The following is a 70,620-nucleotide window of genomic DNA, read 5'->3' on the forward strand; positions in this document are numbered from 1 at the left end:
ACACCAACACTCTGAGCTAGACTGTAATTCAGCTTTATTTGCTTGATCTCCTAGAGCTGTTCTTCTTTCCTGGAACTAGGGAACATTTTATGAGTCAAAATAAGGTGAGTGAAACAGTAGAAACCAGATTCTCTATATCCATTCAAAAGGCCTTTAGTTTTTCATTTAGTTGACAGTGCTAATTTTCAAGAAATTTTTGTTTTCTTTTTGCTGGATTAAACATGAGTAACGGACAAAAAGCTGAGTAAGGAGAAACAAATACTAATGGTTTTTTTTTTTTTTTTTTTTTTACCATGGCTCTGGTTTTAGTTTGGCTATTAACTAGCTGTGTGGCCTGGCACACATTACTTAGCCTTTCTGAACCCTGGTTCACTCATCTGTAAAATGTGGGTAACACACCAGTCCACCTTCCTCTCCCTTCTACCAGGAGTTAAATGAGATAAAGCCAGGGAAAAAGAACAGACATATAGTGTTGGTTCTTTTGATGACTCTCTAAAACAGGGGCATTTGCCTAATTTTTTAAAGTGTGGACATCGCTACTAATTAACTGTGGTGGTCAGAACAGAGACAAGTCCTAAAACATAGGCTGAATCAGGCCCAAAACAAATCAAGAGTTGTAGCAAGGGGACTTCCCTGGCAGTCCAACGGTTAAGATTCCCCCTTCTGATGCAGAGGGCACAGGTTCGATTCCTGGTCAGGGAACAAAGGTCCCAGGGCATGTGAGATGAGGCCAAAAATTAAAAAAAAAAAAAAAGAGTTGTAGCAAAAGTGAGGCTTCCAAAAGTCTATTAAGTTGATGGCAATTTTCTTCTTTTTTTTAAAAAATTTATTTACTCATTTATTTTTGGGTCCTCATTGCTGCAGGTGGGTTTTCTCTGACTGCAGAGAGTGGGGGCTACTCTTTGCTGAGGTGTGTGGGCTTCTCCTTGCTATGGCTTCTCTTGCTACAGAACACGGGCTCTAGGCGAGCCAGCTTCAGGAGTTGAGGCTTGTGGGCTCTAGAGTGCTGACTCAGTAGTTGTGGCACGCGAGCTTAAATGCTCTGTAGCATGTGGGATCTTCCCGGACCAGGGATTGAACCTGTATCCCCTGCACTGGCAGGTGGATTCTTCACCACTGGACCACCAGGGAAATCCCAACCATTGTCTTCTTTGAAGACACATTAGTTGCTTCTCCAGTTTTCAGTGTTACGGTTAGGAGGACATGGTGCTAAGGTGGACGGTGGAGATTGTGGGTTCACTACCAGTCAGGCCCTAGGGGTCTAACCTCTGGTAAGCTGGGCCTCCTGTCCTCACGCATCATGATTTGGTTAATCTGAATCCTTCCACTTGGAAACCTCTCTCAACCTAAACTGCCCTCCTGGTTCTCTAACAAAGAAAACTACTTCGGAATACGACCTTCCAGATACTGAATCAAGCTTTGGTCCAAATGAATGATACATTAAGTAAGCTACAATTATACATTACGTTACAGGCCTAGCCTCATTTCATTTGCCAATTAAGAAAAGAAGAGCCTCCACCTATGCCACTCAAATAAGATTACTTCACACCAAAATTGTAGTTATTTCAGTACCCAAAAAAAAAAGTGTACAAAGGGTGGTGGTGCCTGAGGATTCAAGAAAGCCTGAAAAGGGAACCAACCAGAATAAAGAGATGCTGCAGGTGGTATAGATGATTCTAGAGTTGGTTACTTTCTTGACTATCACCTGCCTTGCTGGGCATTTCATGCCATACCAGCGTTGCCCGGAGATCCCAAACTCCTCTCGAAAAAGAAAGTCATTAGGAGGAGATGGAGTGAAAGCACACACACCTCCAAGCTGAACTACTCCAGCTTAGCAGCTCAGGGGTTGGGAAGAGCTCAACAATTCCTAAAATTGCTTTGGTTAACCAGTTTCATTCATTTGCCACCCCGTTGTCCACAGAGCCGGGTGCTGTTTCTCCACAGGATTTACACGGTCTGCCTACCCACATGGCATCCATCCTTCAAGGACCTTGTTCAAATGCTGTCTCCTCCAAAGTCACAGAACCGCGCTTCTCGGGTGTTCACTGCGGGGCGCGGGGGGGGGGGAGGCGCTGACCTCTCTTTGTCAGTCAGCCTCCCTCGGATACATTCTGCAAACGCGGAGCTACTTTGATCTTGCCTTGGATTGTACTGTGGGTCTTAACACTTGCTCCAGATGACCCATGCAGACAAGTCCCTTGGGAGCACAACCACGTTCTTGGTTAAAAATCTTTTTCTCTCCCAAAGCACCTTGCCCCTTCCCCAAAGTAGTGGCTCAAGAACATATCGGAGAGATTAAGGGCACTGTATTTAAACATAAATACGGTTTGGGTCGCCGGTGTCACGTGTGTTGTCACACCAAACCACACTAGTTAAGTTTCAAATTGCCCTGATTGGCTTCAAGCTCCCTCGCAGTCCCTGGACAGGCGCTAAGCAATTGTGAAGTCACCAAAAAGGTAGGGAGGCAGAGGGGGAATAAAGGGAAGCCGGGCCTGAATAATCCTCACTGAGTCATCGTTTCCTGAACGTTACAGCTTGCCGCTTGGCGGGGACGAGGGGTGCGAATACGGAGAAAGCAACCTGAGCGGCCGGTGGAGGACGAGCCCAGGAAGAGTCCCCCGCCCCTCGCCCTACAGTTGGGGGACCCGAGAGCCTGGGGGCCCGGCCGGCACCCGCGTGCTACAGCGCCCCCCTGTGGCCGCGCCGCAGTCCCCGCCGCTCGCCGCTCCCCGCTCCCCCGCAGACCGCTCTCCCCGCGGCCCAAGAAACAAGACACGCACAAAGTTTCCGAGCCAGGCGGCTAGAGAAAGGTCGAGGCCAGGTTCCGGAGCCTCGAAGCGCGGGCGTGGCTGGAGCGGCGCCCATGCTGGCGGCGATGGCAAGCGGTCTGGGTCCAAACGGACTCCCCCCTCCCCAAGGATTCCGAGGTGTCCCCAAGCGGGACCCGAACCCTCCAAATCCCGAGGGCGAAGGACTGCTCCCTTACCCCAACGTTCTAGCGGTGGGCGGGAGAGGAACCCGGCTCCACGACGGGAACGGGATGCCCACCTCCCAGGGTTGCGCTACTAGGGTGTGCTTGGAGCTCTTGGGTTTGCTTTTCTCGTTTTCTTAATTGGAGGGAGGGGACGACCAACTCCCTTTGGCGCATTCTGATACTCAGCGATCTGAATTCTAGATGCCCCTAAAGAACCCACCTGCAGTCCACCGCCCCACCCAACGTTGCTCTCCTTGCTGGGGTGACAAGTGGAAGCAGCAACTCCCCTCCTCTTCCCCCTCCAGCCTCCCGGTTTGGGAGGCAATGTTCCACCAGGGTTTTCCCCGCCGTCCGCAGTGGACCCGCTGGCGGGAGGAGGCGGCGGGGAAGCGGCGCCCCGGATCCGGGGACCGGGAGCGGGCGAGGCCCGGCCCGGCGCGGCGCTTACCTCGTCCACGGTGAGTGGCATGCAGATCCGGTACTCCTTCAGCAGCATGGTCCTGCCGGCCACGGACCTCCGAGGCGGAAAGCGGGTGGGGCGGGGGTGGGGGCGCCCCCAGACCAACAAGGCTGCCGCCCAGGCGCAGAGCTGAGCGCCGGGGGGCCCGTGCTTGGAGCCGGTCGGCGAAGCAGCCCCCCGGGCGGTGAGCTCAGTTCCTGGCTTCCTCCTCTCCGCCCGAGAGCATGTCAAGGTTTGGGTCCGAGTGTTCGAGGCTTCCCCGCCTCCTTCCTCGCCGAGGTCGATCCGCCTGGAACACGGTGTTGCAAAGTCAGGGAGGGAGGGAGACCCACTGGAAACCAATCTGATCGGCAGCCCCGGGCAGCAGGAGCGGAAGCCAGTTCAGGACATGCCCGTCGGCGGGCGAAGGAGGGAAAAAAAAAAAAAGCCACGAGGTTTCCAAAAATTACACGGAATACACAAAAGTCACCCTCTCGATCCGCCTCTGAAACCAGATCTTAACCTGGCGACTGCCACCCCCCACCCCCTTTTCCGGCCGGTCTGCCCAAGGCGAATGTCACCGAGCACACATTGCAGCCAGAGCCAGAGATGCTGACTTTTCAGACAAAGGCTCGAACGGCTGTGCTCCCCGGAGGTAAACAAGATTTCCTTCTCTTTTTAGGGCCGGTCGCCAAGGCGCTCCAGGGGCTCGCTGGGTGAGAAAAGGGAAGCCTCCGCCGCCGCGGCCGCTCGGCTTCTGCGGGGCTGGGGCTCCGGATTCCTCCGACCTCGGCTCGCGGCTGCGAAGGGAGGGCGGGCGGCGGGAGGAAGCTGGCGCCTTCCGCGCGCGTCCCCTCCCCCGAGTCCGGATCCCCGAGAGCCGTGCGTGCCCGCGAGTTTGCAGCCACCTCGCCGGGGCCGGAGAGTCGGCGCCGAGCTGCGGTGTGCCTCGGGCCGGGGAGGTGGGTGCGGGAGGAGCGAGCGCGAGCGCAGCTGACATCAGCAGCCGTCGCGGCGGGGAGGGTAGCCCCATCCGGCCAATGGGGAAATGGCAAAGAATGTGGAGGATTTAAACAAAACAGCATGTCTCTCCCGGGCTGCTGCCAGACGGCGGGGCTGCCCCGGAGAGCCGAGGCCGGCCGGCGCTGGGGAAGATCGGAAAAGAGGGGGCTCCAGTCGGCTCCTTGAAATCCTTTGAGTCTTGTTCTCAGATGTATCCCGGGTGCCACGGTGCTCTGTCCAGACACTCTGGGTAGCTTCTGGGTCCAAGGTACAGGAGTGTGTCCCTTGACCTTTAGAAACGGTTTTTTGTGGGTTTTTTTTTTAACAAATGCCCACCCGAGAGGGTTTTCACTTTGGTCCGGTAAACAAGTCCAGCGCTGGAGAGGCAACGGGATTTGGGAGCAAAAGAGCAAACCCGTGCCTGGTTTCCTAACTGGTTTCACAGCAGGAATGCAGAAACTGGAAAGTGCAACACTGTGAATGAAAAGAAATCCACACGGTAAGACACACAACCAGGGAGAACATGAACAGGGACATAGCCTTTTACCTCTCCTGGCCCTGCTCTGCAGTCTGACTGCAGGCTTCGCAGAGCAGCAAGAATAGGTCCTGTCAGCACTCCCAAGTTCAAAAAGTCACAATGAAATGTCAATGAAAATGCCTGGAGTGTTGGTATTTCATCCATATTAAACAGATCCCTCATTTTAACCACAAGAGGCACATTCTTCAGTTACTCAGGAAGCTGCATGTAACTGCTGAAGTCTGTTTTTCATTTGTCTGGTATTTTAAAGCTTGTTTTTCTGAAAAGTGCTGGATGAAAAATGCATCAGTTGCCTCTTTGCAAAATAACCTGCAAGCATCATCTTTTCTTGGAAAAGAAAAAAATATTCGTGCTCTAAGATCCTGCAGCTCCTCACAAGGCTTTGGATAGCAATGCAGATGGCCTCCATATTACAGTATTTAAAATTATGAGCAATAAGTAATTAACCAATACAACTAGGGTGGGCTGTGGCTAAAATCATCCAGATGGCTGAAGAGAATTTCTGTGTGAACATGATAACAAAGGCTGATAGAAAAATGACACCCTCTATCCAGCTTATATTCTAGGGAAAAACTATTTTCTAGATAAATGCTTCCCAGTGTTGGCTCAGAAAGATTCACAGCAACTAATTAAAGCTAAACCAAATTCCTCGAGGTGGAAAAATCTAAATCTGATGCTGTACAATAACACATGAAAGCCTGCAATACGCAGAGGAAGCTCAAGCTGTTATTCTTTTTCCTGCTTCTTACTAAAACAAGTGTAGTGGCTTCACTTCTAGCACTTAAAACTCTTCCTGGAGGCAGCTAGGGGATGTAGTGGCTAGCCACATACTCATACGCACACAGGACATCAGGATACGTGGACATATTCCTGGCTTCCCAGCCATTCCTGACATCAATTCTATAACTTAAGTATTTCGATGATGAATATTATGGTTGAAGAATTAACTTCTCTGCATCTGTTGTTGTTCAGTCGCTCAGCAGTGTCCGACTCTTTGCGGTGTCCATGGACTGCAACACACCAGGCTTCCCTGTCCTTCACCATCTCAGTCTGCTCAAACTCATATCCATTGAGTCAGTGATGCCATCCAACCATCTCATCCTCTGTACCCCACGCTTCTCCTACCCTCAGTCTTTCCCAGCATCAGGGTCTTTTCCAACAAGTCAGCTCTTTGCGTCAGGTGGCCAAAGTATTGGAGCTTCAGCATCAGTCCTTCCAATGAATATTCAGGGTTGATTTCCTTTAGGATTGACTGGAGGTTGGATCTCCTTGCAGTCCAAGGGACTTTCAAGAGTCTTCTCCAGCACCTGGCAAACTGGAAATAACCACAGATATGCTTCTGCCCTTTCCCTCTCTGCTAAGCTGCCTTCTCCCCTGAACTCTTCCTTTTCACTCAGTTCGCATGCCTGGTCACATTACCCTTGTTCAAGCACAGCTGTAATCCTGCCACCTTCAAAACCTTAGTAACTCTCTATGGTCTAACTGAGCAAGCTGAAATTCCTCGGCAGGACGATCAAGGGTCTGAATCTATCATTCCTATGGAGCCTCACCATCCTTTTCCAGCCCTACTCTAGCCAAATGAAAAATATCTCTTGTATGGAGAAGGGTTCCACTTACCTGGATCCGTCTGCTCCTGCCACTGCCTTCACAGAGAACCCTCTCCTACCCGCTCCGTCAGGACCCCAGCAGGCAACAGGGCACTGACAAGGTGTGTTTTGGGAAAGCCAGTCTGATGGCCCTGTATTGGATGGCTTAGAACAGGATACTAGACAGAGGCCAGAGGTCATTGCACTACTGTAATTCTAGAGCAGACAAATGGAGAGTCTGAATTAGCGAATGAAGAAGAGATGATGGATTTAAAAGATTCAGGCAGTACTTGGGCACCGAAGGATTTTCGCTCCAACGGCGCTTGGGGGAGGGGAGGGCAAAGGGAGCGCGTATTCATTCATAACTCACTCACACAAAAGGAGGAGGGCGCCATCTACTGGTAAGACACCTTGCTTTAAAATGTTTCAAGTCACCGTCAGCAACAGTCTGGCGAGAAATGTCTGTTTCAACCAATGGAGTCTGCAAGGTTCATTTCCAAAGAAACCTGAAAGTGTTGCTACCATCACTAAGGATAGTAGCGATGTTCCATTAACAACGTACACTCTACAGTTTACAGAATCATCACATATTAAAACGTGAGGATGGGGACTCCCTGGTGGGTCCAGTGGTTAGGACTCTGTGCTCCCAATGCAGGGGGCGCAGGTTCAATCCCTAGTCGGGGAACTAGACCCCACATGCTGCAATTGAGACCCAGCGCAGCCAAATAAAAAAAATTATCATTTTTTAAAAAAGTGTGGATGAGGTGCAAAGGGCAAAAAGAGGAACCAAGAGTAAAGTTACCAGTGGTGAATGATACTACCAAAAGGAAAAGAATACAAGCCTACGCATGTCTATGACAGCATACAGTCTCAGGCGGTGACACCCTCTGAAGACAGCAGATCTCAGATGAGAGATGGGGGAGGTGTGCATCTCAGGCATCTGAGGAGCTGTTCAATCCACTGTCTTCACCAGAATTCTGTTGACTCACGCCTCCCCAACATTGAAACCTCTTATCAGTTCAGTTCAGTTCAGTCACTCAGTCGTGTCTGACTCTTTGTGACCCCATGGACTGCAGCACACCAGGCCTCCCTGTCCATCACCAACTCCCAGAGTTTACTCAGTGTCCGTTGAGTCAGTGATGCCATCCAACCGTCTCATCCTCTGTGGCCCCCTTCTCCTCTTGCCCTTAATCTTTCCCAGCATCTGGGTCTTTTCCAATGAGTCAGTTCATCACATCAGGTGGCCAAAGTATTGGAGTTTCAGCTTCAGCATCAGTCCTTCCAACGAATATTCAGGACTGATTTCCTTTAGTTTCCTTATCAGTTCATGTGAAAAAAAAAAAAAAACTGTAGGGTTCTGATCCATGTCTGTAAATAGGATCTGAAAGAAGGGTGTATCAACAGACTTTGTGACTCTTCATGTTTTATTCCAAGAATATCCCAGTACTTCTAAAGTAAAATGTTGTGGTTCTTTCCACCTTCCTATTCACTAGATCTAAGGTCTGTGGCCGCTTTAAGGTCCTATCTCCTAGACAGCCATTCTAGACTCTTTATAGACAACCCTGGACTATTCATTTTTGTTCTTGTTTGTTTGCCAGGGTGGCCTTTCCGTACAAAATATCATATTCTGTAACTGAAGTGCTTCCTTGTTCTCCAACTCCCTAACACGATGATGAGCTTCCTGGGGAGACAGACCATGTCCTGTTGTGTCTTCCGGAAAGTGTAGCCTGGTGTGAGGGATATTGTGGGTACCCAACAGTAGTCTAGCAGATGTATGCATATGAGTTCAGAGTTCTTGACCTTGGCACTACCCACATCTAGTGACATATCATTCCTTGTGGTGGGCAATCACTGTAGGACTTAGCAGCATCCCTGGTCTTTACACACTGAGTATCAGTGGCAACCCCGCCCCCACACACACACACTGCCAAATATGGAGATGGGTCTGTAGGGGCAAACTCCTCCAGTGAAGAACGACTGTATTAGTGTAATACTCATTGTGCTTGTGTACTTGTGATTGTGCTAAGTCGCTTCAGTCATGTCCAACTCTTTGTGACCCCATCGACGGTAGCCCACCAGGGTCCTCTGTCCATGGGGTTCTCCAGGCAAGAATACTGGAGTGGGTTACCATGCCCTCCTCCAGGGGATCTTCCCAGCCCAGGGATTGAACTTGCATCTCTCAGGTCTCCTGCATTGGCAGGCAGGTTCTTTACCACTAATGCCACCTGGGAAGTCCTATAGTATTCATTAATCTTATCTAAATGTGTAGATACTCCAAAGAAGCTTTTGAAGAGATGGACTTCAAATTGCTTTAAAGCTAAGGAGAGAATGAATAGAAAAAAACTGTTATATTGTGGTGCTATAAAGCTGTCTCCTTCTCATCCCCATGCTCTGTTTTCTATTAGCAAAGTAGCCCTTGGTAAAGGCCTTGACTTTCACCTTGATCATTTGATTAAGGTGATGTCTGCCAAGTTTTTGCGTTGTAAAGGGACTAGTTTTTTCCTTTTCGTTCTCTATCCTTTGGAAGGTAGTCATTAAGAACAACCATGGCACAGTGGTAAAGAATCTGCCTGGGGACGCAAGAGACTCGGGTTCTATCCCTGGATCGGGAAGATCCCCTGGCAACCCACTCCAGTATTCTTCCCTGAAAAATTCCATGGACAAAGGAGCCTGGCGGGCTACAGTCCATGGGGTCACAAAGAGTCCAAACACACACACACACACACACACACACACACATACACACACACACACACTCTCAAGGGAGCGGAACTAAGCCCCGCCTCCTCCAGGGAAGGGTATTGTGGCAACCTGCAAGATGCGTCCTTTGCCTCTCATTTATGTGTTCATTCAAGTATTTATCCATATCTGTGTGGACTTGAGAATATTTCTTCCCTTGAGTTATAATTCAATACAATGTTATTTTTGTTGTTCAGACTGTTCCAGCTTTGGCCATTGGTAGCTCTTGCAGGATCATTCTTATGTCCTTTTGACATGCTCTCCTCCCCTTTAAGGGCAATTTTTGAAAATCAAAGTTATACTTTGCAATTAATTTTTGTTTTACTAAACATTATTTAATTCCAGCTAAGGCTATGTCTATATATTCCTCTTTATGTGTCTGTGAGTATCGGTCTGTGTGTGTGTGAGTGTGTAAGTGTGTGCGTTTTAAACACTTGTATGCTGATCTTGTTAGGTCCTAAGCAAATGTTAAATTCATTCTTAATAAAACTATACAAAGCAAGTCCCAGAGCAATTCTTATGTGTAGACCCATTTATCAGGCCTCTATTAAACACGGAAAATGCCTTTGATGTGGAATTGCTTATAGCTGTGCAGTAAATGCTCATAAAATAAAAATTAATTGAGAGTGATGTGGTACAAATTGCTGCACATAGGAAAAAAACCTGGAGGTTCCATGGCCAAACGTATGGCTTTATCTTTTTTTTTTTTAATATTTGTTTATTTGGCTGCTTTGGCGGCACATGGGATGTTTTAGTTGTGGCATGTGGGGTCTAGTTCCTGGACCAGGGATCGAACCTGGGCGCCCTGCATTGGGAGCATGCAGTCTTAGCCACTGGACCACCAGGGAAGTCCCTATCTTTTTTTTTTTTTAAATAAATAAGCTAGTAATAAATTTTATGAAGTTTTCACTTTTTATTGCATCACCTGTTTTTACAGAAGTTGGCAAAACACTGGAATATTTTGAGATGAATTATGAGAGGATCTGTAACCTAAACTCACTGGAGAGAAATTTTAGTGATGAAAGAAGATGCTGTCCTTGATCCTGAGTGTCCTTTAAAAGGAGGTAAATGCAACCATAACTTATAGGAGCTCTTTAATGCCAAAGTATACTTGACCTAGTATCATCAGATGATGTCAACACAGATCCAGAAATAGGATTTCTTAGCTATGTGGTGCCACAGAGACGTCATGGAATTTGACTTTTTGTGGAACATTTTAAATGTCCCCAGAGAGAAGAAGGAATTGTGGTTGCTATTAAGAGTATGTAATCATTTATATCAAAACCTCAGTTTAGAAATTGCTTAGGTGACTATTGGAGAAGGAAATGGCAACCCGCTCCAGGATTCTTGCCTGGAGAAGAATCCCATGGACCGAGGAGCCTGGCGGGCTACAGTCCATGGGGTCACAAAGAGTCAGACATGACTGAGGGACTAAGCATAGGTGACTATAGTGAGGCTGAATAATAGCCCCCAAAGAAATCAGGTCCTAAGCCCTGGAGTCTGAAAATGTCACCATACTGGAAAAAAGGGTCTTGGCAGGTTTGATTAACTTAAGGACTTTGAGATGAGACTATCCTGGATTATCTGGGTGTCCCTAAATATAGTCACAACTATCAATATAAGATACTCATACTCAGGGTATATAAGATATTCAGATACTTATATACCCTGAAATATTCATTGGAAGGACTGATGCTGAAGCTGAAGCTCCAGTACTTTGGCCATCTGATGTGACGAGCTGACTCACTGGAAAAGACCCTGATTCTGGGAAAGATTGAAGGCAGGAGGAGAAGGGGACAACAGAGGATAGTTGGATGGCATCACTGACTCAATGGACATGAGTTTGAACAAACTCCGGGATATGGTGAAGGACATGGAAGCCTGGCGTGCTGCAGTCATATCCACAAAGAGTTGGATATGACTGAGCAACTGAACAACAACATCTATATAAGAGGGGCTTCCCAGGTGGTACTAGTGGTAAGGAATTCGCCTGCCAATGCAAGAGACATAAGAGACTCGGGTTTGATCCCTGGGTTGGGAAGATCCCCTGGAGGAGGGCATGGCAATCCACTTCAGTATTCTTGCCTTGAGAACCCCATGGACAAGAGGAGCTTGGTGGGCTATAATCCATGGGGTTGAAAAGAGTAGGACACGACTGAAGTGACTTAGCACGCACACATCTATATAAGAGAAAGGCAGGTGGACATCTGACAAACACAGAGAAGAGGAGAAGGCAATGTGACCATGGAAGCAGAGATTGGAGAGATGAGACCACAAGCCAAGGGATGCCCACAGCCACCAGAAGCTGGATGAGGCAAGGAACAGAGCCTCCAGGGAGAGCATGGCCCTGCCATACCTTGATTTCAACCCACAATGACACTGATTTCAGACTCCAGATTGTGAGAGCATTAATTGTTTTAAACCACCAAATTCATAGTTATTTGTTACAGCAGTAAGAGTAAATGAATACAGTGACTTAGGTATGCCTTTACTCACCTGATATAACTGCACTTGACAGGAAGTAATTCTAACCAGGACCAAGAGATTTACTCAAAAGATAAAATACAGTATATTTTTCTTTATCAAATGCTTCGCAACAAACTGGAAAATATCAAGTTCTCCCATTGTCTTTCTTTTTTTTTTTTTTGACATAGGATGGCATATGGGATCTTAGTTCCCCGACCAGGTACCAAATCTTCAACCCTTGCAGTGAAAGTGTGGAGGACCACACTGGACCACTATGGAAGCCCCTCCCATTGCCTTTAAAATAAGAAATTTACAAAAACAAATATTTGGGGAATTCCCAGCAGTCCAGTGGTTAGGACTGGGTGCTTTCATTTCCAGGGCCTGAGTTCAATCTGTGGTCAAAAAATAAATAAAACAAATATTTTACACACAGGTCAGGAAGTGTTTTATAAACTAAGCCCCATGACTTTCGATACCATCAATATGTTACTGCGTCCTAACTTCAAATCTCTAGCCCTAATGACTCCCTTTCACTCAACACTTGAATATCCATTTGCCTTCTCATCATTGTCAGTTGGATATCCAACAGGCACCTCAAACCTAACATATCCGAAAGTGATGCCTGTCCTTTTTTCTCTGACTTGCTTGTCTCTAGTCTGCTCCATCTTGGTAAGTGGCAACTCCATCCTTTCAGAGCTTGATGCAGACATGCTTCACCCTCCTCCCAACAACCAACCACAAATGCTACCTTGGCTGTGTTTTCAGATTATATCCAGGATCAGGCCACTTCTTACCACTTCTACTGCCTCCACGCTCATTTTTCTCCCAGATTATTGCTGAAACTTTCTAACTAGTCCCCCAGCTTCTGCCCAACAGAAGACAACTTCTGCCCCACAGGAAACAAAGTGATTCTTTAATTATACTATGTAAATCAACACTTGCCATGCTGTTGCCCCAAACTCCATTGGCTTCCCATCTTATACAAATTAAAAACCAAATCCTGAGACTTCCCCATCAGTCTGGTGGTTAAGACTCTGCCTTCCAATGCAGGGGGCACGAATTCGATTCCTGTTTGGGGAACTAAGGCCCCACATGCTGCTAGGTGTGGCCAAAAAATGAAAAACAAAATAAAAAAGACCCAGTCCTTCTAATGGTCAAACTGCCCTAAATCTCATCTCCTACAACTCTCACCCTTACGCATTCTGGTTTTCAAACAAGCCAAGCATGATCTGATTGCTCTCAGCTCAGGGTTCCTGCTCTAGCCTCTGGCTGGAATCTTCATGCCCCAGCGACCTGCGAGACTTCCTTACTAACTTCAGGTCTTGGCTCAGTGGCCATGCGCTCCTCGACCACCTCCCAAGCACTATCACCCCCAGCAATGTATTTACATGTCGATTGTCTGTCTTCCTCCCCATTAGAATGTTCACTTCACAAAGGCAGGAACTTTGGGTCAGATAAGTGCACAGTCAATAAGCTGAAAGTGCCAGAAATGCCAGATAGGAAAACAGACATACAATGCAGTAATTAATATATAAGCACATTATTTTAAATAATTAGTATCACAATACACATTACTGTGATTCTTTCTGAACAAACGTTTTTTTTCCAGTCAGTATTCTCTCTCCGTTTTAAGTACCTTAGTCTTCCATTGCCAATTTTTCTCTTCTGAAACCAAATTCTTTCTTACAAAGCCACAAATTTAATTTCAGACTCACTCAAATAATAGATTTATAGTCTGTCTATAATACAGTACTTTTACCTATTTTCTCTGCCCATTACTCAGACTTTTGTTGATTTCTTTATTTAATATTTATTGATTTATTTGGCCACGCCGGGTCTTAGTCATGGCATGTGGGATCTAGTTACCTCACCAGGGATCGAACTTGGGCACCCTGCGTTAGGAGGGTGGAGTCCCAGCCACTGCACCATCAGGGAAGTCCCCTGATTTCCTTCTTTATTTACTTCACTTGAATGTTTTGGTTTCCTTTGCCAGCTTTTCCTTAGATTTCAACTTGCTTTTGTTTTCACTACCTCCAAGCCTAGCAAGGAAGAGCTTCAGGTTGGTGTGGAGCCAACTAGACTTTTCTCCACCTATTTGGCTCCTCCACACTCCTATTTTTTGAGTTCTGTAAACTATAAATCTCTTTAGTCCATCACACCTTTGTTACTTTTTGTCTTTTCAAGCAAAGGACGGACTTCCAAATCCTTTTGTCTACTCTAGTCAAACCAACTGCCCCCCAAATGTAGAACCAGAAAACATCTTACCCTAGTGTGTCTCAGTGGGCGTTAGAGTGTGGTTTAGAAATCTGTAAGGGAATTTGGGGTTGCTACAATCGTTGGGGAGGAGGAAGATATCAACATGTAATTGTGATGCTGAACAACATCGATGCAACAAACCTACACAATAGAATATCATCCCACATTTCATCAGACTTTTTGACATCCTGCCAGACACTTCCTTATGTATCTGATGCATAAACTCTTAACTCCACTGTACATATGTCAAGCTGTTTTTCACTTTGAAGTTTTAACACCCACTAAAAAATTTAAAAGACTTCTATGTGAAAAACAATGTAAGATTATACTTTGATATAGACAGAACTTTACCAAGATGTTGTACACTAGGTTGGAAAAATCATGCTTGAGGAACCAACAGAACACACCTATGGCAGCGGTAACGTTTGCATTTAGTTATTGTGTTGTATATGTGTACAAGCAAATGACTACTTCTTTGTATTTCTACTGTAGTCATGTTTTAGCCTTTATATTTTGAAATATATCATTATCTTGCTATTTTGCAATGTTTCTCCTTTACAGCTAGGATGTTTTCTTGATTTTTTTTTTTATAGTTATGTGTATAGATGGGTTATATTATCCATGATTTTCATTATAGAACAGTAGGGAAAAAAAGGTCTATTCAGCATATATAGAGAGGTTGGTGCTGATGAAACTGAGAATCACTAACATAACTGTTGACCACTCAAAAATTTCCCATTTGCTTCCCAGGCTACTGTTGACACTTGGACCATACCACACACAACTTCATTCTCACTTTCAAGGATCTTAAGCTTTTTTTTTTTTAAAGAAAACTCGTATGCTCCTTAAGAACTGGAAATCGATGGGGGAGGGCGGCAAAAAAAAGAGAAGAATTGGAAATCGACTCGTGTATATAAACGAGATCTCAATTCATGCTCAGAAGTGGGAAAGGGAAAGCAAATAAAACGTCTTTCTAAAGATTCTTCTTACCAACATAATATTTACCGATTATACTACCGAGTCACTCCCATACCTTCTCTTATGAGCTTTAAGAGATCCCACAGATTGATTAAGTCACCAAGATTTTCAACCAGATGAAACCTGAGAATTTTTTTCTTCAGGGTTTATTTCAGCCTGCTCCTGTAAGACAGGAGAAAACGTTAAGTGACTTGCCCATGGCTCTGAGAAACCATAATATTTCAAAAGAAAAGTGCAAGAATATGTATCATAGTCTATTTGGTTATACTAGCTTTTCTCACCGCGAACTGTAGATGAAAAGTCTGCCACCAAAGGCAAAATCGGACGTGGGGGTGGCGTGTGTATGTGTGTGTGCGCGCGCACGCTCGAGCCCCGCCCCCGCCCCGCCCCCGGGGCTGTCCGCGGCGGTGCCTGACTGGCGGCCAGCGCAGGGGGCCTCGCGGGGTCCTTCACGGGGGCTGCCGTCGCACTGCCTGAGCGGGTGCGCCGGCGGCTTCCGGTGTGAGTGACGAGTGGTGGCCGAAGCAGGGGGACATCAAGGGACGCTCAGGCGGGGACCATGGCGGACGGCGGCTCGGAGCGGGCTGATGGGCGCATCGTCAAGATGGAAGTGGACTACAGCGCCACGGTGGATCAGCGACTGCCCGAGTGCGAGAAGCTGGCCAAGGTGAGGGGAAGCCGGCTGGCTGTTGGCGGGCGCCAGGGGCTGAGTCACGGCGCCAAGCTTGGTTAGGCCTCAGGGGGCCTCCGGGCTGGAGCGCGCATCCCGCTGTTGTCTGTCCGGCCCTAGTTAGGCCTGCATAAGCAGGACATCCCAGGTCTTCCCGACCAGGGAGACCCCGCAGCCAGAGTACCGTAGTACTTACAGCTTCCCAGACCCTCCCCAGGACAGATGGTCACTGCATTCCCGTAGGAGTTGGGGCTCCAGTAGTATTTTTTGCCTTGTCGTGGATACCGTTTCACGTTTTCTTTAGTAGTTCCTCAGGGGTTAAGGCCGCTTCAGCATTCACGGTAGATCAGAGAGTTTAGTTCTGTTGTTCCTGCCGAATCAGTTTCTGTTGTTAAGTTGCGGACGGATCGTGGCTATGTGCTTGGCCTTTGGCCAGGAGAAGGGACAGGAAAGTGATAGTACGAAGGGGATTAATACAGGACCCCCGTCCTTAAGGAGTTCGTGTACACAACGAATTAGACAAGTCGTGCATGCTAGTGAGTGCCATACGAATATGAAAGTGTTACTGAAACACAGAAGGAAACTTCGTTCTTACTGGTGGTTTAAAGAAGGATTTTTCAGAGAAGCTGACGTTTATTTTAGGTCTTGAAGAATGAGTAATATTGGAATGGGGAGGAGTCTTCCTAGGAGCGGGAACTTCGCGAGTAAAGACAAATAGGCACAAAAGTACAGAATAACATGATTAGCGGAGGTCTTGAACTGTAGTTTAGCCCAACTGCTTATCTGCCATTAAATAGAAACTTTACTTGATCCAAGCATTTATCATGTCCCCACTGCTGTGTGTCAGGCAACTTTGTGTATATGTGTAAAGAAACCAAGGCTCAGAGTTGTCTGTCGATGGCTACAGTTAGTAATAGGTAGAACCAGGGATTTAAACCTAGGTTTGCCTGACTAGGGTTTGGATGGTTGTTGCATCAGTTCAGTTATGGGAGGTTGTTAAGGATTATGCTCAGGCCTCTTTAAATTCTTTGATCAGTCTAGCCACAGTCATTTATTGCAGTTCATCTGGGATGCATTCACTAATAGAGTTGTTTTTGTCTATTATGGAGCTTTCTATCTAAGTACATTAAAACAGAATAAATTCAGGGGCAGGAGGAGTGTCAAATAATACTTCACCTTTAGTTTTTAGAAAGAACCCTTTTTGCTTCTCTTATTCTCCCCCGCCCCCAAAATGTAGTGGGGCTTTAGAAAAATCAGGGATAGGAAAAGATGATGAAGTTGATAGACCTGCATTTCTTAGGTTGAGTACCCTAAGCAGAGTTCAGTTCAGTTCAGTCGCTCAGTCGTGTCCTACTCTTTGCAACCCCATGAATTGCAGCACTCCAGGCCTCTCTGTCCATCACTAACTCCCGGAGTCCACCCAAACCCATATCCATCGAGTCGGTTATGCCATCCAACCATCTCCTCCTCTGTCGTCCCCTTCTCCTTCCGCCCCGAATCCTACCCAGCATTAGGGTCTTTTCCAGTGAGTCAACCCTTCGCATTAGGTGGCCAAAGTATTGGAGTTTCAGCTTCAACATCAGACCTTCCAATGAACACCCAGGATTGATCTCTTTTAGGATGGATTGATTGGATCTCCTTGCAGTCCAAGGGACTCTCAAGAGTCTTCTCCAACACCACAGTTCAAAAGCATCAATTCTTCGGCGCTCAGCTTTCTTCACCGTCCAACTCTCACATCCATACATGACCACTGGAAAAACCATAGCCTTGACTAGACGGACTTTTGTCGGCAAAGTAATGTCTCTGCTTTTAAATATGCTATCTAGGTTGGCCATAACCTTCCTTCCAAGGAGTAAGCGTCTTTTAATTTCATGGTTGCAATCACCATCAGCAGTGATTTTGGAGCCCCAAAAAATAAAGTCTGACACTGTTTCCACTGTTTCCCCATCTATTTCCCATGAAGTGATGGGACCAGATGCCATGATCTTAGTTTTCTGAATGTTGAGCTTTAAGCCAACTTTTTCACTCTCCTCTTTCACCTTCATCAAGAGGCTCTTTAGTTCTTCTTCACTTTCTGCCATAAGAGTGGTGTCATCCGCATATCTGAGGTTATTGATATTTCTCCCGGCAATCTTGATTCCAGCTTGTGTTTCTTCCAGCTCAGCGTTTCTCATCATGTACTCTGCATATAAGTTAAATAAGCAGGGTGACAATATACAGCCTTGACGTACTCCTTTTCCTATTTGGAACCAGTCTGTTGTTCCATGTCCAGTTCTAACTGTTGCTTCCTGACCTGCATACAGGTTTCTCAAGAGACAGGTCAGATGGTCTGGTATTCCCATCTCTTTCAGAATTTTCCACAGTTTATTGTGATCCACACAGTCAAAGGCTTTGGCATAGTCAATAAAGCAGAAATAGATGTTTTTCTGGAACTCTCTTACTTTTTCGATGATCCAGCGGATGTTGGCAATTTGATCTCTGGTTCCTCTGCCTTTTCTAAAACCAGCTTGAACATCTGGAAGTTCACGGTTCACGTATTGCTGAAGCCTGGCTTGGAGAATTTTGAGCATTACACCTAAGCAGAAGGGAACCATAAATTCATCTCTGAGCTTTCTAGCTGCTAGTGTAAAGAAACATCACCAGTTACATAGAGGTTGGAAAACTCAAGACACCTCCAGAGCCGGGCAGATAATCGCTGACATTATTGAGTGCTTTCTGCAGTGCCAGGCACTCTTCTAAGTATTTGTTTACATGTATTAACTCATTTGATCCTCACCATAGCCCCCTGTGAGGTCCACATTATTATCATTCATATTTCACAGACAAGAAAACAGTCTAGGGGAAGTTAAGCCACATGCTCCAAAGTCATGCCGATAGTAAAGTGATGGATGCAGGATACAGACCCAGGCACACTGACTCGAGAGTTTCTGCTCCCACTGAGCTGCCCTGCCCAGTGAGCTAAGTGTAGTGAAAAGCTGAACTTCTGAGCACCTGCTCCAGGAAAGGGGGCAGGAACTCCGCACCTTAGGTTCAGCTTTGCCAATGGAGGGTGAAGGCCAAGCCTTGTCAACTCTTCTTATTTGCGGGAGTGACCAAGAATATGGGTTTTTGTATGAATTGTCTCAGTATTTAGAAACTGGACACTAAACTGTTTTGAAGCAGTACCTTTGAGTACTCAAAACTACTGTTTGAGGCAATACCACGTAGATCAAACAAAACATATGTTCAGTCCAGAGTCAGCCCCGGAACCACCTCGTTGGAATTAACAGGTTGGTAGTGTCCATAAAGAAGAAGCTAATTGCTTTAAAGGAGTACAGCTATTCCTAGAACTGAGATGAGGGTGAAAGAAAACCTTCCCCTTACCAGTCTCTTCTGATAGCCTACTGTGTGCAAGACCCAGTCAGTGCTAGACATTGTGGAGAGTATAGAGATGAGTGGATGAAACGCTTGCTCTCAAATTGGCTTATAGGCCAGTAAGAAAAAAATAATAATGTTGCTGCTACAGTTGTTTTAGTGGTCAATGTATGGCATTTATTTACAACATTGTGGTTATTTTCAAGGTAGTTGAATAGATTTCCAAACTCAAATGCCAACTGATTTTTTTTTAGGTATCAAGTTGATGGAAATGTTTGAAGCAGGGAATGTTGGGACCTGTTAAACTTACAAAATTAGAGCCATTTTGGTTTTTCTTTTAAGCCACTGTGCCTGTTGAACACAACAAGGTGTAGATGTGAATTTTCTTTGTAGGGAGGTGGGGCAGGGGAAGAGGGCTGGGGCATGGAGGGTAGAAGGTTTTTTTTAATACAGACCACAGTTTTCAACTTTTGGATTAGATAATTGTCTTAGTTTTTTTTAGGGTATGTGTCTCTATTTTGCTTTTTATTCATCATTTTATATTATTTTCTAAGCATTCTGCTAATCATGAAAAAATACTTAAAGCATTGAATTTCTACATTGGAATGCATGGAATATTTTAACATACATTCTTTAATATAACTTTATTTATTTATGTATTTTTTGGCTGTGCTGGGTCTTTGTAGCTGTGCGGGTTTTTCTTTTAGTTGCAGAGAGCAGCAGAGAGCAGCGGCTACTCTCTAGTTGCAGTGTGCTGACTTCTCATTGCAGTAGCTTCTCTTGTTGCCCAGCATGGGCTCTAGAGCCCATGGGCTTCAGTGGTTGCAGCTCCCGGACTCTGGAGCACAGGCTCAGTAGTAGTGGCTCATTGGCTTAGCTGTTCTGCGGCATGTGGGATCTTCCCAGTTCAGGGATCGAATCTGCTGCATTGGCAGATGGATTCTTTACCACAGAGCCACAAGGGAAGCCCTAGCATACATTCTTTTGTTTTTCGTTTTGAACCCATCAATAAAACTGAAGGGAGTTTTGTTATCTTCACTTCTGAGAAAACTAAGGTTCAGGTAGATTCAGCGGTTATCCAAGGTCTAGAGAAGAGTCAGGTTGAGCTGAGGTCTCCTGGCAACGGGTAATAGTGTTCTTTTTGGTATGTCCCATGGCTTCTTTAAGAGACTATCACTTCTGCGTTTAAGACATTTTATAAATATGACAATTTAAGATAAAAGATTGTGTGTGTAGAGGATAAGAATGTATCAGGTGAGAAAACCACATATAGCAGAAGCCTGCAAAAGTCCAACTGAAGTCTAAACCCAGGTGGTAAAATTGCCAAATCTAGGCCTTTTGTATCTCTTACAGTTGTGACCTAGTACAATTCTGTTTCTGTGTCCTAACACGCACCTAGCAAGTAACTGCTGCTGCTGCTGCTAAGTCGCTTCAGTCGTGTCCGACTCTCTGCGACCCCATGGACGGCAGCTCACCAGGCTCTGCCGTCCCTAGGATTCTCCAGGCAAGAATACTGGAGTGGGCTGCCATTTCCTTCTCCAGTGCATGAAAGGGAAAAGTGAAAGTGAAGTCGCTCAGTCGTGTCCGACTCTGTGCGACCCCATGGGATTTTCCAGGCAAGAGTACTGGAGTGGGGTGCCATTGCCTTCTCCGTAGCAAGTAACAACAGTAACTAATAATGTTAGCTGTTATGGTGCTGGTAACATACATATATTCGAACATACATATGGTATGTATGTTCCGGGCATACCTTCATAGGTATTGCTTTAATACTTACACCGACTCTCTGTGGTAGGAATTATTATTACGCTCATATCACTGAAGAGAAAATTGAGGGTCAGAGAGGGTAAGTGTCTTGCCTGAAGTAAGACAGTGGTAGATCTGGAATTTCGACTCAAGCAGGCTGGCTGCAGAGCCTGCCCGGGTTTTTTGTTTGTTTTTTGTTTTGTATTTTGGCCACTCAGGATCTTAGTTCCCCTGGATTGAACCCCTGTCCCCTGCAGTGGAAGCATGGAATCTTAACCACGGGACTGCCAGGGAAGTCCCTGCAGAGCCTGTTTTAAACATTACATTCTACTGCTTCTGTGATTGGTGTTTGAGGACCCTGTATCAGATGGTGAGATAATAAAAGTGAAACTAGTTTGTGATAATCGTTGTTGTTTCACTCTTGCATTCAGGACTTAAAAATTAGTCTGGGAGGGCCTTTTCTGAACTACGGAGATACAGTGTTTAACAGTTCTGATATGCAGAAGGTTTCCCTCCTACCTCGCCCCTGCTCCTGCTTTTAGATCACCATGTTTTTGACACATGGTTATTTAGGGACTACTTGCATTCTTAAATATATCCTTTGTTTCTCCCTCTTCTTAATGTCTTTTCATTTCTTTTGGTCACCTTGCAACTTCTTCTCATGGTTAATACTAAAAATAAAGAGGAGGTGAAATGTGAAACAGTTTACTTGATTGTCAATGGCTTGGAGAAAAGACCCCTTCAAGAAATAGGTCATTTGAAAGTATTGGATTGGCATTTCACTTCAGTTATTTGTGGTTATCATTTTATTAGCCTTTTCTCATTTAGGTTGTTTAAGGAGTCATTCTATGACTTCCCTGGTGGCTCAGACAGTAAAGCGTCTGCCTACAGTGTGGGAGAACCGGGTTCGATCCCTGGGTTGGGAAGATCCTCTGGAGAAGGAAATGGCAACCCACTCCAGTACTCTTGCCTGGAAAATCCCATGGACGGAGGAGCCTGGTAGGCTACAGTCCATGGGGTCCCAAAGAGTTGGACACTACTGAATGACTAAACTTAAACTTTAAACTTTAAGGAGTCATTAAAAAATCGGGGCATAGACTTGGATTACCGTGATACTGAATGGTTTGCCTTGGAAACAAACAGTAATCCAAGCCTATGCCCCGACCAGTAACGCTGAAGAAGCTGAAGTTGAATGGTTCTGTGAAGACCTACAAGACCTTTTAGAACTAACACCCAAAAAAGATGTCCTTTTCATTATAGGGGACTGGAAGGCAAAAGTAGGAAGTCAGGAAACACCTGGCGTAACAGGCAAATTTGTCCTTGGAGTACAGAATGAAGCAGGGCAAGGCTAATAGAGTTTTGCCAAGAGAACGCACTGGTCATAGCAAACACCCTCTTCCAACAACACAAGAGAAGACTCTACACATGGACATCACCAGATGGTCAACACCAAAATCAGATTGATTATATTCTTTGCAGCCAAAGATGGAGAAGCTCTATACAGTCAGCAAAAACAAGGCCAGGAGCAGACTGTGGCTCAGATCATGAACTCCTTATTGCCAAATTCAGACTTAAATTGAAGAAAGTGGGGAAAACCACTAGACCATTTAGGTATGGCCTAAATCAAATCCCTTATGATTATACAGTGGAAGTGACAAATAGATTTAAAGGACTAGATCTGATAGAGTGCCTGAGGAACTATGGACAGAGGTTCGTGACATTGTACAGGGGACAGGGATCAAGACCATCCTCATGGAAAAGAAATGCAAAAAAGCAAAATGGCTGTCTGAGGAGGCCTTACAAATAGCTGGGAAAAGAAGAGAAGCGAAAAGCAAAGGAGAAAAGGAAAGATATTCCCATCTGAATGCAGAGTTCCAAAGAATAGCAAGGAGAGATAAGAAAGCCTTCCTCAGCGATCAGTGCAAAGAAATAGAGGAAAACAACAGATTGGGAAAGACTAGAGATCTCTTCAAGAAAATTAGAGGTACCAAGGTAACATTTCATGCAAAGATGGGCTCGATAAAGGACAGAAATGGTATGGACCTAACAGAAGCAGAAGATATTAAGAAGAGGTGGCAAGAATACACAGAAGAACTGTACAAAAAAGATCTTCACGACCCAGATAATCACGATGGTGTGATCACTCACCTAGAGCCAGACATCCTGGAATGTGAAGTCAAGTGGGCCTTAGAAAGCATCACTACGAACAAAGCTAGTGGAGGTGATGGAATTCCAGTTGAGCTATTTCAAATCCTCAAAGATGATGCTGTGAAAGTGCTGCACTCAATATGCCAGCAAATCTGGGAAACTCAGCAGTGGCCACAGGACTGGAAAAGGTCAGTTTTCATTCCAATCCCAAAGAAAGGCAATGCCAAAGAATGTTCAAACTACCGCACAATTGCACTCATCTCACACGCTAGTAAAGTAATGCTCAAAATTCTCCAAGCCAGGCTTCAGCAATACGTGAACCGTGAACTTTCAGATGTTCAAGCTGGTTTTAGAAAAGGCAGAGGAACCAGAGATCAAATTGCCAACATCCGATGGAAAAAGCAAAAGAGTTCCAGAAAAACATCTATTTCTGCTTTATTGACTATGCCAAAGCCTCTGACTGTGTGGATCACAATAAACTGTGGAAAATTCTGAGAGATGGGAATACCATACCACCTGACCTGCCTCTTGAGAAACCTGTATGCAGGTCAGGAAGCAACAGTTAGAACTGGACATGGAACAACAGACTGGTTCCAAATAGGAAAAGGAGTACATCAAGGCTGTATATTGTCACCCTGCTTATTTAACTTATATGCAGAGTACATGATGAGAAACGCTGAGCTGGAAGAAACACAAGCTGGAATCAAGACTGCTGGGAGAAATATCAATAACCTCAGATATGCGGATGACACCACCCTTATGACAGAAAGTGAAGAAGAACTAAAGAGCCTCTTGATGAAAGTGAAAGAGGAGAGTGAAAAAGTTGGCTTAAAGCTCAACGTTCAGAAAACTAAGATCATGGCATCTGGTCCCATCACTTCATGGGAAATAGATGGGGAAACAGTGGAAACAGTGTCAGACTTTATTTTGGGAGGCTCCAAAATCACTGCTGATGGTGACTGCAGCCATGAAATTAAAAGACGCTTACTCCTTGGAAAGAAGGTTATGACCAACCTAGATAGCATATTTAAAAGCAGAGACATTACTTTGCCAACAAAGGTCTGTCTAGTCAAGGCTGCGGTTTTTCCAGTGGTCATGTATGGATGTGAGAGTTGGATGGTGAAGAAAGCTGAGTGCCAAAGAATTGATGCTTTTGAACTGTGGTGTTGGAGAAGACTCTTGAGAGTCCCTTGGACTGCAAGGAGATCCAACCAGTCCATCCTAAAGGAGATCAATCCTGGGTGTTCACTGGAAGGACTGATGTTGAAGCTGAAACTCCAATACTTTGGCCACCTCATGCGAAGAGTTGACTCATTGGAAAAGACCCTAATGCTGGGAAGGATTGGGGGCAGGAGGAGAAGGGGACAACAGAGGAGGAGATGGTTGGATGGCATCACCAACTCGATGGACATGGGTTTGGGTAAACTCCGGGAGTTGGTGATGGACAGGGAGGCCTGGCGTGCTGCGATTCACGGGGTCGCAAAGAGTCAGACACGACTGAGCGACTGAACTGAACTGAACTGAAAAGATCGGGTCATTTAGGAGTTAAAGGATACAAACATAGAATATACAGATCCCCAACATGTATTGATGTTGAACAAACTCCTTAGTCATTTACCTCACTGACAAGGATTATTTTAATGAGAAAAAGGAGTCATAAGAGTCACATATTCTAACAAGTTGGTTTTGGTAGCTCTAACCATCTTGTTCCTCTGAGTTGAAAGGCAGCATCGAGGAGGTAGGATTGCAAGGATGACATGTGAATAGACAGGAAAAGAAGGAGGAAGATGTTTAGCCATAGGATTGAACGTGGAAGATTGGGTGAAAAGTGGGATGGTTTGAGTATTGGGAGTTGCATTTAATGAAATTGATGACAGTGTCCCTCAGCACTAAATTGTCAGCTATATAATTTGTCACATTCTACTTACTGTAACAGTAAGAATCAGGAATTGGAAGCCAAGATCAAATGAATAGTTCAGGTCAGCGTCAGTTCATTCCACACATGCTGTGTGCAAGTTGGTGCAAGGGATACAGTCAAACAAGGGTATATGTGTCCAACTCTTTAAGACCCCTGGGACTGTAGCCTGCCAGGCTCCTCTGTCCATGGGATTTTCCAGACTGGAGTGGGTTACCATTTGCTTCTCCAGGGGATTTTCCCGACCCTGGGATTGAACCTGAGTTTCCCGTGTTTCCTGCATTGGCAGGCAAATTCTTTACCACTGAGCCTCCTGGGAAGCCCCAATCATAAAAGTGTTAGTCACTGAGTTGTGTCCGACTCTTTGCAACCCCATGGGTTGTAGCCCATCAGGCTCCTCTGTCCATGGAATTCTCCAGGCAAGAAGACTGGAATGGGTTGCCATTTCCTTCTCCAGGGGATCTTCCCAACCCAGGAATCAAACCCAGGTCTCCTGCTTTGCAGACAGGTTCTTTACTGTCTGAGCCACCAGGGAAGCCCCAATCAAACAAGGTCTAGCCCTAAAGGAACTTACAAAACTCTTTGGAGACATGCATATTAATAACTATGGCACAAGGTGTAAAGGGATGCACTAGCAAACCTACAGAAACACCATTATAAGTTTGGGCAGGTGCAGAGCACTGAGTTACAGTGGTGAACAGTATAGACATAGCCCCCCACTCTTCCTGAGTACATTCTAGTGAAATTAGAAAGATGGTGAACATTAAGTTGGAAAAGAGTTTGGGGTTATCGACTGAAAAAAATGCACAACCTTTAAGTTGAGAATTATGTCTTAATTTGGGGCATTACTGAGGACTGTCGCCCAGGAAGGCAGCCACTCAGATACCTCTGAGAGCCTGTTCCAAAAAGATAAGAGAAGAGCCAGAACGTATAGGAGTTTTGGCTGGGGAAAAAAAAAGAAAATCAAACATGTAGTCGAACATCAAATGATTATTGATAATCACAAAAACAGACAGCTCAAGTTAATGATTTTAGAGTTTTTCTCTGTAGGGGAAGATGCAGGAATCTGAGCTTATTGAAATCATTCTTTTGATATGTATCTTAACTATCTAGGGCCAGTATCCTTTAGTTCAGGTAGGCGCCAGTCTTTGTCCACAGAGTCATTGCAGACCGGAAAGTCAGTGGGCTGGAGTGTTAAGGGGGTGCTGGGTGACTATTGACTAGAGAGCAATATCCAAGAGTGCCCTTCTGAGAAGGTGACGGTGACATTTAATGTTCCATTGATACTGTAGACCCTAGCCCTAGAGTGGTGTGTGATTCCTTCCTATATATGGTACAATTCTTTAAAACCCGTATTTCTGAATTAAAATACCACATATAGAACTATAGTCTGTGGATCACAGCCATGTGACTAATAGTAATTACAAAAGCGACAAGAGGGTGCCCTTAGTAAACAATATTTTGCATTTTAGCTATTCTTGCACTACGTTTTGTTGCCAAATAGTAACCATTTCCCTATGGAAACTACAGTTGACCCTTAAACAACAGAGGTTTAGATTCTTTGATTTTTATGATTTATTAGCCTTTAGCTTTGGAGAATTTATTGCCCTGTTCTTTGTTCTTGTGCTCTGATGGACAGATGCATTTAGCCAGCATTTATTGTGTACAATAAATGTACATGAACCTGTACGGCTTTCAGAACTGGTGCTCCCCTTTGCATAGGAAACTTTGTTAAAATGTTAGTAATTGTATATGTTTCAGATTGAATTAATAAATTCATACAGTGGCTATACAGTACATTTTCTGTGATGCATGGAAAATTCATATGGAAAATATAGAAACAATATTTTGAAAAGTTTAAACATTATTTGTGCCCTTAATTCAGAAGTTGTTTAGTTTCTTTCATCAGTAAAAGAGTAGTACTCCGGCTTCCCTGGTGGCTTAGAGGTAAAGAATCCGCCTGCCAATGCAGGAGACGTGGTTTCCATCCCTGATCCAGGAAGATCCCACATTCCATAGAGCAACTAAGCCAGTGGACCACTCCCCTTGAGCCTCTGCTTTAGAGCCTAGGAACCACATGCCACAGCTACTGAAGTTCGAGCACTCTAGAGCCCGTGCTCCAAGACAAGAGAAGCCATTGCAGTGAGAAGCCTGCTCGCCACAACTAGAGAAAAGCCTGCATAGCAGCCAAGACCCAGCACAGCCAAGAAAAGAAAAAAAGGGGATAATACTCACAAATCATCTATGAACGTCATTAACGTAAAAATAAATTTCCTTTACAGTTAGAAAAGCAGTTTATAAATGCAACCCTCCTCATTACTTCTAGTTTATTCGGTGTTATTAATATCATTATCTTAAATAAATGCAGTCTTTGTGTTGTGGGTTGGTCTTGTTTTTATCAAAATGTGTGTTTCCTAATATGATGGCTTATTTTAGTCCTGGCGTATGATTATCTAGGTTTATAGTATTTGAATTTTGTTATTCCCATTTCATAATGTATGCCCCAAGGAGAATGTTTTGTTTTCATATGTGAGATAGAGGTGACCATCAGTTCATGACTTGGTATAGCATGCATGGGTAATCTCAGGTGGGCTTCATTTTCTTTAAGCACAGTTACTTTATTTCTAAAGTCATTGAAAAATTAAACCAGGGTTTCCTATCTTTTTACCACCAAATATCCTTTTTATTTCTCCTCAGAACTCCATGTTTTAAAATATTTTTGATGAATTTAAGGCACAGGTGGCTGCCAATTAAGAGTCTCTGTTCAGAACAAGATAAACAGGTATTACCACTCTGAAGTGATGAATTAGAATCCAAAACAAAGACTTGTTGTTTTTCTTGGGTGTTAAATCATTGTTTTACTGGATTCCATTTCTCCTAGGCATTTTGAAATGTTAAAAATAGCTTGTAGGCCCCAAGTTGGGAACCACTGACTTCTGGAATCCTCTAGAGAGGCAGGCAGTATCATGAAAAGGAGAAAAAAACACAACAGTTGTGCAGGTGGTCTCTTTCCTCTAAAATAGACTATTGATTTTGTCTTTACTGTTTCAGAAACGCCTCATGTTAGACTAAATTATTTGGCTTTGTGTTGGTGGTGGTGTTTTTATTGTTCATTTACCTTTTATTTTAGGAAGGAAGACTTCAAGAAGTCATTGAAACCCTTCTCTCTTTGGAAAAACAGACCCGAACTGTGAGTAGATTATAATGAAAACCTCAATTGCCATTAATTTCATTTGACATTGTTCCATTAACTAAGGTATTTTCATTCTCACAGGCTTCTGATATGGTGTCCACATCGCGTATCTTGGTTGCAATAGTGAAGATGTGCTATGAGGCTAAAGAATGGGATTTACTTAATGAAAATATTATGCTTTTGTCAAAAAGACGGAGTCAGTTAAAACAAGTGAGTTCAAGATTGGTCAAAAACATTCAAATTTGATTAAGGACTTTTAGAAAAAGAAAACCTTTCTATGACTCTATTTTAAATCTAGTAATGTTAAGTCAACATTACAACATTTAGAGAGTTTTAAAAAATTCTGTCCATATTCTCATGACAGCTGCTTTTATTTTTTTTCTTCTAGTCTTTATGTAGTTGGATATTTTTACAAAATTGCTTTGAGAGTGTTGATGCAGCTTTCTTCTATTTCCATGTAGCTCCTTCATAGTTGTTATTTTAAATGGCTGTGTTATAATCCATCAAGTTGATTAATTGTAATTTACTTAATCATGTCTTTTATTAGACATTTAGTATTTATCTTATTTTTGAGGCTAGATATTCTGTTTACTTTTCTGCTATCTTTAAATATGCTGAATATAACAACATTTTCCTGATGACAAGAGTCCTGATTATTATTCAGTGGTTATGCTGTGCCATTTAGAATCTAGATTAGGGGTTGGCAAACTATGGACCAAGGACCAAATTCTCCCTGCCACCTTTGTAAATAAGTTTTGGGGGCCAGAGCCACACCCATCTGTCATGTATCTGTGGAGTTACAAGACAGAGCAGAATTGTTGCTACAGAGACCCTTTGGCCCACAAAGTCTAAAATACTTACTGTGTAATTATATATAAAAATATACAGAAGAGGTTAGCTGACCCCTGATCTAGATCATAGACTGTTAGAGGTGGAAAAAATATAGTCCAGCCTGCTTGTATTACTTATCTGGGAACTGTGGGCAAGAGATGCTGGGCTTCTCAATGTCGCATTTTATTGGGGTGAGCATGGCTGGCTGTGGCTCCTTCTCTCCACCCAGATGATGGAACTGTTGTTTTATCTTCTGCTTCTGCCACTGACTCTTTTTCATGGCTTCGTTGCTATCACAGCTACTGTTAAATTGTGCTTTTCTCTTCCCTGCACCTTTAGTCTGTTGCCACTTCTTCCATGCTTTTCTTCTTGGCTGCAAGAAAACTAACTAGCCAGCCTTCTGGTAGACATCGCCAGACATGCCTCTCTCACCTGTCCTTTTGTGTGATCACCAGTTGTAAAGGGGGGTCAAGTCTTTGTGACTGAGGTTTTCCTATCCTTTATTGATTTGTTACTGAGTATTCAGTACTTCTTAGCTAAGGGAGTTTTTTTTTTTTGTATATAGGCATTTCAATATATAGTTTTTTGGGAGACCAGATTTGACCACAGCACTTCCATAAATAAAATATTTCCTTTTCCTGTGTGAGGAATGAATTTAACTTGTGAATGGATTTTATTATTTTAGGCTGTTGCAAAAATGGTTCAACAGTGCTGTACTTACGTTGAAGAAATCACAGATCTTCCCATCAAACTTAGATTAATTGATACTCTACGAATGGTTACAGAAGGAAAGGTGAGTTTTCTATTAGTATAACTCACAGTGAGATAAGTACTGTGTTACCTGTATTCAGAGATACTTATGTATTTAAACATTTTATTTAAGTATATATGTATGTATTTGTGACATGAAATACACAAAATGTGATCACCTTAATTTAACCCATATCTTTGTACATCTAGTGTCTTCCCACATGCCAGTGAATATAAATAGTGACAGTCTTAGTATATCCAGATTTTTCTAGAAATTAGTCATCTTATCCCAATTTTACATTTGCTAATATTAAACATAAGGTTATTTCTTCACATCACCTAGATCTGCTTGAGAAATCTTTGTTTGGTGTAGCAGAGGTTTCATAGAGTGTTGCAATGTGAGGTTAGTTTTCAAAATTTCACTCTTTTCAAAATTCATCTGTATTTTTTTTGATGCCTCCCCCACATCCCAACCCAGCCTGTATTTCTCTAAAAAGGGCAAGTATGAAATGGTGACTGTGGTAGATACATTTCTTTCTAGGTAGATTTTTGTGGTTTGAAGACAAAAACTTAGTTTTATATCTAACTTATTGCCTCTCTGACAGTTTAGTTCATTAAATGTTTATTGAGCACCTGGCTGTATTGTGCCAGGTCCAAAATGGGCAGGACACTATTTTTAACATCAAAAGAAGTCAGTCATAGAAACAGTTACTGTGCTTGGTCATGACAGTAGCAGAGTGTCCCTGCAGCATAGAGATGAGGACTGACTGGCTGAGGACCTCAGGAGGGCCTCAAAGAGTTGATGGTGGCTCACCTGGCTTTTTAAGAATGAATACTAATTCTGGGACTTCCGTGGCGTCCAGTGGTTAAGACTCCATGCTTCCACTGCGAGGGGCACAAGTTCAATCCCTTGTCGGGGAACTAAGATCATCCCACACGCTGTGAAGTGGCATCCAAAAAAGAATGATTACAAGTTCTACTGGGCCAGGATGTAGGTAGATGGGCATTTTAGATATAGGGGAAATTATCTGCAGAGATAGCACGTGAGAAATGCTTAATACATTTAGGAAACTGTAAGCATTTTGTTATCATTTGAGATAAGGTTTTGGGAGTGAGTGGGGAAGGGTTGCTGCAGAGAAAAGGCTATGCAGGTCAACAAGCACAAGCATGAAAATGAGTCCCCTCGACTCGGTTCGGCTATAGTTATATTTTTAATGCTTCATTTGTGGGAAATTATAAACTGAACATTACATATAGCTATGAAAAATGCTAGTAACTTTTAATAGTTTACAAGATCAGATATTTTTAGAGAAAGTAGCCTTGCATTTAAACAAATAAGAATGAGAGTATTGGTTGAATTACAGTTACTGGACTGCCTGTGCTCTTTGCAGAGTGTCATTTTTCAAATAATCAATTCTTTTCAAGGTGCTTTCTGTGGCACTGTCTTTGCTGTTTGGCCCTGTTATTTGTTAAGCACAGTGATTTCCTACTTAGGTTCTCAAATGGAAGCTGCAAAATATGGATAATGTTTTATAGAGATGTCTTCTTTAAAATTATGTGAGTGTGAAATGTAAAATGTTCATACGAGGAAGATAAGTGCATGCCAGCTGCAGAGAAATACCTTGTTTGATGATAGTTCAATTCTGCCTTTTCAATTTTAACATGTTTCTGTAGGAATTTGGATAATATGAATTTCTTGTATTTGTAGATTTATGTTGAAATTGAGCGTGCTCGGCTGACGAAAACATTAGCCACAATAAAAGAACAAAATGGTGACGTCAAAGAGGCAGCCTCCATTTTACAAGAGTTACAGGTAAGGAGCTGCATTTTAGGGTATGTAAAATTTTCTATTCAATCAGCAGTATTTTCTTATAATTGCTTTTTTGGGCACCTTATTGCTTTTTTCTGAACCACCAAGATTAAGAGTGAGTACTATGGCATGTAAAGTTATTCAAGCAGCTGGAAATTGTATAATTATGGTCCCAGCTACGTTTAACTGTTTAAAAAGTTTTGAAGAAAAGTAAGATCAACAAATTAGTCTTAACTTTATGCTATTATTTGAACATTTTAATTCTCTTTAGAACTTAAACCAGTGATTCATGTACATCTATCTATGACTTAGGAATTTACTGTTAATCATTGGCCTCATTGTTAATGAATATCTGATTGGTGGTCAGTTTCTAGGCTACTGAGTCAAAGGAGTTAAGTAACTATAGTCACTGTCCAGAAGTGGTTGAGTTTGGATTCACACTAATTCTGTTTAACTTCAAGTCGCCCACCCCCCACACACACCTTTTTTTTTTTTCTTCAATTAAAAGACTTTATTTTTTAAAGCAGTTTTAGGTTCACAGCAAAACTTAGTGGGAAATACCGAGATTCCCCATGTATCCACTGCCTCACACCACACACAACCTCCACTACTATCCGCATCTCAAGTCAGAGTGGTACCTTAGTGACAGTCATTGACCCTGCACTGATACATCGTTATCACCCAGAGTGCATAGTTTTACATTGGGGTTTACTCTTGGTGTTGTACACTCTGTAGATTTGACAAACATAATGACATGTCTCCACCATCGTATCGATAGTATCCTACAGAATAGTTTCACTGCTCGTGAAAACCCTCTGGCTCTGCCTGCTTATCCCTTCCTTTCCCTAACCCTTGGCAACCACCGATCTTTTTATTCTCTCCTTAGTTTTGTCTTCGAACTCTGTTTTCCAAGCAGGAGAATTATATGCCTCATGATTCATCATCCCTTGTGAAGTATTCATGCCCAAAAAATTAACCTCAATTATACAAAGGTTTAACTACCAGTTTTTAAGGTATACCAGGGACAGAGGAGCCAGTTAAATGATACCACAGGAATGCACTCCACAAACTCCAGACTCTAGGGAACTGTAGGATGACTGACTTGATTTCTTCAATGAATAAACTGCAAGGGAAAAAGAGACATAAGAAACATATCTACAGATTGCAAAGTATGAGCCTTACTTGGATTCTGAGTTGATTAAAAAATAAATGAGACTATTGTAGAGTGACCAGATATTTAATGATACAAAGAATTTTTATTTAAGAATTTTTTTCAAGGTTTACCTTGTAGAGGTACCATATTGAAATGTTTATTTTTAATGTCTTGTCTGAGTTTTGCTTCAAAGTAATTGACACAGAGTAAGTGAAGATGTAGAAATGAAACATTAATGGTTCACTGTTATTTTCCTTAAGAAATTACAAAGGAGAATTAGTGTATATAGAGTGCTTAGCACAGTAAGTGTTGAATAACTATTTTTAAAATTTACAGAGAAACAGTGAAATAAAAAAATTTTAGACCAAATTATAATAATAGCAATAGCCTTACTTCAGACTACTTTGTAAAAGTGTCATTCTAGATTTTATAAATCATTTATAGTGTATGTGTGCCAGATATTATATTAGGAACTTTTTCATAGTAGTTGATATAATTGATTCTCTTGTATCGTGTGTATCTACTTCTACATCCATAAGTGGTCACATCGGACTTGTTGTCTGAATTTTAAAAAGACTGGTGCCTCTTTTTTATGTAATAATTTCAACTATTATATAATAAGTTAGCTTACAACTGACATCTTTTAATATTTATAATTGTCATTTCTTCATTAGCCATTAGGAAAATGCAAATTAAAACCATGATGAGATATCACTGCATGCCTATTCAGTTCAGTCACTCAGTCGTGTCCGACTCTGTGACCCCATGGACTGCAGCATACCAGGCCTCCCTGTCCATCACCAACTCCCAGAGTTTACTCAAACCTATGTCCATTGAGTCGGTGATGCCATCCAACTATCTCATCCTCTGTCGTCCCCTTCTCCTGCCTTCAATCTTTCCCAGCATCAGGGTCTATTAGAATAGCTAAAATTTTTTAAAAACTGACAGTACCAAGAACTGGTGGCGATGCAAAGCAATTGGAATTCTCATAGATTACTGATACGAATGCAAAATGGTGCAGCCACTCTGGAAAACAGGGTGGAGGTTTCTTATAAAGCTAAACATATGTTTATTGTATAACCTAGCAAACTCATCCTTGGGTACCCAACAGAAAGAAAAACTTATGCTCACAAGTCTTTCAGTGATGTTCAGAGTAGCTTTATTTATGATAGGCAAAACATGGAATCAGCCCAGATGTTTTTCAGCAAGGGAATAGGTAAACTGGGGTTCATCTATGCAGTGGAACACTACTTAATCATAGAAAGGAATGAACTGTTTGATTTACACAGCAGCTTGAATGAATCTTATTAAAGCATTATGCTGAGTAAACAAAGATAGTCTCAAAAGGTTGCATATTTGACATTCTTGAAAGGACAACTCTGTAGTGTTGGAGGACAGATCATTGGCTGTCAGGGGTTGTGAGTAGGGGCAGTGTGTGACTGAAAGGGGCACATGGGAGTTATTGAGGTGATGGAACTGTTCTAGGTTTTGATTGTAATGGTGACTGCAGAAATCTGTACATGTGTTAAAATTTATAGAATTTTACACCAAAAGGAAAACATCCATTTTACCATATAATAATTTTTTAAAAATTGTAATTTCCTTAAGGAAACTAGCTTTTTATATCACCATCAGCACTCTCCCAATATGCATGAAGTTTCTTATTTATCAAGTGTGAATTTTTAATGTGTACTTAACTTGGTTGCAATTGTAAACTATTACTAAACATTATAAACTTACTTGGGGATTTACTTTGGTAGGTGGAAACCTATGGGTCAATGGAAAAGAAAGAACGAGTGGAGTTTATTTTGGAGCAAATGCGGCTCTGCCTAGCGGTGAAGGATTACATTCGTACACAAATCATCAGCAAAAAAATTAACACCAAATTTTTCCAGGAAGAAAATACAGAGGTAAGCCTATCTCTTACTGTAAGTTTACTTTGAAAATGTTTGGGAAAAAACCCATAAACCCCATTTTGTCAATATTTTACAGAAATTAAAGTTGAAATACTATAACTTAATGATTCAACTGGATCAACATGAAGGATCTTATTTGTCTATTTGTAAGCACTACAGAGCAATCTATGATACACCCTGTATACAGGCAGAAAGTGAAAAGTGGCAACAGGTAAGAATATATTCTTTTTTTTTTTAAAGATAGAGTCTTAAACTTGATGTTGAAACTTACCAGGAAGAATTTGCATTTTTTGTTTATTTTGAAATAATTCTAACTTCAGTAATTATATGCAGTTGCATGGTGCTGCTTTCTGTTCATTGTGTTGATAGTTCACTTTAACATTACTGATTCAGATGAATTGTGGCAATACTCTATTTATGACCTCTGAAGAAATGTAGGCTTACTATTTAAGACATGTACAGCAGTTACCTTCTAACTGAGGTCACAGATAAAGATCCAGCATTACTTTGGAAAATTATTTTGCAAAATTTGTGAATAGTGTACATGTGGATTCCACCTTTTTACTGCTAACTTGTTATAAGGACTTTTTCTTTTATACATTTGTTTTAAAAAATGTTTGGGGGAGGGATAATTTAGGAGTATGAGATTAACAGATACAACCACTATATATAAAATAGATAAACAAGGATATATTGTATAGCATAGGGAACTATATTCAATATCTTGTAATATCCTATAATGGAAAGAAAACTGAAAAACAGTATCAGTTCAGTTCAGTGCTCAGTCGTGCCCGACTCTTTGCGACCCCATGAATCGCAGCACGCCAGGCCTCCCTGTCCATCACCAACTCTCAGAGTTTACCCAAACCCATGTCCATTGAGTTGGTGATGCCATCGTGTATATATAACTGAATCACTTTGCTCTGTAACTGAAATTGTGCTCAGGCACTCAGTTATGTCCAACTCTGTGACCCCATGCATTGTATCCCGCTCGGCTCCTCTGTCACGGGATTTTCCAGGCAAGAATGCTGGAGTGGGTTACCATTTCCTTCTCGAATACCTGAAATGAACATTAACTAGATCACTATACTTCAATTAAAAAAAAAAAAGCCAACCAGATAGTAATTCACATTAGCAAAGATTCACTGTATTTGTTTTATAATAGTTTTATGAAAAGTAAATATTACCAAAAAGCCCTATGAAAAGATCAATCTGATAAGATTTTTCCCCTAAGACTTTTGAATACACTGTTAAAGATGAATATATACAATTATCCATGAATTTTCTCTTTCTGCCAGAGTTTTTATTTTGTTTCTAACCTTACCTATATTCTGTTGCATTGTACAACTTTTTTAGGCCCTGAAAAGTGTTGTCCTTTATGTTATCTTGGCTCCTTTTGACAATGAACAGTCAGACTTGGTTCACCGAATAAGTGGTGACAAGAAATTAGAAGAAATCCCTAAATACAAGTAAGTACCTTTATAATTAGTATAGTATGTCTCAGTAGAAGTACCATTTTGAAAGACTGGTTAACCTAAGTGTATGCTTCTTAATTGAATGCTGATAGATCATATTAGAGAATAAACTCAGAGAAAATAAACGGGTTTTTGTTGTTGTTGTTAGGACATTAGAAATTAACATAATGAGATTATAACATACTCCGTTCTAAGACACTTATCAGGAAGTTTTATTTCAAGCTCACTTGAGCAGGTCTTGTTTAATTAACTATTTAGTCAGTTTTATCATTAGTAAATGTTGGGGCTTTGTGATTTTCAGAAGTACATGCTTCTGAAAATCTGTTATATAAAGCAGACATAGGCTTTATGCTCTTCTTTTATCTGTTTCATTAGTAAGTTTACAGTCAGTTAGTCCAGCGATTGGCAAATATAATACTGGAGAGAACAGAATGATAAGTAGGAGAAGGCACTGTTCAGAATTACTGTGGAAAAAATGGTAGCAAAGTTCGTAAAATAATAATCACTTCGTGTCTTGTTCTACAAACAAAGCTTTCTAAAAATCATCTTTGATATTTTAAAATTTGCTATTATATTAGATGAAACACAATCTTTACAGATTTGGAATAGTAAGTTTTCTGTAATTTACAGGGATCTTTTAAAGCTTTTTACCACAATGGAGTTGATGCGTTGGTCCACACTTGTTGAAGACTATGGAATGGAATTAAGAAAAGGTTCTTTGGAGAGTCCTGCAACTGACGTTTTTGGTTATACAGAGGAAGGTGAAAAAAGGTGGAAAGACTTGAAAAACAGAGTTGTTGAACATGTAAGGATCTGGCATGTTGGAAATGACAGTTTAGAAGCAAACTTTGGCAAATTTGAGCTTAAACTTTTATTTCTCAAATGTTTCTTTTAGATGTTTTATTTTTAATTCTCCAGGATTCTTTTATTTCTCCTATGCCTAGTGTGGTAGTGATGTAAGTTTGTTGTTCAGATGTTTATTGTCTTATTTCCCAAGCACATCAGAATTTATCTTACCCCCTTGTCATTTTTTCTCCACCTCTTTTTAGCTTTTCAGAAAAGATAACTATGTGTTACCATGCTGCATTTTGAGAGGACCCCTCAAGAATACAAACTTTTATAATATATAAACCAGAAGGAATTTCTTAAGAATGTGAGGGATGGATGGGGGTGGTTTCTCGCTAGTACTGACTTGGTAGTTTTGGAAACAGGTAACATGTTTTAAACCTGACCTCTGATATTCTTGGGTGTCACTACAAATTGAATTATGTCAACCTTCATTCACAGAACAAACGTTGTGAGCCTTTATGTGCTACACTGTACAAAGTGCTGGGACACGTGGGAGAATAAGACATGGTCCCTACCTTTCAAATGTTTAAAAATACATCACAGTGCAAGAGGCATTTATAAATTATGTATTATGGTACAAGTATACATGGATGAGAGGGGAGCATAAGGAGAGAGTTGATTGGTTCCACCAGGTAGAATGGTCAAGCTCGACTTACAGGAATTGATGTGTGAGGTAAGACTTGTGAGAAGGGTACGTAGGTTCAGCGGACAGGACAGGAGGGCCGTCCCTGGAGGCAGATGGGATAGTCTGTGCTGGGTCACAGGGGCAGCACACCAGCTGGGGAACTTGGGGACCTCCAAGGGCTCAGTGAGAAAGGACTTTGGAGATATGGAAAAGGTCTTCGTCATAACAGAGTTTGTACACCCAGTAGTAAAAGCTGAGAGAATAAATGACCAGCTTGTATTTTATAGATTCCTCTGGGAGTAAGTGTGAAGAGTGAATTTGGAGAGAGAAAAGACTGGAGATGAGAAGACTAGCTGAGAGAGGCTTTGTGGGCTTGAATTGAGTGGATGGAATGGAATTAACTATTTTAAAGAAGATAGACAATCGAATTTGGTTATTGATGAAAGTATGAAGGAAAAAGCAGGGAGTCTTGAGTGATTCTTATTCTTCCTTGAGAGGTTGGTGTTGCCATTGACCCTGATTAGTGATGGGAGGAGGTGTGGCTTCTTCAAAGATGAGCTCATTTTTCTCCCCAGAACCCCATTTTTCCTTGGGAGTGTTTGTTATTAAGTGAGTGCTTGGTTATTAAGAATAACCAAAGGGCACCTCTAATTTTAGCACCACTTCCAGTGAAAACTGTTAAATTTAATTCAGGTTATCTTTATGTAGTTACAGTGGTGATAGTATTTTGAGATGATCTTTTTTAAAATTTTAGCCTTTTAAACATTTATATCATAGTTAGAAAAACTTAACTTTAGATTCTTACATTTAGCAAAAATATTTTAGTACAGTTACAACTTTTAACAACTAACTTAGCTAAGCCTGTGTTTTAACTATATGTATTTAAAAAGAGTTGTCAAGTGTGCTCAGAATAACTTAAAAATAACCGCAGAAGCCAAAATATCAAAATATTTAGTTTTGTTGTTGACATTTAGAACTGGCTTCATCCCAGTGGCAGACTACAGCAGAATAAAAGCTCTGAGTCTTGACGTTTTAATTAAACCTACTTGGATAGGAAAACAAATGAGCTTTTGGCCTTAATGACAGCTGTGTCCTCCGTGCCCTTTCTTCTTTCCTCAGAATATTAGAATAATGGCCAAGTATTATACGAGGATAACAATGAAGAGGATGGCGCAGCTTCTGGATCTGTCTGTTGATGTAAGTAGTAAATACCATTGTTTGTAATCATTCATTTTGAAAATCAATTGACTTGTAAAAATTGAGTGCGCAAATCAACTTCATTTTATTACCTTAAGTTTAGGTGATAGAAGGTTTCCCCAAGCTATCTTGAACACCAAAGAGTAGCATAAATACCAAGTTATAGTTATGTGAATATTATACTACTTAACATCTTTACTTAAATATGTTAGTTTTACACTGATTAATTTGAAGCTAAAGTATACATTTCTATAATAAATACGTCTAGGTTCAAAAAGTGAACTGTAGAAATAAACCATATGAGGGAGACTTGACTGCAGTTCCCCTGGAAAGGTGCTAGGACATGTTAGGGGAATATTGTTTTCAGGTCTGGGTTTCATGTTGGTAAAATGTACAACACCAAAGAGATAGGAGTTAGGCGAAGTGTATAGTCAACAGGAGGCATCCTGACAGTTTTAACTGCAAATGAAGAATCTTGGAATAGTTTGGGTTAGAGGGCTTGATCCTTGGTTAGTTCATTAACTCTTCTTGTTTCTGGACAAGGGCACCAGAGGCCTTAGAAGTAAAGTGCCTTGTCCTTGGCTACCTAGTTAGCCAGTGGCAGAGCATATATTCTAACCAGTATTTCTGGAAACAAACAAACTATATATAATACTGCTTTTGGTGGAAAACATTGCAGAAGGTAGACCAAGTTGCTGTTGACAAAGGCTCTTGAACGGTACCCACAGTATTAAGTTTGTGGGGAGATTCAGACTGAGCCCTAGAATCTCAGTAAGGTAAGTACATTATTGCAGGAAATCAATTTCTAACTATTAATAATGAATTTTAGCCCTGCATATTCTTGAATGAAGATATTAGAAAATGCTTTCCTTAAATTTTATTATCTAAATTATCATGTCTTAAACCAATTTGTCTTTCTCTCTTGCAGGAGTCAGAGGCTTTTCTCTCAAATCTAGTAGTCAACAAGACCATCTTTGCTAAAGTAGACAGGTTGGCAGGAATTATCAACTTCCAGAGACCCAAGGATCCAAATAATTTATTAAATGACTGGTCTCAGAAACTGAACTCATTAATGTCTCTAGTTAACAAAACCACACACCTCATAGCCAAAGAGGAGATGATACATAATCTACAATAAGGGTCTCCATGCCCTTAATGCTTTTAGAAAAGAGTTAAAATTGAAAGTCATTAAAAAAGAAAAAGACTTTTATGGTGTATATGTTGGGTTTTTTGTTCTTTTCTATTGTCAGCTCTTTTGTCTAAAATTTAAAAGATAGTGAATATGTTTGAGTCCCCTTTCAGCCTTTCAATACCTTGATTTCATTGTTAACTTTGCAGTTGGTGCAGAAATAATGCAATACACTTCATCATCTGAGTACTCAAAAAATTGTCATAACTTACCTAAATACATTTTTCTGTCATTTGAAACCTTTTTAGCTACTATGTTTTCATTCAGCTAACAACCATAATTATTATAATAAAAGCAGTATATGCACGTTTACTTTCCATGGTAACCCATATTTCTAAACATTTTGTGGGATAGTGATTTAAATGTGTTTTTTTAAATAAAATAAATTTTGTTGTAAAGCTATCGATTATTTAGTAGAATTTAAAAGCAACATAAAACCTGTAAGAACATTTGGGATAAAGTTGTGATTTGTGAAGAATCTGTATTTTAGTATTGTGGCAGAAAGTCTCTAGATTGTGTACAGAGCTATCTGGTAGGCTATAGACTCTTTTTTTATTTTTTGAGTCAAGCTGTTTGAGTTGCAGTAGTTTATTTCCCCTTTCCCTGACTTGGCCAGTTGTTGAACTAACTGTATTGACTAAGTTTAATACACAAAGTCATTTTTCTAACTCCTTGTGGCTTTAACTTCCATGTCTAATTACCTCATCAGTGCTCCAATTTCATTCTCTCCTTATAGGAACTTTAATTCCATTATATGCACGCTAGGTAACAAGCTAAAATGCATTAAAAATAACCCAAAAAAAGAGACTTCAGGGCACCCTCTTGGCAAATGATATAATCTTGACACTTAAAAAATATATATTATTAACAAAAGTAGCTTTATTGTCAAAAGAAACATCTGAGATCACTTACTATGAGCAAATTTTAGAAGTTTTAAAATTTGGTTTCAGAGAAAATGGGAAAAAGTTAGGGTAGTTAAAATGTATCTGAAAAAAGTAAAAGGTCTTTTTTTTTCTTAATACAAGTGAAGAGGGGAGGGGAAAGACATTCTGAAAACAACAGTTTTCATAATTCATTTTCCATTTAATGGTCACTAAATTACTCTATTTCATGATCCCAGGGCTGGGAACAATTGTAGAATCTCTATTATTTTTGTTGAGTCATTGTCAATAATAACATAGTATCAATCTAATTTTATTCTTTAGAAATTTAATGTATTGGCCATGTTAATAACATTTGTTATCACAGGTAGCTTAGATGGTAAAGAATCTGCCTGCAACGTGGGAGACCTGGGTTGGGAAGATCCCCTGGAGAAGGGCATGGCAACCCACTCCAGTATTCTTGCCTGGAGAATCCCCATGGACCGAGTTGGATGCGACTGAGCGACTGAGCACAGCACACAACACATCTTTAAAAACTAACCAAAGATATGACAAGCTCAGAAACAACAGGGCTAAGAATATAGTGATAAATTTTCTTTTGAATGGAAAGGATGGAAAATAAAATCATTCTGTATTGTTAATTTGTAAACTGAACTGGAACTAATTTGAATATCTTCTCAGTAACTTCATCTTTCTAGGGACTCATTCGCCTCGTACGTGCCAAACCTTGACTATTTGGCCAAATATGTTGCTATAAAGATCTCAAGTGCTCCTCTTTTTTTTTTTTTTATTTTAACATACTCACCCTCAGACTAAGCTTTTTGTGTGTTCTCATTTGGGGCCACTTGTAACTGTGCCCCAATGACTAAATCCCACTTGATTTGGTTAACTGCTCATCCATTTTTTTTCCTGTCCAAGCAAACAAGAATTACTACCAATTTCTTAGTGCTAAAAAGATCCATTTGCCTAAGGCAGTAAAATATTTGGGATGTTTAGAACCTAAAATCCTGCCCCTGCCCCCGCCTCAATTTCTGACCTAAAGCTGCATGCATGAAAAGGATAGAGCCACTTGGTTTTAATACGGAGAATACTTGCCTTAGTGTTTTCATTAGGTTACTAATCAGCAGAAGTAACAAGGACTTTTTTTTTTAATGAAACACCTTTCACCCTTTTATTTCTATATAATTTATGCTTTCAATCATTATTTCTGTAATTATCTTCAATTTCCATATGCTTTATTGAATCGAAAAACTCATCTCTGAAATTCATACTGTTCCATTCTGTCTCTTACAAGTGTTAAATGTATGATAAAAACGTATTTTAAATTGTTTTCAGCTTCTGGATACAGCTGCAATAAAAGCACTAATTTGTGGTATTTAAGAAAACCTAGAGAATAAACTCATACTTTAAAAGATCATTTCTTTTTTCAATTCTTTTACTGTTTATAACAAAAAGCCACAGATAATTAGCTTTTTTCTTTCAAAATCATGTTACCTCTCTAATCCTGTTTTTAAGCAATGAGAAGACATTGCAATTGGTTGGCTTCCCCCCCTGGATTCTTCCTGATTTGGGGTTGGTGACAGGCTGTATCTTAACTGTATTTTGACTAACGGGTTTCTCACTTTGCACACCTGCGAATCATCTGCAAAGCATGTTCCAACATAGATTGCTGGCTCCACCCCCAGAGTTTCTGTGAAATTTAATTTTACAGTTCCAGTGAATTTTAATTTTTAATGAGTTCCCGGGTGATGCAAATGCTGCTGACCCATGCATTGCACTTTGAGACTCGCTCCTTGACCATATTTACAGTAAATGCTAGAAAAGAACCATGTTAGGAATGCCGATACATGCTATGGTGAGGATAAACCTTGAAACGTGCCAAGTGAAAGTAGGTCAGATAGGAAAGATCATATACGGTATGATTCCATTACATGAAATACCCAGAACTGGTGAAGCCTAAAGAAAAAAAGCAGACTGGTGCTTTGCCAGGGGGAAGGAGGGAATGAAAGTTACTATTTAATGGATAAGGGGTTTTAGTTTGGGGTGATAAAAATGTTACAGAACTAGATCCATGTGATGATTGTACAACATTGTGAATATACTAATTTCTACTGAATCACTTTAAAATGGTTAATTTTGTTACGTGAATTTCAACAGGTTTTTCTAAGGTAAGATGGCATGCAAATGCAAAGTATGCATATCAGAGATTTTATTCAACTTACAATTAATAAGGGAACCAGTCAGATGTTAAAACTAGTTCAAAGGGATATTTATATAAGAATAAAACTGCCAGGTACTTCCCCGGTGGTCCAGTGGTTAAGGCTCGGTGCTTCCACAGAAGAGGGCACAGGTTCAATCCTTGGTCAGGAAACTTAAGATCCCACATGTTGTGTGGCATAGCCAAAAAAAAAGTTGTTCTTCTGGCAGAAGAAAATTTATTTAGTTCACAAACTTAGATCTACGTCAAAACATGAATAGCACCAGTGAGAAATTTCAGAAGGATAAAAAAAACCTTATTCTCAAAGATAATTGTTTACTAAAAGCAATAATAATGACAACATACTGGGTGATTGTAGCATATGAATAAGTGAAATAAACGACAGCAATACCACAAAGGATGGGAATACTCTGATGTAAGTTACCTGTGCTACATGTGCAGCAGGATCTTTTTATTTAAACGTGCACTTAATTTAAAAATGTATACTGCAAGCTCTAAGGGAGCCACTCAACTGTTTAAAAGACATAATTAATGTACTACAAGAGAAAATGAAATCGTAAAATGCTCAATTAAAACCAGAGATGGCAGAAGAAGATGAAAGAAAACAACAAATACAAAGCATAGAAAACAGTAATAAACGTGTTAAAAGTAAAGAGATGGAGAAAGATGCCATGCTAACACTAACCAAAAGCAAGCCGACTTACCTTTTATTAATTTCAGACAAAGCAGACTTCAGGGAAGATACTAAGGGATAAGAAAGAAAGAAAGGGAAAGTGAAGTCGCTCAGTCGTGTCCGACTCTTTGCGACCCTGTGGACTGTAGCCTATCAGGCTCCTCTGTCCATGGGATTTTCCAGGCAAGGGATAAGAAGGGGCATTAAATAATGATAAATGGGCTAATCCTCCAAGAAAACAGTCTAAATCTCTATGCACCTAACAAAACAGTGTCAGTATGGGAAACTTAAAATATTACCCAATGTTTCACTTTATCCCAGGAGTACAACATTCCTAGATTCTAATTGTAAGCCAGAAGAGTGGGTGGAATGGGTAAGAGATGTATGACCAAAATGTTAACAGTGGATCATGAAAGGATAGAGTAGTCCACAAACAATATCATTAAGATGACTAATGTGTGAAGCTGCTGATGTCTGATCAGGATTGAACTATTACCAAATGCTTTTCCACATCTATCACATTTAAAGGGTTTCTCTCCAGTATGAAGTCTCTGATGTTGAGTAAGATGAGTGCTCTGGCTAAATGCTTTACATTTGCTGCATTCATAAGGCTTCTCTCCAGTAATAATTTAGTGATGTTCAGTAAGGGATGAATTTTCAGGGAAGTCCTTCCCACATTCACTGCATGTATAGGGTTTTTCTCCAGTGTGAATCCTTTGGTGTTGTGTAAACATTGAGTGGGCACTGAATGCTTTTCCACATTCATTACATTTATAAGGCTTTTCCCCAGTATGAGTTCTCTGGTGTTGGGTAAGGTGTGTACTTCATCTGAATGCCTTCCCACAATCACTACACTTAAAGGGTTTCACTCCCGTGTGAATTCTCTGATGTTGTGTAAGAGATGAGATATCAGTGAAGGACTTCCCCCAATCAATGCATTCATAGGGTTTCTCCCCACTGCGAATTCTTTGATGTTGAATAAAGGGTGAGTAATTACTGAAGGCTTTCCTACATTCATTACATATATGGGGTTTCTCCCCAGTGTGAATTCTCTGATGCTGAACAGATAATTTACAGTGAATGCTTTCCTACAAATTTTACATTTACAGGGTTTTTCTCCAGTATGAGTTCTCTGATATTCAGTAAGACATGAATTCTAGATAAATGCTTTTCCACAGTCATCACACTTATGAGGTTTCTCACCAATATGAATTCTTTCATGATAAAAAAAAGTTTGGTCACTGAAATGTTTTCCAAAGTCACTACAATTATGCTTTCTTTTTAGAAGTTCTTTGACTTTTAATTGGAGATAAATTCCATTTGACACTTTTCCCAAGTGGATCAAGTATATGTAGTTTCTATTCTGAAAAAGTAACATGCTTTGGGATAAGTTTAGATCTTAGATCAAAACTTCTCTCAAATTCATTAAAAGTATGCCCATTTTCCTCACAAGATAGTTTTCAGGGGCAACTGTTATTTGCTGAAAACCACTGGTTTGGGCAAGAGATTTTTTTTTTTTAATTTTGCCTATAGAGTTCTCCTTTTGCTTTTCTAGGCCTCAAATTCACAGATTCCTTCAAATAAATATCCTTTGAACACATCTCCTTTGAGCCTTTCAATGATGACAGAGATGTTGCTGCTCACTCAAAACTATATTCTACTGATCTTCTCTTTGGTATCTGTTCTGATCTTCATATCTGAGGGGAATAAAAAATTTATAAAAGCATTTTCTGCGCTGGGATTAGGGTAACTGCACTCAGGATTAAAAAAAAAACATAACCTTACTAAAATTAGAATGCATGTTTACAGTCTTGTAATCTGGGAAAATAATAAGCCAGTGGAGTAGAGATAAATAGAGGAGAGGTGGTAGGAAAGAAGCTGGCCCAATAGGCAAAGACTCTGAAAGCTGAAAAAAATGTTTTAAAGATGTAGAAGTTTAACCTTCTCATTTAAAGATGAACAAGTTTAGAACTAGAGAAGTTATGTGATTAACGTAAAGATACAGAAGTTATTAATGAGATGGTCAGATATAGAACTTAGGCTTTGTCCACTATACTACCACAGTATCTGGAGACTGAACAGAGCTTAAATGAGAGAATGGACAGGTACCTCTTCAAAAAACAAATAATGAAGGGGATGCATAACAGTATTAGAAAATGCACAAGAATGAATGCTGTCAGAGTGACAGCACCTGGAGAGAAGCCATTAAGGAATGTAAAAACAGCACCTGAGAAATCAATGTACAAAATAATAATAACTGAGGAAGGTCTAAATCTGACTAGAACAGCAGAATTTAAGGCATTAAGGAGAGCTCCTTGGACAACATTTTTGAGATGCATTCCTAAACATTCACCCCTAAGTTGCACATACAGATTTATCCCTCTCTGAATAAGTGCCTCTAGAGACATCAACATCTCACTAGATCTCCACAGTTCTTTCCTGGGCTGAGACTAATTTCAGAAACTGAGAATTCTGCTAATTGTAAAAGAAAATATGCAACAAAATAAAAACTGTCGTTACTTAAATATTTTGAAATGTTTCAAGCACTATTAGTTTTTAAAAGGATATAATCTGAATCTCCCAAAAGTCTGTGTTGAAGGACAAAGACTGACCTCCAGTCAACAGAAAAGACAAGATACCATACTAGAGTAGATACAAAACAGCCTGAGGAGGTGTTATCAAACTGGTTGAAAATGGAAGGGTAGTATACAAGGTGATCTAAGATCACAGTTAACATTTGGGTGGAATCATTAACTAGAGACAACAGCATTTTCATTGATCATAAACATAAGAGATGTTCTGGTACCAAGAGAGGTAAGGCACTAGAGAATTGTTCTTTTCTCTTTTTTAACAAATACAAACCTCTGAGAACCCCAAATGAATAGTCACTTAAATTGTGGAAGCCACTTTGCTTCCTTAATTAAAGATTTGCATACTCAATTTTCAGCAAGTGTTAAGAAATGTATAGATTATAGTGTACGGATAAATGCAAGTCCTCCACAAGGCCTCCAAAAAAAAAAACTGCTTCAAGTCAAATTTGGGGTTTCCAAGCAAACATTTTGGCAAAGGCTCACCGTCTAGGGGTTGCAGGTTGCAGTCCTGAGACTAAAATCTGGCCCACTGCACCAAGGCTGCTGTCACAACCAGGAAACCCTGGGTCCGTTCAGATCTCCTTTTGAGCATTTGACATTCCTTTCCCTTTCCACTTCTGCTCTTCATAAGCCGAGCGGGTGCCCTGGGGCTCCGCGGCTTCTGAGAGACCTGGGGTCCAGCTCTCCGCCAGGCCCCAGCGCCGAATAGCCGCTGCTCCCGGTCGGAGTGGAGGTGGGACAGCAGGGCCTCGGGCCGCACCGACCTTATGTGAAACCAAGCTCCATGCAGCCTACCTGCGTCTGTGGAAACTCGCGCGACGCTCCCAGACCGCTTCGCCTTGGGGTACAAAATTCCCAGACAACTGAACAGCAACTCCCACAATGCACCGGGCCGCGCCGCTTCCGTTTCCGTTCTCAGGGACTTCCGTTTCCCAGAAGTCCCTGAGACATCTCCGCTTCTGCTTACCTCCCCGCTTGAGCTGAGCAGAGGGGGCGGTGTCGGAGGCGTCTCAGCCAACCAGGGCCGCGTGCCAGAATCTCCATGGTAACCGCCGAAGCCCACTCACTTCGGCGAGGCTCCCAGTGGAGACAGAAGCTTGCATCCAAGGTGTGGGGTTCTGGCCGGCGCTCTGCTTCTGGGGATTGGTGTGCGCTTGACAGCGACCTCTTCGCGCTCAATCAAACAGGCCCTGGGAAGAAAAGACAGTGTAAAAACTTTACAGACGTTAGAGGACGCTGTGGTCCTTTGGATACTGTTTCTAACAAGTTGTAAAAAGATATTTTTGAGAATCGGGGACAATGGAAGGAGGAGCTCGGTGTTAGATAACATTAATGCGTGTACGTCACTTTTGGCATTTCTCAGCAGATACTTCAAAAGCCATCCAGAGGTCGACTGAGTTTGTTTTTAATCTGCCAAGAGCTCAGGCAGCCTGGAATGCTGAGTGAAGAATATGTGAAGCGGAAAAGATCCACGAAGTACTTCAGCCCCTGAAAACAATCAGGTCCCCGTTTCAGGGCCATTGCGGCAGTAACAGTGGGGAGTCCTGTCGGGCTGTTTATTTTCTTATTTTCTCTCTCTGGCCAAGCCTGCAAAGAGCGTGATAGAACCCTATTGTAACTGCGAATGTTTGTTTTCTGATTACAAATGTGACAGCATGTTCATTTCGCAAAATTTGAAAGATGCAGAAAAAATCTATATAGAAGAAAATACCAGGAGGAAATACAATTTTGGGTTGCAGGGATTATGGGCTTAAAAATATTTTTTATCTTATGTTTTTCCATATTTCCCAAAATTCCTGCCATGAATTAGAATTACTGCTGTATCATAAAAAGTTTTTAAAATACATACTTTGCAATTTATAGAAAAGTCATATGGCAAGCGTTACATCTACTCGCAAAGTTAGGCATAGGGCATAGAAGCAGGTGATACTTAAGAGCTAATCACAAATAACTTCATAAATAGCAAAACTGGTATAAGATACAGAATATGGAGGAAGTATGCCATCAGTGACACTACCAAGATGAAAAAAATGGGAGAGTGTAGTGCAGAGTCAGTCAATGCTGGCATTTTACTGATGAGAACAAGGGAACGTGTCAATTGCTAAGATGCTCCCGTGAGCTCAGATGAAGCCAGCAAAATCACGTCCTGTTGAGCAAGCCCAAATTGTATACCCACAGAATCGTGAGCAAATAAATGACTGCATTAAGCCACTAAGATTTGGGTTAGTTTGTTAAGGAGGAAAAGCCGAACTAGCAAACACTTATCCTGACACTGTAAAGTCATCTGCCCTTTCTCCCATGGATTTGAAATCTCCCCGATACATCAAGGATGTTTTTATAGAATCAGGGATCTGTTCTTGGATTTCTGTTTTGGTCCCAGTCCAGGCTGCTTTGTAACCCTCTGAGCACATCCTGGTTCCAGGTGCCTTCAGTTGCAAGGTTTTGCTCTTCACACTTGGACCTCAGGAAATCAAGGATTGGATGGCCATAGAGTACAAACTCCACTCCTGATTTCAAATTTAGATTCTGAAAAGGGAGTTCTTTACCTAGCATCCTTGGTGTACCCCTACCAGTGTTTTCACAAATGTGGGCATGTGCATTTTCCTGTGTGATTTTCCCACATTTAAGCAGATTCTCAAAGGGTTATTTGCCCTCCCCAAAATTGCTGAGCTGAGGCTAAAGGAAACTGATGTGGTTGCTGGTCAGCCTCTCTTTGGGGGCGCTGGGTGGCAGCAGAGGAAAGAGCAAAGCCAAGCTCAGAATCACTCAAAGGCCGGGGAGGCTCCCTGCGTTCCCTCTGTGCTACAGCTATTAGCTGTGTTTGGCTGTTTTGTGATTTATTGATTTGTGCTGTCTTCTTTCTCCCGCGATGAGCTTCATCAAGAATGGCTTTGGACCCCAACACCTGGCTTTAGCGAAATGCCCTGAGCCTGGAATTAGAAGTGGCTTTAACAGAGGCACCTGACCGCTGGGGTGTGGTCAGCAGCCGTGCATGGGATTCTGTGTGAGTTACTTAATGCCTCGGGGCTCTGATTGGGGGATCAAGGTCCCTGACAGGCAAGATCATTAACACACACAGGGCCTGGTGCAAGGTGGGCAACTGGCTATAAAAACACAAATCCCTTTCCCTTCATTGTAACCCCCTCCCCCGAGGGCCACAGAGTATTCCTCTTGAAACTATGGAAGGCACAGGAGGAAAAACATGAACTCTCCAACTGGCTCCAGGAACTTGAAAGTTTGGGGTACAGTGGGGGGTGAGAACCCATTGGACAATAATGAAGTGTCCACAACATGCCATTTGTGCAGAAGCACGACAGCCAGTGTCAGTGGGCAAAATAGCACGTAGTGTTCTTGGAGCTGCAGGATTCAACTCATCACTCTCGAGCACAGGCTGGCAGAAGCACCCTCTCGGCATTTGCCAGCCAGGACTCACACCTCTTTGTGCACGGGGCAGCTGCTTTTGGCTTGATGAACACAGCAAATCACCAGGGCAAGGGATGGGCGGGGGGCGCACAGAGCACCTGAGGCAGTCAGCCCCATGGCGGGGGGCCCATTTCCATCAGTGCTGTGCTGTGCTTAGTCACTCAGTAGTGTCCGACTCTATGAGACCCCATGGACTGTAGCCCACCAGGCTCCTCTGTCCATGGGGATTTTTCCAGGCAGGAATACTGGAGTGGGTTGCCATGCCCACCGCCAGGGGATCTTCCCAACCCAGGGATTGAGCCTAGGTCTCCCGCACTGCGGGCAGATTCTTTACCGTCTGAGCCGCCAGGGAAGCCCCAGAATACTGGAGTGGGTAGTCTATCCCTTCGCCAAGGGAACTTCCCGATCCAGGAATCGAACCGCGTTCTCCTGCATTGCAGGTGGATTCTTTACCAGCGAAGCTCCCAGGGAAGCCCAGTGAGGGCTGGACACATGAGGAACTTTGCTGCTTCCTGGTCAATACCGCCCCTCCATCACCCAGCAGGTGTCTAGGAGCCAGATGCAGCAGGGAAGACCCCCACCTCTCCCCCCACCCCCCCGCTTTGGAAAAGGGTGCCAGTACATGCAACTCTACTCTGAACTTGTCTTAACACTAGCCCCTTGACAGAGTTGCCCCAGACTCCCCTCCACCCCAGACACAGCAGTGATGTGGAAGACAATTAGGTGAGCTTGGCCAGGAGGTAGAAGCAGGGTTTGAATGGAAGAAAAGAGGGTCTGTGAAGAAGGCAGGTGGGGTTGCACGTACAAAGGTCAGAGAAAGCAGCCAGATGGTCTGTATAGTTGGGCGAGGGTAGGGGCTGAGTGGGGGCTCAGAACACACCCCTCCGGGCAGGACACAGGTTCTAGAGCACCCCCACATGCGGCTCTGACCATTCTCTAATTACTGAACATCTCCAATGTGCTGGCCATCACCCTAGGGGCTGGGGAAGCAGGAGAAAAATGTGCCCCATGAGCCCTGGGAGCTTCAGTTCTTGCAAGGAGGCAGATGATAGATAAGTAAGATGAGCTTTGGTGTAAATTAAGTGGGATGGGCCATGCACATGCCTGTGGGAAGAGCTTTCTAACAGATTGGCGGGATGTGCAAAGGCCCTGAGGCAGGGGTGCTTGTCTGAGGAGAGTCAGAGCCCAGAGTATCTGCAGAGCAGTGAGAATAGAGGGGACAACCAGGTTATGAGTATCAAGAAGCTTTGAATTTCATTCTAAGTGAGATGAGAGAAGAATGTCATGGCCAGGTCTTTCTGTGGCTGAGGGCAGCTGGAAGACAGCAGGAGAGGTTGGGAGACTATTTACCATAATCCAGGCCCTGGTGAGGTAGTTTAGACCAGAGGGAGGCAGGGTGGTGGTGCTGTGTGATGTTGCTGTTCAGTTGCTAAGTTCTATCTGACTCTTTGCAACCCTATGAAGGAGCATGCCAGGCTTCCCTGTCCTTCATCATCTCCCGGAGTGTGCTCAAATTCATGTCCATTGAGTCGGTGATGCCATCCAACTATCTCCTCCTCTGTCATCCCCTTCTCCTCTTGCCCTCAATCTTTCCCAGCATCAGGGTCTTTTCAAATGAGTCAGTTCTTCACATCAGGTGACCAGAGGATTGGGAGCTTCAGCTTCAGCATCAGTCCTTCCAGTGAATATTCAGGGTTGATTTCCTTTAGGATTGACTGGTTAGATCTCCTTGCAGTCCAAGGGACTCTCAAGAGTCTTCTCCAGCACCACAGTTCGAAAGCATCAATTCTTTGGCAGTGATGGGAGTGTGTGAGGGGAGTGCTGGGTTTGGAATACATTGCAAACGTAGAGCAGGAAGAAATCAAGGAAGGATGTGGGATTTGTGAGAAAGAGCCAAGCAGAGTTGACACTGCAATTTGGCCTGAGCATTTAGAATAACATGGCCTCTTACTGAACGGGAAGCCCGAGGTTTCAGGATTGAATGGAGGGCTCTTCTTTGGATATGACATGTGAGAGGTGACCTCAGAGTCTTCAGCAGAGGAAGCAGCTGGAGCTGGGGAGAAGAGGAGCTCTGTGTGGAGACAGCAGGAAGTATGGGGAGAGAGACCACCCAAGGAGGTGAGCCCAGGGGCACCCAGCTTCCAAAGGTGGGGGTAGGTACCTCCTGCACAGGAGCCCGAAGAGGTGCCGTGAGCAAGGTCCTGAGACCAGGTGAGGAAGTGTGTAGGGGCTTAATACTGGGCCCTCAGGCTCTTATGTGCCCCACTCCCCACATTCTCCCAGCACAGTATAGTCCGGGATCTCCTGTTTGCCTCCCCTTCTCTTCTCACCCCTTCCCCTCTGCATATTGGGTTTCTGGCTGGAGTCCCCAAACAGGACAAACAGGAAAAACTGGCCTGGTCCTGGGGACATCAGTTTCTACTTGGCTACTGGGCTTTGAGGAGGGGGGTTCCTGGGATGTGGAAGTTTCAGGTGTGACCTCCAGGAAACTATCCCCCTGCCTATTATTTGAGAGCCTCTGTCTGCAGGGGCTCAGCCTCCTCCAAGAAACCCTACATGGCCACATGTAGAAAGATTCCAGCAGGGCACAATCCATGAAGGGCAAATTAATTTTGTCATTTGGATTTTTCTTTCAAGAAAGAAGAGGTAAAGCGTTGTACTTGTCACCTTTAGAAGCAGGCACACGGCACAGAAGCATGTTGTACAATGTACACAGCCTAATCAGCAGATCTGTCTGGGCTGTGGTCGGTCCAGGTGGAGTGTGGGGCTCAGGGTTAGAAATTCTGTGGAGGCCACGGAAAGGGCGGTGGAGAGGGGGCGGGAAGATAGCAGCTCACAATTGCCGAGAATGTCGGAGCAGAGGCTAGTGAGAGGGAGAGATAAAGGCAGGCCTGGGATGGAGGGAAAGAAAACCAGAGCCTGAAGTGCAAAGGGACACAGTTGGGAGGAGACTCACCTTCTGAGTCCTGGCACATCAGACGTGGCGTTGGTCTCCGGCTTTGGATTTGTCGGCCACAGCGGGTCCTCTCCTTGGAGGGTTCCTAACCTGTTCCTTGACCCCAAACCTCCACTTGGGGGGACAGGGACATTGTGAGGGGTGCAGAGCAAACTCAGACCTGGTTTCCTGGTGCCTCTTCTCCTCCAGGCCTCATCCTGGGCCTGCTGAGTCCCATCTCAGCCAAGAATCCCCCACCCTTGAAGCTAACCGAGTTCCTCTTAGTAATTTGCATTGGCGAGTTCCTCTTAGTAATTTGCATTCGCATCCTCACCTGGCCCATGGGCTGTAATTCTTCACTTTGTCTCTGTTATACTGGGAGTTGAAGTCAGTTTCTTCCCACATTTGCCAGAGTCTTGAATAAAGTCTCTCTTGCACTTTCTAACAAGTGTCCGGTGAATAATTTGTCCTTAACAAGGGTTGTGAGAGGGCAGCCCTGAGTGTCTAGTGGGGGCCTGTTGGGAGCGAGAGCTGTGTACACAGTTATGTGTATTCCCTGTGTAGCCAAAGAAGTGGTGGGACAGGTGAGGATCAGCCCTAAGGCATGAACCGTAAAGCTGGGCACCATACTGGAGCACTGGGGGATGCCTAGAAGTGGTACTGGTTGAATAGGTGCTATGGGAAGAGCAAGAGGCCTGCTTGGACAGGAGGAGCAGCATCTCAGGCAGGGTGGCTGGTGGGGTGACACTGGGGTCCCTTGGGAAGCACCACTGACTCCAGTTCTCAAAGGGGCTGCAGGAGGGCAGCGTTCACAGCCTGTCTCCCCTCTGCCCCTCCCTTCTTCCTGGTTTTTCCCTTTCATTCTCATAATAGGGAAACTGTGTTTTGCATCCTTTGCCAGGATCATTTGGAGTCAGGTGCCTGACTTTAAATGTTGATGCAGGAAACACGTGCTGTGTGTCACTCAGAAAGTCACCAACACATGCTCCTTCCCAGTGATGTGGCCTCAAGTGTTTTCCCCTGGGTTTCTGGACCTTGTAGGCAAAGCTGGATCCCCATCTGTCTGACCTCTGATGTATTTCTGAGGCCCAGAGATCCAGGGAGAGTGTGATGGTCTGAAGTATGCGTCTGGTTAACCCCTCATTAACACATCTGAAATGCGGTATCTTGGAGCCTCACACCAGCCATCACAGGCATCCACCCGGCCAACCCGGTTCTGACGTGCCTGTGCCTGGGGTGGGCTCTCCCTCCAGGAGTCAGCTCTGGGCATTGCTGGATGGATGGAGCACCTGGGCCTCGTCCCTGCTCTCCTCCCCTGTCCAGCCCCTCCCCAGGGTATGAAATATGGTATTTTTCAACTCCAAGAATCAAGCCAGGTAAGGCAAAAAACTGTTCTTGGCAGCTCGGTTGAGAAACTAGTTGGGTGAAGTAATGAGTTGAAATGGACTTGACCAAGTGTCAAGTTGTAGCTGAGTGTCCTGGAGACTGGAGATCTGGTTCAATTAAGCTTTAATGTATTTTTTTAGGTGAACTGTTAACACTGTTGTTTTTAGTTAAGAGTCAGCTTTTACAGAGAATGACACCAGGCTCCTGAATAACAAAGGAGCAAGACCCAGGAACGCCCCCAGTGTGTGTGTGGGGGGGTAGAGTGGGGTGGAGAAGGTGGGGCTGCTGTCACCCGGGTGTGGAGGGGCTGTGGGGCTGAGCAGAGGCAGCGGGAATGCAGAAGTCCAGAGGCAGAGAGATTGTGCAGCTTGGTGAAAAGGCAGTGCACTATCTCAAGTGGAATTCGAGGTACACACTCATAAGCCACACAAAACTTACGGCAGGTTCCCCCAAATATTCTTTCCCATCTTCCTGTTCGCTGTCTTGGGGTGTCCTGCCAAGGGTCACCTTGTGGACTAGAGATCAGGCCATGTCCTTGGAGCTCTGGGTGAGTCCAGGAATCAGCTGGCTCATTTCATGGGAGCCGATGTCCTTACCTGAACCCTGCTTTATCAAGGAGATGCCTCAGCTCTGGGGCCTGCAGAGGACTGGGGCAGGGAGCAGGGTTGGAAGGTTTAGCCCATCACCGTGGCTCAGCGTCCAGCCCTCCTGCTCTCACCCATTTCCAAGAGGAAGTCTGGGAACGGAGCCCAGCTCCTGGCGCCAAAGCTTTTCTTCTGCCCTTCCTGACTTTAGAAATTGGGGGCCAGGTCCCTGGCCTTGCCAGCCTACACCCCTACCCACTGTCTTGAACCTGTTGGGGGGCTCTGGGAACCAGCCTAGGGCTTGTGCAGGGCGCACACCTAGGCTCTTCGTGGCCAGCAGGTGGCGATGCAGGAGCGCTGGAAGGCAGCAGGCTGGGCTTCCTCCTCGTGGGACCCCCACTCCCTGCAGCCTTCGCTGCAGTCCCAGGTGGTTGCTGAGGCCCCTGCTGGCTGGGAAGTGTGTGCTCGGGGTGAGCGGTCAGGCTGCAGTGCTGGGAGGGCTGGGTGAACCAACGCAGAGGCCAGAGCTCTGGGAAGCCCTCCACCACTTCCCCATGTTTTCTGCCCTCCATGATCGATGCTTCCGGGGTGGTTCCACTTAAGCAACCTGGTCAGCCCGTGATGCCTGTTTCATGGATGAGAGACTAGAGGCTCAGGTCAGGGGCAGGACCCAGGGTGCACACATGGCAGCCCCAAACAGGCCGGGCAGAAAGTTAACATGTTCTTGCCATTTCTGTTCTAAGCCCTGGAGTCTCAGGTCGGCCTGGGGCCCTCGGTCTCCAGCCTGTCCATCAGGCCAAGGGTGTGTGCAGGGCTGGCACGGTGGGTGTCTATGAGCATGCAGGGGTGTGAGGTGTGGATGTGTTCCCTGTGAGTGAGTGTCTGGGTGTGCCTCACAGTGTGTGTGTGTCTGTGTATCCGAGTGTGTGAGCAGCTCCTGGGTCCTGTAAGCTTCATCTCTTCCTCGGTCGAAGATACTTAGACAAGTTGTCTCACAAATGCATCCGCAGGACAGGTCCAAACCATTTCCTCTGCTCAAAGGGAGCACCCAGTGTCTGCAGGTGGAGATGTCCCCACCCTTCATGTGTCTTCACTCGATCCCGTCCCCGCTGACCCTGGAGGTACCCCTGGGATGGTGACCATTCTAGGAAGGAGATGCTCGATGAAACTCATCAACTCCCCATTGCTTCTAGGAAACAGTAGTAACTTTGCTCATATTTAGCAAGTCCAAGTTGCCTCAGCTTGGAGGTCATGCGGCCAGGCTTCCTGCTGCCAGCGGGTGACTCAGCTTGAGAAGGCACCCCACCTACCCACAGCCCTCAGAGGCTGGCCACGTCCCGCCTCTGCAGGCCCAGCACACGGGTTCTGTTCCCTGGCTGCGTCACCCAACATCCTGGGGAACATCTCACCTCCCACTACCCTATGCTGGGGATACATGGGGTGTGGAGGGTGGGGCCCGCAAAGCCCCGCAGTAGTTGATTAAGACAAGCTGGGCACTGGCAGTAGCTGACTCAAGGAGCTGAGCAACTTGAGAAGTGACGGCCATCAAACACGCCAATGGCCCTGGCAGGTCGAAGGACGAGAGAGGAGGGCTGGAGGGCTGCAGAGCCGGGACTTGGGGGCCATGGGGCCCGGCCAGCTGCTGGCCTCTCCTGGGATTTCCAATGTCAGTTGGCACCCCTGCAAACCTGTGTGGGAGCAGGAATGCTGAGTCACAGGTCCTTGGTCAGCTTGTAGAGACGTTTTAATATGTGCAAAGTGAAAGATCCTACTAAGAGAGAGGACCCCGGGTGTGTGCATTTTGTGGACAGAAAGAGGCTGGGTGGGGATCAAGAGGTCATGAGCAGAAATCTGAGTGGGCCCACGGGTCCCACCAGAGTGCCCAGACAGTAAAAGTCTGGAGGTGTACCCAAAAGTGCCCTATCTGTGCCCAGTTAGACTGCCCTGAATGTCCCGGTGGGCAGCGAGCAGGACCCCAGCCTTGAGTGCCCTGTGGACCTGCTGTGGGGCCGTCTTTCCAGAAGTGAACCTTACCTGCTCTCAGGGCAGGACTGAGCCCCAGCCTACCTGTTATGATCATCCCACGTGAGGATCCAGAGCTCCTGCAGGCAGTGTGTGAGTGGGGTGCGAGATCTTGCCCAGAGTACCCACGCCTGGTCCAGACCCTTGTCACTTACATGTCTCATTGCCCAGACCCCTGTCCGCACCCTCCCAGAAGGATTCTCAACAATGGTTCTTGACTGCATGTCCTGTGTTCCAGCTCAGCTTAGATGTGCCCCAACCAGGTGGTGCTGAGCAGGCTGCTCTCCAGGGAATGCAGGAAGGGGTGTCTGAGCCCAGAGTACATACCCTTCTCTGTACAGATGAGAAAACTGCTACCCCACTGGTGGGGTGCTCTGCACTCCTTGGACTTAGGAAGCCTCCTGTGATCCTGGTTGCTCCAGCTGTCCCCTTCTGGCCTCTAGAAAGATCTCCCATAGCCCCACTCCACCCCCTGCCCTTGTGGTTGTTGTTTAGTCACTAAGTCGTGTCCTACTCTCTTGGGACCCCATGGACTGTAGCCTGCCAGGCTCCTCTGTCCATGGGATTTGCCAGGCAAGAATATTAGAGTGGGTTGCCATTTCCTTCTCCAGGGGATCTTCCTGACCCAGGGATCGATGTCTCTGGGTCATCAATGTCCATTAGCAGGACAGGTCCATTAGCATTAGCAGGTGGATTCTTTACCACTGAGCCACCGGGGAAGCCCACCCCCTGCCCTACTGCCAGCCAAAGTCTACTCAGAGGAGCCCAAAGGGATGCTCAGCACCAACACCATCTCCATCAAAATAACAGAAGTCAGAAGTCGGTGCTGATGGCCTGCCCTCTCTTGCAGAAGGATGGGTGGAGGTACTGGTGAGAAGCAAACCCTCTGGTTTCCACTCAATGCCGTTTGGTCCACACGAAGTCAGCAGGAACTGGCTGCATTCTTGTTCAAAGCACAAAACAAGATGCCCCAGGGCGCTCTGCAGACTTCACCCCCAGAGATTCCATCCCCCTGCCCTGATAGCGGTTGGAGCCCCCACACCCAGGCTGCTCTGGCTTTGAGGGTCCCTGGTAGGTTCTGACGGGCCTCAGCCCTCGAGGGGTTGGGGGCCCTGCAGAGGAGGGTGGGATCAGCACTGTGAGTCCTGCTTCTCTGTGTTGGGTCCGTGAGAGCTGAGATGGCAGAGGAAGGGCTAGGCTGAGGGAGCTGCTTGTGACGGGGCTGGCCGCCCCACTCCAACCTCCCCACGGCTGCCGCCTTGACCCACTGCTGCCCCAAGTCTACGGCCTCTTTGTTGACAAGCAGCCGTTTTCTTGCTCCAGCCCTAATCCAGCTCCAATTAGAGGGAGAACATGTGCTTTGGCTGAATGGTCCGGCTGGTGGCAGAGCCCGAAGGTCTGCTTACCCGCTGGCCGTCTGGCCTCGCACAGGGGCCCTGCCTTGGTTTGTGGGACATGGCTATGAGAGCTGTGGCCACTCCATACAGAAACCAGAGTGCCCGAGGGACACCCCTGCAGGCTCCGGGCACTGCACCCTGTCTGCAGCCAGAGAGAAGGGGATGGAAGTAGTGAGGGTCCCTGGTAGGTTCTGACGGGCCTCAGCCCTCGAGGGGTTGGGGGCCCTGCAGAGGAGGGTGGGATCAGCACTGTGAGTCCTGCTTCTCTGTGTTGGGTCGTGAGTGTGTCTGCAGGATGGAGGAGGGCCAAGTCACACCAGCCGGCGGGTCAGGAGTGGGGCAGCCTCCGCCTCTAGGCGAGGAGGACTCGGAGGGTCTCTGCCCAGGTTGCCAGGAGACGGTCTCCTCCAGCACGAAAACTGACTTTTCAGTGAAGTTGTAGCTTCTGGAGGCACAAGTTGGGGAGGAGGCAGTGATAATCAGCGAGGGGTCATGTTAGGGTCTTATCAACGTCATCACAGCCTCGCCAACCCAGAGCACCTAACATGATGCTCCCAGCCTCATGGGTGGGCTGGGCCACCCTCACATCATCTCATAGCCTCTGGCCAGGAGGCAGGCAGCCCATCTTTTTTTCAAGATGCCAAGCTTGCCCTACCTGGGCCTATCCTGCCCCTGATGGCTTCTGTGGCATCTCATTCTCTGCTGTGTGACATTGGGCAAGTTCCCCAACCTCTCTGGGCCTACATTTCTTCACCTGTAAAATGGGCATGATTGCAGGACTAGCAGCCCAGGAAGTGTTGAAGGCTCTTTCTTCCCAGAGCCAGGCCAGTCCATGAACTCTGCGGTGTGAGTCCAGGAGGACGAGGAGGTGGCGGCCAGCTGTGGCAGACATACATTCCATGGAGGAAGACTTTGGGGAGGCTCCTTCCACATCCCGAGCTTTCTTCCTTTTGTGCATTAGCAAGTTGGCACAGAAATAGCTGGAGCTTCCTAGACCTACATGATGTAGGTTCAGAGCCTTAAATGATGGGGTTTGGGGCAGAATTGAGCAGCCTCTGAGGTTCAAGGATGAGCTCCCACATAGTGAGTGGTCAGCCTGGGGCAGGCATTTGAGAATGTGGTGATCGAGAAACAGTGGAGAAATAGATAATAGATGGCAAGGAAAGAGAGGGATGGGGACAGGCTGGGTGGACACTCAGCACCCCTGGCTAAGGTTGTCACCAATACCTAGAGGGAAGGCCAAGACCACCCCCAGTTCTAGCCTCTGGGGCTGCCCAACCTGGTTCTGGTGGGTCCAGTTTGTGTGTTAGTCACTCAGCTGTGTCTGTCTTGGACTGTAGCCCGCCAGACTCCTCTGTCCATGGGATTCTCCAGGCAAGAATACTGGAGTGGGTTGTCATTTCCTTCTCCAGGGGATCTTCTCAATCCAGGGACCGAACCCAGGTCTTCTGCATTGCAGACAGATTCTTTACTGTCTGAGCTACCAGGGAAGCCCTGCCTGGAGTCTGACCTTATTAAAGTTTGTGTTGCTCAGAGATCCTCTTCAGGCAGTTCCACGAACAGAGTCCTGAACTGTGAGGACCAGCCTCCTGGGATCAAGATTCAGATTCACAGAGACTGGCTCTGACCAGTACACTGGTCCCCTCTTGGGGAGCTGGGAGCCTGGGGAAGATTCTCAGTTTCTGTGTTCAGATGCTGTATCTTGCCATTTAAACGCTTTAAAAAGAAAGCCAGCTATCCCAATATTTACCATCTGGTCAAGTCCATGGCCAGAGAGGGCAGCATGGACAGGCAGGAACCAGGCCTGCAAGATAAGAAGTTCGAGGCTGAGCCGAGAGGCATCCAGGTGGAAGTTGATGATGCTTGACGGCTTCCATCTCTTAAAGCTCTGTATCCACTCATGGCATCATCACAGGCTTGAAAAGAGCAAGACATTCTGCAAAACTCAAACACACACTCCATTGCTGGGTCAGTGAGGGCAGGACTGGCTCTTTGCTGAGCCCAGGAGGGGCCGTAGGAGGTGTGTACTGGGGAGGGCTGGCCAGGATCAAATCCTGGCATCTGCCCTGCCTGGTACTGCCCAGCAGGAGGGACTGGAGGAGACGGTGACCCCCTGGGAATGGTTTAGCAGTCAGACCCAGATGCAGGGGTCTTGGTACTACCCAAAGACTGGCTGACCAGGGACTGACCCCAACTGGCCAAACCCTGTGCCCACTCCCAGAAGCGTTTCCCACCCAGTGTTTTAGCTTGGATCCAGGTACCTGGGCTTGTTATGGTAATGTGTGTGTGCTCAGCCATGCCTGACCCTTTGGCATTCCATGGACTGTAGCCCGCCAGACTCCTCTGTCCATGGAATTTTCCAGGCAAGAACACTGGAGTGGGATGCCATTTCCTTCTCCAGGGGATATTCCTGACCCAGAGATCGAACCTGAGACTCTTGTGTCTCTTGCATTGCCAGGTGGATTCTTTTTTTTTTTTTTTTTTTTTCAGGTGGATTCTTTTAAGAGAAATCACAGCCCTGGCCTCGTGACATGCCCTATGTCCAGTGGACGTCCCACAGGTGTTTGTTTTGGGGATTTCTGGGGAAGGGCGTGTTCTCAAACATGACTCCTCCCCAGCCAAAGTTTCTTCTCCTCTCCTTTCATCCCTGCCACCCCAGGACCCCACCCAGCCACGGGGCAGAGAGATGTCCTGACTCAGGCAGAGCTTGGCCAGCTCAGCTCCCCCACCAGCTTCCCGCCAAGCTGACCCGGATGTCTGGAGCGCTGCCTGTGATGACCCGGACCCCCCAGCCACCTCCACAGCCACGTGCCTCAGGCCTGGGGCTGGGGGAAGAGGTCTCGCCCAGTAAGGGCCCCCAGGGAGGTGCCCCCACCCCAGGGAACGGGGGTAGAAGGCACACGGGACTTCCTCAGCACTTAGAGCCTTTCAGTTAACCCTGAGCTGAGTTTTCTTCTCAAGTTCACATTCAACATGGCCTTAGGCTCACGAGGCAAATGATGTGCCTGCTGGCTCTGCAGCTGCCATCTGGTGTAGGGTGGCCCTTATCCTCCCTGGATTCTTCCCTCTCCAGCCCCAACCCTGTAAGTGAGAAGCCTGTGGCTAGTTAGTGCTAAAGGCCCTTGGGCTCATATTGTGAAAATCCTCGGTGGACTTCAGCCCCCAAAGTCACTTGCAGCCACGCTGGTCCATTCCCTCTAAACTGTACTGGGCCTCCAGGGTCAGAGCCTTACTCCATGATGACCGCATGAAAACGAAGATCCAAGGCCTCAGTTGGCAGTCCTCCTGGGCCTGCAATGGTCTCAGCACCTGCTCCCCTGACCAGCAGAACCACAGCGGTTACTGTCCCTGTAGCCGGTGGATGCTGACCTCCTAGGCCTCTAGCAATTATATAGATCAGGTGAGAAATTTCTGTTTTATTCATGCAAACACATAGACCTGGCTCCTCACAATAAACCAGAGGCCTTGTTGGTGCCCAGGCTCTGGGGGCGACGCTCACCATTCCCCACCAGGGTGAAGGCACGGGTCGACACGGGTTGTGCCCCCCAAGCAGACCAACCTGAAAATCCACCCGCTGTGCTCTGTCCCCAGGGACAGGGTCCCCGGCAGGGATGACCCAGGAAGCACTTGCATGTGTGTCACTGGTTGGTAAGGTCCTGTGGTTGGTACAGAAGTTCTGAACCAAGAACGAACACCCAGCAATTAACTACGTGCGCAGACATGCAGCCAGCTCGGGGGAGCTGGGAGCCTCTGCCCAGGCCAGGTGTGAGGTGCGGCCCGAGGGGCCTGCCTTGCCGAGCCCCCCGAGGAGCAGCCCAAGGACCACAGACTCTGCCTCTACTTTCCTGTTACTGGGGACGAGTCTGATTCATGTGTTTCCTGTGACAGCCGCTACATCATCACATCCGCTCCGAGAACTATTTTTAACTGATTTATGTATTTCTTATATGAGGAACACATCGACTTCTGTTTTAGTCCGTTTTACAGGAAAGTGTTGCAACCATGCTCAGCTCAGCAACATTCATCGCCGCGGAGCAGTAGGGGAAGGTCGTCTCTCCTCCACAGTGTCACAAAAATTAATAAAGTTGGAAATGCGAAGCCAGGCTCGGTTGAAAAGGAGGAAACTCAACAGTTTTCCCCTTCTGTAGAATTCAACGTGTCCGTTTCGAAAAGAGCACGCTGTTTCTTTACATTTCCATGGCAGGTTCGCAGGGCCTCTGCGGTTGCTGCCAACGCTCCCAGACTGACCTCCCCGAGGTGTCTGTCAGGAAGGCCCAGCCCCCTTGGTGCCCATCCTTGAGGTGGTGGCCCTTGGGTGGGCACTGTGGGCATCCAGCACAGCCCCTTCTCTGTCAGATGAGACACTCGGGAGAGAGAGGTCCCACGACGGTCAGCGAGGTGGTTTGGTTCTGTGGCTCCTGTCTTCTGGTCGAGCTCCGTCCCTCAGTGGCACAGGTCACCTGGCTGATGCTCACAGCAGCGGTGGCCTGCGGAGGGTCCTGACTCAGCGCCCACTCTCGGCCAGGCAGCTCGACCTCTCGGTTTTGTTAACTGCTCCCCTTACATCCCTTCCTCGCTTTCAGGGGCTCCATGGGCTTTGTCAAAGCCTGGCTGGACCTGACCACATTGTGGCCGCTTTCTCTCCAGAGGCCTCCCAGCAGCCTGGCTGGGCTGTCTCCACCCTGAGGTCACCAGGGGGAAGGACACCCCATCAAGCATAGGTGTTGGTCTCACTCTGGCCGAGTCACTTCGGGGGCTGGGGATTTTCTTCCCCTTTTTGGCCCTACCCTCCACCCCTCTCTTCTAGAAGAAGCAGGAAGAGGTGGGGGGACCCCAGGCTGGGGAACCACTTGGAAGTTGTGGAGTCTCCCAGGACACCATCTGGTCTCCTGCAGGCCACCTGGCTCACTCCTGTCATTCACACACAGGTGCTCATTAATCTGCACAGGAACCTTCTGGAGAAAAAGAAACTGAGGCTCAGACAGGCTCAGCAATACACCCCCCTCCGGCCCTGCCCAGCAGTGAGGGGCAGGGCATGGATTCCAGCCTGTGCTCCACGTCCCCACGCTATAATTTGTGTCCTCCAGGGCTCATGATATCTAAGACTTAATGCGGAAAAACGGTTCCACTCTGTCTCACCCCATACCCCAAAATAAACTCAGATAGATTAAAGGCAAAAAGCACAATTACAAAAGCACTGGAAGAAAATACAAGAGCATATGTGCGCATTCTCAGGAAGGCAGGCAAGATGCAACATCCAAAGGAAACAATTGACAAATCTGACAACATAAAATTTAAGGACATCTATGTGACGAAGGGGCTTCCCAGGTGGCATGAATGGAAAAGAACCTGCCTGCCAATGCAGGAGGACATAAGAGATGTGTGTTTGATCCCTGGGTCAGGAAGATCCCCTGGGGAAGGGAATGGCAATCCACTCCAGTATTCTTGCACGGAGAATCCCATGGACAGAGGAATCTGGAGGCTGCAGTCCATGCGGTCACAGAGAGTCAGATATGACTGAAGCGACTTGGCATGCAGCACACACACATGTGACCAAAAAAAAAAACACACAAAACACAACAACCCACCATTCATAAGGTAAGATATTAAGCAACAGATTAGAAACAAATATCTGCAGGGTAAATACATGGGCTGATATTCATCACATGTAAAGAATTCCCACCAATCAGTAAGGAAAAAACCAACATCCCAACAGAAAAGTGTCAAAGGAGAGAACCAAAAAGGATATAAACACACCTTAATGAATACAAGATAGTCATTCTCCATATTAATCACAGAAGTCAGAAGCTGAAGACTACTTGATGACAAGAGCCAGTGTTGGTGAAGTGAGAAAAAGGAGATCATTCACAAACCATACGCACCAGCATGAATCACAACAGCCTTTTTTTTACAAGGTGACTTGGTGATTCCATCAGAAATTTAAATGCACTTTCCCTGTGACCCTCACCCTGTGGAAAGAGTCTGGGCTGGGATGTTGAGGCCACATATGGAAACAACCCCTGAGGGATCAAGCCCTGAGCTTTCACCTTCCAGGGAAGCCAGTTGTCATGCAGAACTCAGAGCCCTGCATGGTAGCCATGGGGTCTGAGACCTTCGAGGGACCTGTGGGCTGGGAGTCTGGTAGGGAGGCCATCCCTGCCCCCAGACCCTGTGCCTGGCTGTGTCTGAGGGGCTGTGGACATATGGCTAGGACCTGTGGCCTGTCCTGGACTCTAAGGGGCCACTGTCAACCCTGGCAGAGACACGGGCTGGGCAGCAGGACCAGGTTCTGGGGATGGGGAAGTAGGGCCTGACCTTCCAGGTCTCGGGGAGGTGCGTGTCCCTCTGCAGCACCCCACTACCAGGACAGGTGTTCAGGCTCCCCAGCCCACTCCTCCCTGCTTTGTTTCAGGGTCCCCTAGCCCTCCAGGTCTGGCTCCCATCCTGTCCCTTCACCAGTGGTCTCCCCATCGTCTCCTCCCTCCAGCCTTCCTGTGCACCCACCTGACCACTGTGTGTCCCCCACCCCTGAAGTCCTGGACCTTCCCGGTAAGCTGCCCTCTCCTCACCACAAACACAGATTCAAGGTTCACCACTAGGGTCCCGAGGAGGAAAAAGAGGCCCAGAGAGGGTAAGAGACTCGGCGAGGTCACACAGCGAGCAGGGAGTGGGGAACACTCAGGATCTGGCTCAGGGTACTGACTCAGTCATACTCTGCAGGCAGGCCCGTCTCCCCACCACGTGGCCTGCCAGCTCGGCACGAGCTCCTCCCTCCGCTGGTGGGCTGTGCGGCCACTGAGGCCACGCTGGTGTAGGCGGCCCTGTGTCTCTTCTCACTGGGATGACTTTGAATCCCAGGGAGCCACAGCCCCCGCTGCGTACGCTGCCTCATCATGAACTGTGGTGACCCTGCCTTGCGGAGAGTTCCAAGTCTAATTCATACTCGCCATCAGCCAGTTATTTGATCCAGATGCCTATGAAGTGCGCTGTGCACTGGGAGCATCTTGGACGGGGGTGTGTGTGTCCCGGGCAGGGCTCCCGTCTCATGACTCAGGGAGTGGGATCTCGGGAGGGGTGCATCCCCCTTTCCTGGGAACAACCTGGGACTTGTTCCAGGTGCTTTTCCCACCCCCGCACCTCAGGGTCCAGGGGAGGCACAGAGGAAGGGCGATTGGCTATGGTGGTGGGCTGAGGCATGTGGGCGGGCGGGGGGTGGTCTGGGACACCTCCCCACACTTCTGCCCTTATCCAAGTGCCCGGAGGATCAGGTATCAACCAGGAGGGGCCCTCTGCTTACCTAGGGACTGTGAGGCCATGGGCCAGCAGAGGCCTAATTCCCTCTGGGCTAAGTACTCAGAGGTAGCCAGATGTGGGGCGGCCCTGAGGGTACTTGGGGAGCTTGGTCACCTCGGGCTCTCCTGCCCCTTGGGAGCTGAGGTTCCCCTGTGTGAGACCCATGGGGCCTGATGTGATGCTGTGAGGACACCCTCCGCTCCTGCTCCTGCTCCATCTCCAATCTGGACCTTGGGACTCTTCTGAAGTCACCCCCTCCATGGCCTGGCCCATCATCTCCTCCTGGTGGCCCCGTGGGGTCTTCTCCATGGGGACACTCGGTCAGATGGTGCCCCCTCTGCCGGCTGCCTCCCTAGGCTCCCAACTCAGAGTCAGAGCCACGTCCCCTGTGGCCCATAAGGCCCCCTCTCACCACCTGACTGAGCCAGGTCAAGAAGGACAGGCTGAAGGCCACTTGCTCTCCTTGTTCCAGAAGCCAACCCTGACCCCATCGGGACCCTCCTCTTGCGCACACTCGCCAGCTGGGGCGGGGGGAAGTGGCAGAGGCCTTGAGGGGGCCCAGGGTCCTGACTACCTGCTGAGGCCTTGTTCCCATCCACTCTGGATGCCTCTCTCCTTCCTTCCAGCGTCTGCCCAGCTCACCCTGCAGATGGAATTTGCCCCCTCCTCATAATCAGCCCTGTCATAGGGACGCATTCCTAGCTCTGGAATGATCATCTGCAGCCTGGATCGCCGACTCTTGGGGTGACTCTCTGGACAAGCCCCTGCAGGCCCACTATGTGGGCATACCTGTCCAGAACAAGAGTGCCTGCGCGTAGAGCCCAACCCAAGGCGGAGTGGAGATCCCGTCGGGGGCCAGGGCGTCAGGAGGGGCAATCCGGGGGGTGGGGACACCGACTGGGTGACTGGCTGCCCCCCACGCACATCCTGGCCCTGCCCAGCAGAAGGCATATTCCTTCCCTCTGGGCAGCACCAGGTCTCAGCCTCTCTGCCAAGCAGCCTCAGTGGGTGGGGGGTGGTTGGTCTCCTGCCCACCCCCAAGTCATGGTGGCACCCCAGGCCACCTCACTCGGGGGTTCTCAGTTGAGCCTTGAGTCTCAGAGCCACCAATGGCAGGGAGGACTGGGCCTGGCTTCAAATATGACTCTGGAATTTTAAGAACAGAATACTAGTTAGGTCAACATGGGCCAGGGCCTATTTCCCACCCCAAACCAAGGTCCAGGGGGACCTCTCATCCCCAGCATACCGGGTGTGCCTGCAAAGAGTGACCACAAACCAGAGTCATGTCCAAGAGACACACACTCCGGCGTCCTCCAGGGCCTGGGGGAGGGGCTGGGAAGTCTGGGGGAGGCCTGTCCACGGGGCACGGCCCAGGCTGGGAGCAGAGTACGGAGCACAGCGTGGCCTCCAGGTCAACCGGGGCGGGGTCCGGGCCTCTGAGGACCCCAGAGCTGAGATGCTATCCCCAGTTCGTGTGGATCTCACAGAGGCGGGGAGCCCCTGTGGCGCTCATCCGCCTGCCTCACAGACTCCAGGTGGGCGGTGGGTCTGGACCAGTCCCGCCCCGCAGGAAGAGCCCACGCCGGCAGCCTCACCCAGGTCAGGCCGCAGTGCGGGTCCCAAATTCCATGAAAGAACAACAGACTGACGTTCCAGCTGAATTCAGCCAGCCTAAGTTCCCACCCCGGTGCCCACCTCAGCTTCCCCGTCCCTAGAGGAAGGTGCCCGCCCTGCCATGGCTTCTCCAGGCTTGGGTCAGAAACACAGAAGCGGGGCTGTCGGGGCCCAACCCCCAAGGCCCCTCCCGCCCCTCCCGTGGGCCTCGCTGACCTGCCTCGCTGTGACCCACAGGTTTCGAAGCTGACCCAACACAGCCTGTCCCAGGAAGCAGGTCTTCCACCCACCCGTTTCTGCAGACCTTGCTCCTCACGCCCAAGGTGAACAACCCCAGCAGCCCCATGAAGAGTGCTCACAGCTGCAGCCCTGTCTCAGTCTGTGGACTCCTCTGCTGCCCTCCAACTCCAAGATCCCCAAGAGGTCTCTGTGAAGCCCCAGCCTCCTCCTTTCTCTCTTTGCTCTGTCCTGAACTCTGAACCCCACCCTCTCTGGCTCCCACCAAGAGCCGTCTCTAGGCAGAAGATGACTCACCTGGAGGTTTGCAGGGTGGTTTGGGGACGTTCCCTGGTGGCTCAAATGGTAAAGAATCTGCCTGCAATGCGAGAGACCTGGGTTCGATCCCTGGGTCAGGAAGATCCCCTGGAGAAGGGCATGGCAACCCACTCCAGTATTGCTTGCCTGAGAATCCCATGGACAGAGGAACCTGGTGGGCTCTCATGGGGTCACAAAGAATCAGACAGGACTGAGCAACTAACACTTTGGGGACATGCACAACCAGAACCATAGGGCCCTTGAGTCCTTCCTGTTTGTGGTAGGAGCCGGGGTCTGGAAACCAATCCCCAGGGCACAGAGTAAGGCCTGACTGACCACAAGGGAGCCTGATGGAGGAGAGTGTCGGAGCCCACAAGGGTGATGTGAATAAAAAATTTTGGTCCTAAAGCAGGAGGGCCTCCCTTGACACCCTTCACCCTCTGACTTGGGTAGCACCAGATCCCCTGGGATCTTCTCCTCTGAAGATCCCAAGAGGGGTTTCAGGGAACCCAAGGAGTGAGGAGGCCAGGTGGGCCTGAGGTCCATGGGAAAGACCACCCTCTTCAGGAGCTCCACCCATGAAGCAGGGCAGATCAAAGATGGGGTGTTGGTCCTGGGCCTTCGAACCCACTCTGTGTGGGAGTCAAACAGGGAAGGATGGAACCCACAGCCAGGGAAGCACCCCCATCTCCAGGACAGCAGCTCAGGAGGGTTTTGACCCCAGGATACCTGCTCACCCTCATGGGGCCCTAACAGTTTTTATTTCAAGACATTCACATGTGTTAAAACAGGAAATAAAGTAGGTGAGAAGCAGCGTCCCCCACACTCTCCCGGGGTAGCAGGCTCTTCCTGTGGCCTCAGCCCCACCCGCCCCCACACAGGCCTGGGAAAGACCCCCCAGACACAGCCTACATCGCGTGTCCCGTCCAAACCCTGCATTCCCAGCTGCTGTTTCTCTGAAGCATTTTGACTTACTCGTGCATGTGAGCACACACATACATACGTGCACACATATGCCCACACGCAAGTACACAGGCACAAAGTTGGGCTCGGTAGCTCTATCAGGTGACTCATACTGTGCGCTGGTGAAGGGGAGACATTTGGAGTCCGATGATGAAGCTCCACAGAGAGAATGTGCCCAACGGACACCTGGTAGGAGGAAGGAGCACCAAAATCAGAAACAACCTTAAACGCCTTAGTGAAAGCTGCTCGGTTGTATCTGACTCTTTGCGACCCCATGGACTATAGAGTTCATGGAATTCTCCAGGCCAGAATACTGGAGTGGGTAGCTTTTCCCTTCTCCAGGGCATCTTAACATCAAACAAACAAAATGGCTTTACTTTTGCTTTCTGCAAGGCAGGTTCTGCAGCAGAAAAGTGGACGTGCCTCCCTCCCAGGAATGACATTAATTTTTGTTGTTGTTCAGTCACTCAATCGTGTCCAACTCTTTTCGATCCCATGAACTGCAGCATACCAGGCTTCCCTATCCTTCACCATCTCCCAGAGCTTGTTCAAACTCATGTCCAGGAAATCGGTGATGCCATCCAACCATCTTGTCCTCTGTTGTTCCCTTCTTCTCCTGCCTTCAATCTTTCCCAGCATCAGAGTCTTTGCATCAGGTGGCCAAAGTATTGGAGCTTCAGTTTCAGCATCAGTCCTTCCAATGAATATTCAGGATTGATTTCCTTTAGGATGGACTGGTTGGATCTCCTTGCAGTCCAAGGGACTCTCAAGAGTCTTCTCCAACACCACAGTTCAAAAGCATTAATTCTTCGGTGCTCAGGTTTCCTTATGGTTCAACTCTCACATTCATACATGCCTACTGGAAGAACCATAGCTTTGACTAGATGGACCTTTGTGATGTCGACTTTAGAAGTTTATTATAACCTAAAAATATGGCTGAAGCCGCGTGTCCATATTTTAATCCAGCTAGAGGGGGTCCCCACCCGTGGCTGCCCTCAGAAGGCCTCGCCCCCAGGTGCCATTATGTCGGTCACCTGTGGTCCAGGACTCAGGCCCTCGGGTGCTGTGACAGCTGAGCCAGGACCCGGAGCAGGACTCTGTCCGTCATGTCCTGACCAAAGGTAGAGGCCCCTCTCAGCCCCCACGCTTTTTGTTTACCACCACCTGCAACCTCACTGCTGGAGTAAAATTGGAAGTCAGGGGCCTTATCCTTTCAGTTTCTGTAGATAAGCAACACCTCCACCCGGGGATGCGGGGGCCAAGGGGAACTTCCTGTTGGCGATGTTACATGGCTTGGGGTTGATGATCTCTGTGATGTCGACAGGCAGGAAACGAGCACCAAGGAGAAGTCCTTTGAGAGGGAGGCCTAGTCCCTCTATGGCAGTGGGGCCAGCAAAGAGGGAACACAGCCAGAAGAGCCGGGTGGGGAGCTCTCCCGGGGGCAGAAAGAATGGAGCAGGAGACCTGGGGCTGTCAGTTGAGGGCTTGAGCAGATGCAGGGGGTAGGCTGGCCTGGACGAGATGGGTGCAGATACACTCGGGGATTGAGGGGTCTGCGTGTGTGTCTGGTTGTGTAGCGGATGGATGGATAGAAAGATGATAGATATTCGACAGATAGGTGTGTAGAAGGGTAAGTATAGGAACAGAGATTGTGGACAAACAGACGGGCTTCCCAGGTGGCGCTAGTGGGGAAGAACCCACCTGTCAATGCAGGAGATGTAAGAGATGTGGGTTTGATCCCTGGGTCGGGAAGATCTCCTGAAGGAGGGCATGGCAACCCACTCCAGTATTCTTGCTGGGAGAATCTCATGGACAGAGGAACCATGGCAGACTACGAGCCCATAGGGTCACACAGAGTCGGACACGACTAAAGCGATTTGGCATGCACGCAAACAGACACGTAGAAGGACAAATGGGGAGAGGCAGATGTGTGTGGAAATATGTGTGTGTTAGGAGTCTGTAGGCTCCAAGAAGGCAGTATCTATGGTGACTGAAACTGACAGACCTGGGCCAGCATCAGGGCTACCCATTACTGGTCATTCAACTATGAACCTAAGTGACCCCTCTGTGCACTGTAAGTGGGTATTCATGTAGCACCAGGACCCAGGTGTGGAAGGTCACTGTGAGTGTGAAATTGCCCTTGAACAGCACAGTAAGGGACTGAGGCTTGCTACCTGGCTTCTTCTTCTGGTCTGACGGTGGGCCAGCCATGGCTTTAGGGCTTAGGACAAGTCCATAAGAGATGGGCTGAGATCCCTGCCCACCTGTTCCCAGCAGGGAGGCTAACAGCACAGTCATGAGGAATTT

At 45.8% G+C, this 70,620-nt stretch overlaps 2 protein-coding genes, 1 long non-coding RNA gene and 1 pseudogene across 6 annotated transcripts; 1 reads left to right on the plus strand and 3 right to left on the minus strand.

Moving 5' to 3' along the window:
• Positions 1–3,505: 3,505 nt before the first annotated feature.
• Positions 3,506–7,066, minus strand: LOC145541159 (uncharacterized). 2 transcript variants are annotated; one of them, XM_081576856.1, is made up of 3 exons: positions 6,914–7,066; positions 6,571–6,755; positions 3,958–4,889 (listed from the first exon to the last, which is right to left on the minus strand). In XM_081576856.1, exons 1-3 carry the CDS (start codon positions 6,932–6,934, stop codon positions 4,034–4,036), a joined length of 1,062 nt encoding a protein of 353 aa, XP_081432982.1. In that variant the 5' UTR covers positions 6,935–7,066; the 3' UTR covers positions 3,958–4,033. The 2 variants fall into 2 exon arrangements, 1 of the variants encoding a protein (XP_081432982.1); XR_014078834.1 differs by lacking the exon at positions 6,914–7,066 and having other exon boundaries at positions 3,506–6,268; positions 6,571–6,777.
• An 8,400-nt stretch (positions 7,067–15,466) lies between these two features.
• PSMD12 (proteasome 26S subunit, non-ATPase 12) lies at positions 15,467–42,097 on the plus strand. 2 transcript variants are annotated; one of them, XM_081576854.1, is made up of 11 exons: positions 15,467–15,645; positions 27,942–28,001; positions 28,086–28,214; positions 29,521–29,628; positions 31,294–31,398; positions 34,309–34,458; positions 34,541–34,675; positions 35,821–35,933; positions 36,570–36,744; positions 38,533–38,610; positions 39,539–42,097. In XM_081576854.1, the coding sequence occupies exons 1-11, from the start codon at positions 15,538–15,540 to the stop codon at positions 39,746–39,748; spliced, it is 1,371 nt and encodes a 456-aa protein (XP_081432980.1). In that variant the 5' UTR covers positions 15,467–15,537; the 3' UTR covers positions 39,749–42,097. The 2 variants fall into 2 exon arrangements, with proteins under 2 accessions (XP_081432980.1, XP_081432981.1); XM_081576855.1 differs by lacking the exon at positions 27,942–28,001.
• LOC145541162 (uncharacterized) lies at positions 33,685–52,761 on the minus strand. Its single transcript, XR_014078837.1, has 3 exons — positions 52,542–52,761; positions 47,130–47,352; positions 33,685–35,524 (listed from the first exon to the last, which is right to left on the minus strand). It is a non-coding gene; the product is annotated as an uncharacterized LOC145541162 (long non-coding RNA).
• Positions 42,875–47,079, minus strand: LOC145541160 (uncharacterized; annotated as a pseudogene). Its single transcript, XR_014078835.1, has 2 exons — positions 43,603–47,079; positions 42,875–43,100 (listed from the first exon to the last, which is right to left on the minus strand). The product of XR_014078835.1 is annotated as an uncharacterized LOC145541160 (transcript).
• Positions 52,762–70,620: the final 17,859 nt, after the last annotated feature.

The sequence above is a fragment of the Giraffa tippelskirchi genome, chromosome 3 (genome assembly GCF_054371585.1).
Source record: "Giraffa tippelskirchi isolate mGirTip1 chromosome 3, T2T-mGirTip1v1.2.pri, whole genome shotgun sequence".
NCBI lineage: Eukaryota > Metazoa > Chordata > Mammalia > Artiodactyla > Giraffidae > Giraffa > Giraffa tippelskirchi.

Bases quoted from the DNA above. Each gene is read 5' to 3' on its own strand.
- LOC145541159 (XM_081576856.1), bottom strand. From the start codon at position 6,934: ATGGCGCCCTCCTCCTTTTGT. The intron at 6,756-6,913 runs GTGAGTGAGTTA...TGTCTGCTCTAG, and splicing joins TGGCGCCCTCCTCCTTTTGT to AATTACAGTAGTGCAATGAC. The intron at 4,890-6,570 runs GTAAGTGGAACC...TTTCATTCACAG, and splicing joins GCAGGAGCAGACGGATCCAG to TGTTGCACTTTCCAGTTTCT.
- PSMD12 (XM_081576854.1), top strand. From the start codon at position 15,538: ATGGCGGACGGCGGCTCGGAGCGGGCTGATGGGCGCATCGTCAAGATG. The intron at 28,215-29,520 runs GTGAGTTCAAGA...TTATTATTTTAG, and splicing joins GACGGAGTCAGTTAAAACAA to GCTGTTGCAAAAATGGTTCA. The intron at 29,629-31,293 runs GTGAGTTTTCTA...TTGTATTTGTAG, and splicing joins GAATGGTTACAGAAGGAAAG to ATTTATGTTGAAATTGAGCG.